A 62,822-nucleotide genomic window follows, 5' to 3' on the forward strand; every position below is an offset into this window, starting at 1 on the left:
GTTATTATGTGTGTGATTGGACCCTTGGACATGTCAAGGGCATTTATATGTGTGTGCATGATTGTATTAAAATACAGCAGGAGCTGTATTTAGTTTTAATTAGGATTTTATTTTTGATCTAGATACATGTGCATTCCTTTTATGGAATATAGGATCAAAAATGTAAAATTCTATTTATGTCGCGGATCGAATCTTGCAAAGCGTGGAACCTTCTAGGAACCAGAGGCGCAGCGGAACTAGGAGTAAGATGGATGCGACAGCTAGACCCGGTGGCGGTGGCCAAATATGGCAGCAGCTTGGGATGACAACACACGGAGAACAACTAGAGATAAAAGCCATAATAGTTGAAAATTAAATTTTCTATTTATTGCTTTTATATTGTGTTGTGTGTGCATGTTAGTTTACAAGTTTAGTAGGCTAGCATAGTTAAAATTCCTCATTTATAAATAACTAAGTGGGAGAGGGATTTTAAATAAATCCCATGGTCTCCATTACTGGTTTGTAAGTGATACAAACAAGCTTACGCGTTGGCTCTGAGTGCCTTCCTCCATAACGGATGAGCTTGTTTGCGGATCACTAGAACAGACTTCCATTTTTGGATGACTATAGGAAGTTAATTAAGAGCGTGTGATCTTCCCCAACGGAAGGGGCATAATCTTATTAATGGACTTAGTGTCAAGTAATGGGATACACTTAGACACATCTAATAGTATCCTCCCCAACGGAGTCACTGCTATTATTTGTGTGACCAAATAATACCAACTATTAATTTTATTTGTCAAAAAGTTAGGTTGACAAGATAATAAAATTAATGGGTTAAAACCCTCCTTTTACAAATGTTGAATTTGTATACGTCCACACTAACGTGGCATACAAAATTCACGGTGTTATGAGGTGTTGGTTAATTTAAAATAGTATTGTTTGAGGAATCAATATTATTCTAAATTTAGAGTTCTGACCAAAAGTTATTTGTGATTCTTAGGATGACTTTCAACCCACTGTCCATCATACTTCAACAAAATAGACTTTCTGGACCTAATTACATAGATTGGAAAAGGAACCTGGACATTGTTCTGACTGCTGAAAGCTATAAATTTGTACTGACTGAACCTTGTCCTGATGCACCCACTGGTGAATCTACCCAAGAGGAGATTGAATATCATAAGAGATGGGTAAAGGCAGATGAGATGGCGCGGTGTTACATTTTGGCTTCAATGTCAAATATATTGCAACATCAGCATCAAGATTTACCAACAGCTTATGATATTATGAACAATCTCAAGGAGCTCTTTGGTCATCAGGATAGGGCTTCTAGACAAGAAGCTATGAGAAAGATAATGACAGCCACCATGCAAGAGGGTACTCTGTAAGGGATCATATCCTAAAGATGATGGCTTATCTGAACTAAATGATCCTTGGAGGAGAAATTGATGGGGAAACCCAGATCGATATGATCCTCCAAACGCTACCTAGAAGTTTTGAGCGGCACTGAACTATAATATGAATAAGAGGATTTATTCATTAGGGAAACTACTGACAGAACTCAGAAGGATTATTTCGTCACAATTCTCAAATTCACTATGAAAATGGTTCTACTTCTAAACCGAGAGGAAAGAAGAAGAAGAAACAAGTTGGTTCAAGAAAGAAAGTGAATAAATCTCGAGTACGGGATTTAAAGTCGGAGTGAAGAAGCCAAGGGCAAGTGCTTCATCTGCAAGCAGGCTGATTGGAAGGCGGACTGTCCTCGTAAGAACCAAAACAAAGGTATATCTCATGCTCTAGTTGTTGAAACATGTTTAGCGGTGTTATCTACCAAGACCTGGTGTAGATACGGAGCCATCGATCATGTCTATTCCTTGCAGGGGTTCCAGAAACCCGACGACTATCTCAAGGGGAGATTACTGTCACATGGGCAATGCTACTAAGGTGGCAACTGTTACGGGAGACGTCTACTTATCTTTTAGTAGAAATAAAATTTGATTTTAAGAAATTGTCTTTATGTACCCGCTTTAGAAAGAATTTAATTTCAGTTTCTAAACTGCTTTTAGATGGATATTCAGTTTTCAAGAACGATGTAGTTATTAAAAGAAATAAAGTGATTATCTGTTCTGGTGCATTAGTTGGCAATTTGTATACTTTAAATCCAATTTCTTCCACAAAGCAAAACATGGAAATTTATAATTCATCTTCTAACTCAAATAAGAGAAAAGAACCTTCAGAAATGAACCAAGCATATCTTTGGCATCTAAGGCTTGGTCATATTAACTTAAGTAGGATTCAGAGGCTTATAGCCGATGGACTTTTGGGTTCATTAGAGTTGGAAAATTTTCCAACTTGTGAATCTTGCTTGGAAGGTAAAATGACCAAGAGGCCTTTTAAGGCCAAGGGGTATAGAGCCAAAGAAGTGTTAGAATTGGTTCACTCTGATTTGTGTGGTCCTATGTCTGTCCAGGCAAGAGGAGGTTTTGAATATTTTGTCTCTTTCATAGACGATTATTCAAGATACGGATACATTTACCTAATGCGCCGCAAGTCCGAGTGCTTTGATAAGTTCAAAGAGTACAAGGCTGATGTGGAGAAACGACTAGGTAAAAGTATCAAGACACTACGGTCTGATCGTGGTGGCGAATACCTCTTAGGAGAGTTTAGGAATTACTTATCAGAGGTCGGGATTCAATCCCAATTGTCTGCACCTGGAACACCCCAACAGAATGGTGTAGCAGAACGAAGGAATAGGACTCTTATGGAGATGGTTAGATCGATGATGAGTTATTCAGAATTACCAAATTCATTTTGGGGATATGCTCTGGAAACAGCAGTATACGTTCTGAACTTAGTACCTTCTAAATCAGTTTCTTCTACTTCCATAGAATTGTGGAATGGGCGAAAACCCAGTCTAAGACATATTCGGATTTGGGGTAGTCCAGCACATGTGCTGAAACCAGATGTTGATAAGTTAGAATCTCGTACAGAAGTTCGCGTGTTTGTAGGATATCCCAAAGGAATGAAAGGTGGTTTATTTTATAGTCCTAAAGACCAGAAGGTCATTGTTAGCACCAATGCCCAGTTTTTAGAAGAAGACTATATAATGAATCACAAGCCCAGTAGTAAAGTTGTTTTAGAAGAACTTAGAGAGGACATGTCTACTTCAGTACCGACAGTACAAGATGAAGTACCACAAGAGACTGCAACACGTGTCACACATGATACACAACCACAGACAGTGCCTCGTCGTAGTGGGAGGGTTGTAAGGCGACTGAAGATTCATGTTTTGGGAGAGTCTTGGACTTGATCCCGAGTAAACATGAACCTGATCCACGAACATATGAGAAGCACTCCAAGATATAGATGCAGATCTTGGCAAAAGGCAATGAATTCGAAATAGAGTCTATGTACTCTAATAAGGTCCGGGAGCTTGTAGAACCATCCGATGGTGTAAAAGCCGTTGGATGCAAGTGGATCTACAAAGGAAAAGAGGGACAGATGGGAAGGTAGAAACCTTCAAAGCTAGGCTTGTTGCGAAAGGGTACACTCGGAAAGAGGGAATCGATTATGAGGAAACCTTTTCACCGGTAGCCATGCTTAAGTCTATCCGGATACTCTTATCCATTGCTCATATGGATTATGAGATTTGGCAAATGGATGTCAAGATCTTTCCTTAATGGAAGTCTTGAAGAGAACATCCATATGAAGCAACCAGAAGGATTTATTGAAAAAGGCAAAGAGCATCTAGTGTGCAAGCTCAATCGGTCCATTTATGGATTAAAGCAAGCTTCAAGATCTTGGAACATCCGGTTTAATGAAGTAATCCAGTCATATAGATTTATTCAAAGTCCGGATGAGTCTTGTGTATATAAGAAGTGTAACGGAAACGTGGTGGTATTTCTTGTACTATACGTAGATGATATTTTGTTAATTGACAACAATGTCAAGGTATTATCAGACGTAAGGGTATGGTTGTCCAAACAATTTGATATGAAGGACTTAGGAGATTGTGCACACATTCTTGGGATCAAAGTTATAAGGGATCGTAAGAAAAGAATGTTATGTCTATCCCAAGCTTCATATATAGATACAATCCTTGCTCGTTTTAGCATGCAGGATTCCAAGAAAGGTTTCTTACCTTTTAGACATGGAGTAGCTCTATCTAAAGAGATGTCTCCAAAGACATCGAAAGAGATAGAGGACATGAAAGCAGTTCCTTATGCTTCAGCTGTAGGAAGCCTAATGTATGCAATGCTATGTACGAGACCTGATATCTGTTTTGCCGTGGGCATGGTCAGCAGATATCAGAGTAACCCTGGACAAGGACATTGGACTGCGGTAAAGCATATATTAAAGTACCTGAGAAGGACTAGAGATTATATGCTAGTTTACTAAGCAGACAATCTGCTCGTGGGTTACACGGATTCAGATTTCCAATCATATAGGGATAACAGTAAGTCTACATCAGGCTATGTATTTACTTTAGGAGGTGGAGCCATTTCATGGAGGAGTGTTAAGCAGAAATGCGTTTCGGACTCAACCATGGAAGCTGAGTATGTAGCAGCCTCTGAGGCAGCTAAAGAAGCAGTATGGCTCAGGAACTTTCTAATGGACTTAGATGTGATTCCTGGTTTGCCCAAAATCATCACAATTTATTGTGATAATAGCGGTGCAGTTGCAAACTCGAAGGAACCACGAGCCCATAAGGCAAGTAAACATATAGAGCGCAAGTACCACCTGATACGAGAAAGATTGTGGATGAAGTTGTGTTGAATGCTTAGTTGAATAGTCCTTTCACTAAGCTTAGGGTGCCTCTAAGCTCAATAAGGGTGAATCGAATAGTAGAAATAATGTCAAAAACTTTAGTATTATAAGTGGAGATTGTTGGAGTGTATACTGAAAGCCTAAGCTTTGTAAACATTCATTATGAATAAAGAATCACATTTGGTCAAATTGTCTACATTTGTTGTAGTTGTTCAGTTAATTTATATTGTAGATAACATAGTATGTGGTGTCACATACAGAAGATATCAGTACCTTATAAATTATAAACAGTAGCTCACGACTAAAATGGAAAGGAACAAACCATTAGAAGGTCGTAGTGTAATTAGGTATTAGTTTATCTTGACTATATAATTACACTAGTACACTCAGAGTGTATTGAGTAGGACCATTAGAGGTCGTTTCTTTTATACTGACTTTATAAAGGAACAAAGACCTCAGTTATTATGGAAGTGTGTGCTCTTAATCCTTATATAATAACAAGCACATATGTTTGATATTTATTTCTTTAATTTATCAATGGGTGAGATTTAGTTCGATAAATCAATAAACTCGATAAGTTGGGAAATGGTATCACTTATAGTGTGTGTTGTTGATTATAGAAGGAAACTGTGTCCTAGAGATACTAGGTTGATAATGTCCTCAAGAGGAGCTCATAAAGATTGTCATGTTAAACCCTACAGGTGGACTTAGTCCGACATGATAATAAGGTTGGGTGGTACTACTCTTGGACTTAGATATTAATTAAATGAGTTGTCAGTAACTCACTTAATTAGTGGACATTCGATATCTTAAACACAGGGAGACTAACACACTCATGATAAGAAGGAGCCCAAAATATAATTTGGGATTGGTGCGGTAGTTCAATGATAGTTCTCTAGTGGAATGAATTATCATTGATAAAATTAAGTTGTGTGTTCGGGGCGAACACGGGATGCTTAATTTTATCGGGAGACCAAAACCAATTCCTCCTCTCGGTCCCTATTGTAGCCTCTTATTTATAGAGTTCTATACCCACCTATACCCACCTTCTATACCCACCCAATATGAGCCGGCCAAGCTAGCTTGGGAACAAGCTAGGGCCGGCCTAGGTATAAAATTGGGTGGCCGGCCCTAGCTTGAACCCAAGCTAGTAGGGCCGGCCAAATTAAATTAAAAAAGAAATTTAATTTTAATTTTTATTATTATGTGGAAGATATAATTTAAAGAGAATTAAAATTAAAATATCTCTCTTATAAAAGATCTACAAAAGATTAAAGAAAGAGATTAGATCTCTTTCCTTATTTGTAGATTGGAGAGATGTTTTATTTTCTCTTTAAAAATTATTCACATGTTGATAAAATTAAAATTATAGAAATTTCCTTTTATCAACCATGAAGAGATTTTAAAGAGAAATTTTATTTTTTAAAACTTTCGGAAACAAATTAGGAAGTTTTAATTGTTGATTAAAACTTGTCCAATTTGTTCTCCAATGATGTGGCTGGCCATGTGATTGTAATTGGGAAAATTTTATTTTATTTTTCTCAATTAAATCATATCAAGGAAATTGAGGAAATTTTATTGTAATTAAATTTCCTAATTTGCCTAGGCCAAGGAATATAAAAGAAGGGGTGAGGGTGCCTTCATGAGATACAACATCTATTATTTCTCTCCCTCCTTTGTTCCTTGGTGTGGCCGGCCAACCTCTCCCTCTCTTCCTCTTGTGGTGGCCGAATCTCCCTCTTCCATTGGAGCTCTTGTGGTGGCCGGATACTACTCGGAGAAGAAGAAGAAGAAGGAGAGAAAGCTAGCATCTCTTGGAGCTTGGTTAGTATTTTGGTTTTCCTCCTTGGTGAAGTTTTTCCTTTGTGGCCGAACCTTGCTTGGAGGAGAAGAAGGTGGTTGGTGTTTTCTCATCTTGGTAGATCGTTGCCCACACAACGTCCGAGGTTAGAAGAGGAATACGGTAGAAGATCAAGAGGTCTTTCTAGAAGGTATAACTAGTAGTTTTTCCTTTTCCGCATCATGCTAGTTATTTATGGAAATAATACCAAATACAAGAGGCTTACGTTCTAGTATTTCGAATATGTTTTTCGATGTTGTGTTCTTTTGTTTCTTTCTTTTCCTTGTGATTTGATTGTTCTCTTTGGTTAACCTAAAGTTATTTTAGGAAATTAAATATTAGCTTTCTATTAAAGGTTTTGTCTAGTCGGTGGTGGTTGCTCCCATATCCAAGAAGGCCATGTGCCTCGCCACGTCAGTACTGGGAACCTTTTTTGGAAATTAATATTTAATGGAATTAATAACTTAAGGAGACTTGGGTCGAACGTGTTAAGTTTCGCAGGAGATCCAAGTCAAAACCTAAAAGAACAAATAGATTAAGTTTTGGATCAAACGTGTTAAGTTCCGCAGGCGATCCAAAATTTAATTTAAAAGAACACATGGTAGCTAGGAAAATGTTCAGATCTTTGTACAAAATTTTTGTACAGTGGAACCTATAGGTTTTCCGAGTAGCAACCAACAGTTTAGTGTAGATGCATTAGGTCCCAAGATTTGGGTGCCTAAAACGTCTATCTTTCGTGTCTTGTAGGCATTGGTCAAGGGGGAGCATATATCAACTTGGTTTGTTGATAGTGGATGCTCCAAGCACATGACCGGGGACAAGTCACTCTTTACTACCCTTCAAAACAAAAATAGAGGTAATGTGTCATTTGGTAATAATGGTAGCCTTAAGGTTATAGGCGTTGGAGATATTCATATATCCGAATATCTCCAAATCAAGAATGCCCTTCTAGTCAAGGGGATGACCTTTAATCTCCTAAGTGTCGGCCAATTGTGTGATACGGGTTACACAATTGAGTTTCATTCAAGTCAATGTCTGGTCAAACACATTAACACACTTGACACGGTACTAGTAGGCACAAGGGTAGATAACATTTATCAAGTATCTTTTAAAAGTGCTACTAATGCCTCTGCTAAGTGTTTCATGTCAAAAGAAGAAGAATCATGGCTTTGGCATAGGAGGTTGGCCCATGTGAACATGAAGAATATTCGAAAGCTAGCCAACAAAGGATTAGTGCGAGGCCTACCAAGCATCAAGTACCAAAAGACAAAATTATGTGATGCATGTCAAAAGGGTAAGCAAACAAAAGCATCTCATAAAGGTAAAAGCGCTGTAAGTACATCTACTGCTTTAGATTCATTGCATATGGATTTATTTGATTGCAGTAATGTCATTTCATTGAATGGAAGTAGATATTGCTTAGTGATCATTGATGATTTTACTAGATATACATGGACTTTCTTTTTGAAAAATAAGGATCAAACCATAGATATTTTTGTATCTTTTTGTAGAAGAACTGAAAATGAAAAATCAACAACAATTAAAACAATTAGAAGTAATCATGGTGGAGAATTTCAAAACCATATATTTTTAGAATTTTGTCAAGAAAAAGGATATAGGCATGAGTTCTCTACTCCAAGGGCCCCACAGCAAAATGGGATTGTGGAGAGAAAGAACCGAGTCTTGCAAGAGGCTGTACGAAGCATGCTCAATAAGTACTCACTACCGAGCTACTTATGGGCTGAAGCTGTAAATACAGCTTGCTATGTGCAAAACTGAGTCTTGATACATAGGTTTTTAGGAAAGACTCCCCATGAACTTTGGTTTGGGAAACCCCCTACAATTAAACATCTTAAGGTGTTTGGTTGTAAGGTGTTTATCTTGAACACCAAGATCATCTTGGAAAGTTCACGGCTAAGGCTGATGAAGGGATACTGGTCGGGTACTCTCTCATCAGCAAAGTCTATCGAGTCTACAACAATAGGACTAAATTGATTGAAGAGTCCTCGGATGTAACATTTGAAGAAATCCCTAAATCAAATGATCAATCGAGGGATGTAGGAGAAATTCAATTTGAACTTAGAAGTCTAAGTTTGAATGATCAAAACATAGAAAGAGTCGAAGTTAACTCCGATGATGATGAACAAAGGCAACAAAGGGCTCAGGCTGATCCTTTGCCTGATACTGAGTCCTTGCCTGTGTCCAGTGAGACCACTCATGAGACACCGCCAACACCAAGGCAATCTAGGATAGCGTCTAGTCATCTCCAAGACCAGATTGTTGGAGACATCCAACAAGGGGTTAGGACCAAATCATTCTTTATAAATGAGTCTAATGAGGTCGCATTGATCTCAGAAATCGAACCAAAATTAGTTGATGAGGCATTGCACAATCCTGACTGGATTATAGCTATGCAAGATGAGTTAGGTCAATTTGAAAGGAGCCAAGTGTGGGACTTAGTTCCTAGACCTAAGAAGACCACCATTATTGGAACCAAATGGGTTTTCAAAAATAAGTTAAACCAAAAGGGAGAAGTCGTAAGAAACAAGGCAAGACTTGTAGCCAAGGGCTATAGTCAAGTCGAAGGCCTCGATTACGATGAGACTTATGCTCCCGTGGCCCAATTAGAGTCCATTCGTTTAATGTTAGCTTTTGCTGCACATAGAGGCTTCAAGCTCTATCAAATGGACGTTAAATCGGCCTTCTTAAACGGTTTCATTAAAGAAGAGGTTTTTGTTGAACAACCACTGGGGTTTGTGAATACCGAAGCTCCAAACCACGTGTACAAGCTCAAAAAAGCTCTTTATGGGCTTAAACAAGCACCTCGAGCTTGGTACGAAAGGTTGTCAACTTACCTACTAGAGAAGGGCTTTGTAAGAGGTCAAATAGATCCAACACTATTTTTGCGTAGAGATGGTGAAAACATATTTGTAGCCCAGGTGTATGTCGATGACATAATTTGTGGCTCAAATAACAAGGGCTATTTGAATGAATTTATCACTCACATGGAAAGTGAGTTTGAGATGATTCTGGTGGGAGAATTGACATTCTTCCTTGGACTTGAAATCAAACAAACTCGAGATGGCATTTATGTCCATCAGACGAAATACACTCAAGAGATGCTCAAGAAGTTCAAAATGAATGACTCTAAGGAAGTATCCACTCCAATGGCGATAAACACTCGCCTTGACAATGATGAGAATGGAAAACCAGTTGATCTAACGCAATATAGAAGCATGATCGGTAGTCTTCTATATCTCACAGCTAGTCGACAGGACATACTTTTTGCTGTGGGCATGTGCGCTAAATATCAAGTCTGTGCCAAGGAATCTCATTTAATTGCAGTTAAGAGAATCCTGAGATACCTTAAGGGCACAATTAGAGTAGGTCTCTGGTACCCTTGTACTGAGTCTTTTGATTTGATAGGTTATACCGACTCCGATTATGCTGGGTGCAAATTAGATCGGAAAAGCACTAGTGGGGGTTGCCAATTTTTAGGTTCATCATTGGTTAGTTGGTCAAGTCGGAAGCAACATTGTGTTGCTCTCTCCACGACCGAGGCTGAATACATTGCCATGGGAGAGAGTGTATCACAATTGTTGTGGATGATCCACACCCTAGAAGATTATGGGCTTTCGTATAAGGGAGTGCAAGTGTTGTGTGACAACATTAGCACAATAAACCTAACGAAAAATCCAGTCCATCATTCAAGGACCAAACACATTGAAGTGCGTCATCACTTCATTAGAGATCACGTAGCTAGGGAGACAATCACTTACATATGTTGAGTCAAAGTCAAACCTAGCCGATATTTTCACCAAACCTCTTCCGGAAAATGAATTTAGTCATTTAAGAAGAGAATTGGGGATGTGTTTGGCTCACTAGGTCATTTGGACTTCATCATGATCAATAAGGACAATTAGCACGACAAGAGAAATTGGGAAATTAATTTGGACAACTTGGGGACATCTCACACAAACTATAAGGTTTAACAAATTATTTTTGTTTGCTAGAAATGGGGTGAGATGCTAGGATCAGCCAAATTATTCAAAATGTATCATGCATCCCTTGAATAATTAGGTTGAAGAGACATAAATTGAGTATGGGGAAGACCATTACATAATTCATGTGTATTTGGTTCCTAAATCTTACTCATATATTCCAACCAAGGAAACTTGGTTGGACCTTTACCTAGAATTTATCTAACTTTGGTTAATGTGTTGATTGATATTTTTGATCAATACCTTTCATGATTTTGATTGAAAATAAGACAAGCTATTGAGGTAATGATAGCAATTTGGATATATTTTGACAAACTTGAAACTGATCATAGCAAGGATGTGTTTTGAACCAGGTAATAAAAAGCATGAGTTTTGATTAATACCTTGGTTCACTATAGATCATAGTTTCAGAAGTTTCTCTGGTTTTGAAACCTTAAGGTTCAAAACGTCTGAACTCTATGCGTTTGGAGTTGGTCTGAGTTTTTAAATGTTTGGAACTTTCCGGTTCTAAACAATTTCAGACCGTAAGAGCTCATCTTTCGGAAATATTTATGTTTGCAGATTCTTCAGGTTCTAGGTTCTGAATTTGGAAGTTTCTGAACTTTTCAGTTCTGAATCTTCAGAATTTTTGATAGAAAATTTCTACGAAATTCAGTTACTGAAATTTCAATTTGTCAGACACTGATCGGTCCACAGCCCGATCAGGAGAGGCTAGATCGGTCTATCAACCGATCCAGAACTCTCTGTTTGTTTACTGATCGGTCCAGAGACCGATCAGGTTATTCTGGCACACAAGGAGGCTTCCTGATCGGTCCAGGGACCGATCAAGAGGTTTCCTGATCGATCCACCGACCGATCAAGGTATTCCCTGACCGATCAGGAGGTTCCCTGATTGGTCAGGATCTCTTATGATCGGACGGTTGTCCGATCATGATCACCCATCCCTTAACTATTCCCGATTCCTTCTCTTCCCATTACACGCCGAAGCTCTAGCCGACACCCTCCTACGACTCAACTCTTCTCTCTGTTCTTCGAAAGATACATAGATGGCACCAAGGTAACTTCATTCTCCCCAAGCTCTACTCATTTTGGCACTTCATTTTCATTTCTCACCAGATCTGTGTAATTTGTCTTGGTTCTCGGTTGTTGGTGGCTTCCGTGCTCACCTACTTACCCTCGTCCGTGTCCCATTTTTAACTTTTAGAAAGAAACAAGTTGGTGAGGGAACTTCTAAGTCATCAACTGAGAAATCTAAACCTAAGGCTCCCTCCCGACCTCAACCATCTGTTTCTGGAAGATTTCCAAACCATCACTTTGAACAAGCCTTTCAACAAAGAACCTTCAAACTGCTTCCGTGTAGGTCTGTGGATCAAAAATTCATGGATGAATTTTGTCCATCTGTGTCGAAAATACTTGCCTATTACAAACTTGATTCTCTAGTCTATTTAGAACGGGACATCAATTACGACTTAGTATCTGAGTTTTATAATAATCTTCATCAAACTAATGATGTTAATTATAAAACTAGAGTTGCTAAGCAGACTATTGATTTCAATTTCTCGACCTTCTTTGATTATCTAGCTTGCCGGAGGTGTTCAGGAAATGTCTTTTCCATATATCCTGATTTACTAGCCCCCTTACCTTCTCCCTTTGATGTCTTATCTGACTCCATTTATGAGTACTTCTTCGGCCATCCAAGACCGGGTGGACAAGATGAGTTAGATGTTGATTTTCTTACCTTTGCAGCCCTGAGATTATCTGCCCCAGATTACATTCTCTTTAAGATTGTCACAAATTATCTTCTGCCAATCACATCTAAACCCTTGTCAGAGATTCGACCATATCACTGCTTGATGCTTTATGGATTGCGTCGGCGTCTTGATTTTGATATCATGTCGAGCATTTATTCGTCTATCATCTCCTATAGTGAGCCTAACAGCTTCACCGTTTATATGCCTTATGGGCATATAATTACGGATTGGCTCGAGACCCTACAGATTGATGTTTCCAAGGGAAGGATAGTCAAGATGCTGAGGCAGGACTGCAGACTTGGAAAATGTGCATTTTCCAAGTCTGGCATCATAGGACAGTATGGGGAGGTTCGTTGGAAGGACGGGAGAGCACTGGTGAGTTACCACAGGCACCTCCACGACAGGTTGATGCTGCTCCTGTTGTTGCTCCTCCTCCTCCTGCTGCTGAGTATGGAGAGGCAGATCCTGATCTGCGCTGGCAGATCGTTGAGCTGGAGAGCCGCATCGATCAGCACGATGAGCTGCTGGCCGCTGAGCTCCATGGGCTGCGCGTTCGGATTGACCAGCGTTACGATGATCTACGCAGTCAGCAGTTGGCGACGCAGCAGGTGCTTCTGGGATGGATGGCCAGCTACCCACCTCCGCAGTATTTCTCGTGCTATCCACCTTCGAGCAGCAGCTTGCCGCCTCAGGGACTCATTCCTCCAGCTGATGATGATGATGCTCCTCATATTGAGGATGTTGATTGATACACTTTGTCTTATGTTGGTCATTTTGATTGTCTATGTTTCGGATACTGTTTGATAGATACATGTGTCTGACCTGGATATTAGCTGTTTTCATATATTTATGCTACTCGTTTTTCTTTTACTTGCTTCTCTTTATGTTTCAGTTCTTATTGACTATTTATATACTTTTCATATGTCATATCTTGATTGTACACTTAGAAAGAATTCTATGTGGATTAAGAAAGAGACAGTATGGGTTAAGGGGGAGTCCTTTAGGTCTTATTACCTAATTTGTACCTTTTCGGTGTTTGACAAAGGGGGAGAAGATAACTAAGTTTAGAGATGAATGAAGTTTTGATTTTAGGGGAGAGGATAACCTTGAGGATTATTGACTTCCTTACATAGTATTGTATCCGTCTTAGGGGGAGGATCTTGATTCCCCTAAAATTATGGAAGATGAGCATTTCTGATCTAAACTTAAATCGTGTTGTCAAACAACAAAAAGGGGGAGATTGTTGATACAGTCTGACCTGGCTGTTGTTTTGATGTTGACACTGATTTAAGTTTGTATCAAATATTAATTAAACTCAGATTGATTACTGATCAAGGTTGATCAGGTGGAAGGGAAAAGTCCAAGTATGGAAACTTGGCACGCGAAGTCGGAGAGGGCTCGGTAGCTCGTTCTCTGGACTAGGTCAGAGAGGGCTCGGTAGCTCGTTCTCTGGACCGGACGGAGTCGGAGAGGGCTCGGCAGCTCGTTCTCCGGACTAGGTCAGAGAGGGCTCGGCAGCTCGTTCTCCGGACTAGGTCAGAGAGGGCTCGGTAGCTCGTTCTCTGGACCGGACGTGGAAGTCGGAGAGGGCTCGGTAGCTCGTTCTCCGGACTAGGTCAGAGAGAGCTCGGTAGCTCGTTCTCTAGACCAGGAAGGCTTTAGGGTTTAGGGTTGGGAAGCTCTAAACCTACATAGGCATTGGATCAGTCTGTTGACCGATCCTGTGATACTATGGTTATCTGATCGGTCACCAGACCGATCAGTAACCAATCAGTAACTCTCTGTGAGAATTACTAATCGGTCTGGTGACCGATCAGTAACCAATCAGTAACTCTCTGTGAGAATTATTGATCGGTCTGGTGACCGATCAGGAGGCAACGGATTTCGGGAGAAAGGATAGGGGATCGGTCTGTGGACCGATCCACCTATAGCCTGATCGGTCCACAGACCGATTAGAGCCTTCCTGGACCGATCAGGCTATGGCCTGATCGGTCATAAAGGTTGTGGATCGGTCTGCTGACCGATCCACGATAATGTCTGTAGTTTCTGCTGTTTCTCTGCAACTTCTGATTCGTCTGATTTAACCATCTGCTGTGAGCTTTTTAATTTGCAGGTTGCAGGTATCATGCCAATGCTTAAATTCAAATTAAACTCCATCAGGAGAATAAAACAAAGGTTTCTTTCTACTGTATTTCGCTGCAAATGGTGCAATTGGAGCATCAACATTCACTGGCTGCGATCTGGCTGCGATCAGTTGACAGTCAGCTTGACTCTTGCTTATTGGTTCGAGCTCAGAGACACCTGTGAAGAACATGGGTTCTATTTGTGTGAGTTCAGAGAATCAGATGAGGAGGAAGAGTGATTGGCGACGCCTTAGCTTGCAGCAGTGATTCGATGCAGGTTGATAGTGATTCTGTACAGGTTGAACGCAGTGGAAAAACAGAGGCATAAGAAGAAGGAAGATGATAGAAGAACTAGAATCGATCAAGCAAGTGAAAAGGTTTTTTTTCGAGCTCTTGGCGGAGAAGCTGTTGTTTTCCTTCTTGCGCTCTGCTGTCGTCTTCGTGTGGCTGTGAGCGTATTCTTCATTCTTTCTAGCCACTGATTGCTGTAAGTCTTGTGCTTCATTTACATATCTCTGGAGACTTTGTGGAGAGGTTACTCCACCGAGAAGGAGGAAATCTTTAGCCGGAATATATCCGGGGTGTGATCTACCGAAAGATCAAGGAATCGTCCACCTTACGAACACGCCGAGGAGTAGGGGCAAGTTATCCCCGAACCTCGTACATACTGGTGTTAGTGGTGCTTGTCTTTCTTTTTCGTGTATTACATTTTTGTTTGCATATTTCCGCTGCGCTAACGATTTGTAGGAAGAAATTCCTTAAGCGTTTAGAGGAGGCTATTCACACCCCCCCCCTCTCTAGCCATCCGAAGATCCTAACAAGAAAGTCTCTCTCCATGCATTTGTTCACACCCTCAATGCATGTGAATCAATATAAACTAACCATCTTGCCATGAAACTCTCAATGTGGGACTAAAGTCTCATTCACAATGGAACCTCTTTCGTCTTCCACCTCTTCTCCATTCACTTTTATTCAATAATTAACTACAATCGCTCCCTGGATTCACCGTTCCTCAGGTTATAGTTTGGATCGGGACGGGTGGTCGAAGGTCGTCCGAAGGCCACCCCCGCTTAATGACCAGCAATCTAGTCACTTGCCCACCACCGGCGGCCTTCGGGTGGCCTCCAACCATTCACCCCAACCCAAAGTATAACCTGAGGGGACGATAAATCTAAAGAGAAATCACAATCAATTATGATCAAATTATCACCATGACCTAATTATAATTTCATATAATTCATCTTCTAATTAAAAAATATGAACCAAAGATCTGGTATAATTTCCTACTATACAATACTTTGATTTTATCAAACAGTGAAGTAATTCTCATATTATCTTTCCCGTCTATTTTAATTTTAAATTAAAATTAAAAAATTCAAATTTTGTTATTTAATCCGAATCAAATTAAAGCGAATCAAATTGGGTGGAAAAAAAAATAAAAACTTAATTAATTTATTAAAAAACTTTTATAAAAAAAGGCGGACTCTAAAGAGCTCATTTTTTCAAAATTTTTCTTTTTAAAATTTTTAAAATACACAATAGAATTTTCCTAGATTTTTATATTTTTAAAAATTTTGTAAAATTTTCATAAATGCTTTTAAAAAATTAAAAAGAAGGTTAACAAGCAAAAATTATAAAATCTTTAAAAACTATTTTTTATTTTTAATATCTAATTACAAAAAAAAATGAAATAAAATTAATAGAATTAATAAAATAAAAACTTAGTTATTTTATCAGGGACTTTAATATAAAAGTCATTGACAACTTTAAAATTTTAAAATTTATGTCATATTAACATTGTTTACTCCGAATAATATGCTTAATTTATTTATATAATTTTTTAAAACTTTTGAGTCTTTTAAGTCTATAGTTTTTTTACCAAAAGTAATTAATGACGCTCAAGAGCTAAATTTTATTCTAAATCAATGTTATGAATAGTAATCTTCTAAGTTTATCCATATTTGTATTTTCAATTTTTGAACCTTAATAAAAAAATATAAAATTACAAAAGAAGGTTAATAAAAGCAAAAAATAATAATAACAAATATTTATTTATGTTTTAATCCTTTTTAATAGCTAATTATAAGAGGAAAAATGTGAAACAAAACTAAAAATTAAAAAATTACTTTGGTGTTACTTTGGTTAAAGTATCTCCAACTTAGTGCAGCTTTGGTCAGAGCAACACCGCCTTAATATTGTTTTGGGTGGTAACCAAGCTAAATAGATCTAAGTTTTATGATATAAGCTTATTTGATAAAATAATCGATTTAAGCCCAACCAAACCTTAAATGAAACTAGTCATTAAAAATGATTGTTCAAATTTGACTTGATTTTTTTTTAATAAAGTTGGTTCAAGCTTGACTTGAATTCAGTTCACTTAGATGTTATCGAACACTTAATTCAAATTTATATGATTGTTTGAAAATTTTACATTTTAAATTTATTTTATTGATTATTGAGCTTAATAATATAAATTTATTTATTTATTTTAAAACTTTCTGTGTATATTTAGTATGTTGATAAAAGTTATATTAATAAATATTGTTTATGAACGTTGTTCTTGGACATTAATGATCTGACCATGTGTGCTCAAATTTATTTATTTAATTAATTTTATGTGTATTGAACAATCATAAATAAGTTCTTACCAAGCTAAACATTAAACTTATTCATGAACGTTTAATTTATTTACCATCCTAGTCAAAATATCATCATCTTACTGTTGTTTTAGGATTTCAAAAACATTTAAGTCATCAACACTCATTATGGACCTAAACAAATCAAATTCAGTCCAAACCAAATCTAATAGATACTTTCACTCTCATGAGTCTCATCATGTTCAAAAATTCTTAATTCATGACTCTTATCAAAATCCTCACGGTGTTAGTTGGTTAGAGGATGATAAATTTATTATAGTAGGATAGAGATTAATTTTCGATAGGCACATGCCCTCGAGAAGAAAACTTCTCCCACTTTCTAGCCACTTAGCGATCTACTATAAGTTGACCCCATAATTTATACCTTCTTTCACATAACTTGGGGACGAGCTGTGAAGGATGCCTAGAATAAGCATAATCACCTTTTTACTATAATTACCTCTATCAAAATTTAGAAAAAATATTTACAAAATTTTACTTTCATTTCTTTTGACACATATTCATATCTATACCTAGACATCTCTGATTTACTCTAAAACAATACTAATAACTTCCTTGTACTTTTTTTTTGATCTTGCTAATATTAAAATATCATGACTTCAAAAGTATTTAACTCGATCAGTGAATTTTAACTAAAACTTAAATCCACTGATCAACTTAAATAAATCAAATTCACTTCAAACTTGATCTAATAGATTCCTTCTATTCCCTTGAATCCGATCATGCCTCCAAAACTCTTAACTTATTAACTCTATCGATTTAGAGAAATTATTTTAAAAATTTATCCTTCTTTACATTTGAATTCTATTAATGAGTTTTTATCAAAATTCATTTATAGCTTAGATACTTCTAAAATTTTGAGATTTTAGCACGAACAAGATCAGAAAAGTACAAGGAAATTATTAGTGTTGTTCTAAAGTAAATTATAGATGTCTAAATCTACATATGAAATTATGTCAAAAGTTTTAAAAATATATATTTTAAATAATTTCTCTAAACTGATAGGCACTATAAATCAAGAGTTTTTTAGAATGGTAAAACTCAAGAGAGTGAATAGCTAAAGTTTGGATTGAAACTGATTTTTGTTGATTCAAAACTGCTTAGATGCTTATAAAATTTTAAAACTTTACCCAAAAAGGATTAGGAGAGCAAAAAGAAACTTTTGATGCTATTCTAAAGCAAATTATATATGTCTAAGTCTAGATATAAAAATGTGTCAAAATAAAGAACTTCCAATTTTTTAAAACAATTTCTCTAAATTGATAAGGGTTACGAATCAAGAGTTTTTAGCATAGTGAGGCTAGGAGAGTAAAAAAAATTTATTAAAGTTTAGACTAATTGTATCTCGGTTCATCAATAAATTTTAGGCAAAACTCATTGATTAGAAATCTTAAAACTTTAGATAAGATCAACAGATTGGAAAAAAAAATTATTAGTGTTATCCTAAAGTAAATTCCAAGGGTCTAACTTTATATATGAAACTGTGCCAAAAGTAAAAGGAAGTTATATTTTTAAATAAGTTTTCTAAAGAGATATGGATCATGAATTAAATTAAAAGTTTTTAAGCATGATAAAACTAGATTTGGTTTGGATTAAATTTGACTTATTTAGGTCTATTAATAACTTAAATATTTTTGAAATCCTAAAACAACACCAAGGTTGTGATGTTTTGAGAAAAGAGTATCAAATTGCGATGATACTTGCGACAAATTAATATGTCATCGCAAATTATGATGATTTACTTTAAAATTTAATTTCATCGTTAAAAATTCGTCGCTATTTTACTAATATTTTTTTTAGTAAAAATAATAATGTTTTGACCAATATAACAACAAAATGTAATGTTTTGATTAAAGCAGCACTAGCTTGCTAAAGCAGCACTAAGGTAGTAAGGCTTTGACCAAAGCAGCATCAAAGTATTTTAAAAAAAAATAATTAGTTTTATTTCATTTTTTGCATTTATAATTAGTTATTAAAATGATATAAAAAATTTCTTTTATTAACCTTCTTTTGTAAATTTTTATTGTTTTATTAAGGTTTCATATTTTAAAATAAAATTTAGATAAATTTAGAGAGTCACCGTGAATGTAAATAAGTAAATTTAGAATAAAATTGAGCTATTTATGGTCGTCAATAAATTTTTTACGTACTTAAAAAATGCAAAATTTTAAAAACTATATAAATAAATTAAAGAGGTTATTAGGAGTAAATAATATAATTTGATATAAATTTTGAATTTCAATGGATTTTATATTAAAGTTCTTGATAAAATAATTAATTTTTTACTTTTTTATTTTATTAATTTTATTTCACTTTTTCTTATTTTCATCTATATCTTTTGTATGAAACTCATTAATAGAGGTAGGGGTATAATCGAGCCGAGCCGAACTATTAAATTTTTGAATTTGGCTCATTTATAATTGAGTCGAGCTCGAGTTTTATTTAATAAATATATTCATTTCTCACAAGCTTATTCGAACTTTTATCGAGCCTAAACGAACTTAATAAATATAAATTATAAATTTAAATATTAATTAAAAACTAAATTATATATTAAAAAAATATAATATTCTTATTAAAATTTATAATTTTATTCCAATAAATAAATTTAATATATTTGTCTATGAAACAAGTTTAAAATCTATAAATTTAATATCAAAATTATTATATTTTTTATTTAAAAATTAATTAGTGTTTGAATATGTTCATGAGCTAACGAGTCGAATATTGTGAAGCTTGAATTTGGTTTATTTATCTTAACGAGTCTCAATAAATGAGCTTTTATCAAATCGAGATTCGAATAGCTCAAGAGCAGCTTGATTCATTTATAGTTGTATACCCCTAGATAGAGGTGCTCGTGTCGGAACCTTTTTGCCAAATTGATAAAAATTAAATAAAATTTATTTTGTTTTAGTTCAATTTAATTGAATTCGGTTTAAATCAGGAGGACTACAATAAGCTGACAAGGATATTTTAAAAATTAAGTGTACCTTTTGAACATTTTAAAAAATTAATCGTGCCTTTGAAAATATGCTAATGGTGCAAATAGATTAGCTACTCTAGATTCTTGAAGTGGTCTAGTCGGGATAGTGCGATTGTTGAATATGGAGTATTATGATATGAGATTTTAGGATTGAAATTTAATAAATTCGAGTATGTCTTCTCTTATATTTTAGCCACATGTATTTGATTTACCTCCTCCGTACTAATTTAAAGACTAACTGACTGGGGCACCGAGATGAGTAAATCGTCTTTTTATCACACTTGAAATAGCATTGCAACGAAGGACATTAAGTTGTCATCTTTTTATTTATAACTCGATCCTCAATTACGATACATTCATATAGACTTTTCCTTCAAATGAGATCTCAACCACGAGAACTTCACTCTAAAAAAGAAAGCAAGAAAGGGAACAGAGAAAGAACAGATAGAATCCAAAAACCCATTGTGACAAAATCTTATAGTCCCCACATCTCCCATGTGCTCAAAAAATTTATATTGAGCTGTCATTCAAAGTCAAAATGACTACGTGATATAAAATGAATCGGTCCCAGCCTAGATGAAATTTAAATTTGATCGAACTTACTCAGCACACTCATCCTGAATTAGAATTTACTTAGGCTCCGTTTAGTAGTGATGATAAGATTAGAATTGAGTTAGTAGGATAGGATTAGGGATAGGATTATTAATCATTCCTCATACCTAGGGATTGTGAATCTCACTCTTAATCAATCCTAATCTTACCCTAATCAATTCTACCAAACGACATATTAGTAACTTTTTGAAAACATAATCCTAATCTTATCACCCCTACCAAACGCAGCCTTAGAGATAAGATAACTACTAAGCATTTTTCCTGCCTCAGCATTAGTCGTCGACGTCGGCCTTAGAACTTGGCATCATCTCGATCTTGGCCCCAGATCTTGATATCCTCCTAGTCTGGGGCTCTAAACCGAGCATCGCTCTTGTCTTTGCCCCGGATCTAGACATCTTCCCTGCTTCAAATCCTGACCTCTCCCCAACTCGCCTCAGCCACCAACATTCTCCCTGCCTCGACCTCAGTTGTCGGCATCCTCCCTGCCTCAGTCGCCGACGTCCTCCCTGCCTCAGACGCAATCGGCGACATCCTCCTTGTCGTAGTCGCCGACGTCCTCCCTACCTTGGCCTTAGTTGTCGATGTCCTCTCAACCTCAAATCCTAACATCATTCATGCCTTAGCATCGAATTCTGACATCGCCCCAACTCGACCTCAGATCCCAGCATCACGTATGCCTCAGCATCCGATATCGGCATCACCCCTGGCTCGTCCTCAGATCTCGGCATCATCCATGCCTCAGCCATAGATCCCTACATCTCTCCTGACTCAACCTTGGTCATCGACATCGTCCCTGTCTCGGCCTCGGTCGTCGACTTCATCTATCCTCAAAGCCACTCAACATCAACATCATTTCCTCATCCATCCTCAGATTGGAACCACACTCTACGAGGAGTGGTGATCAAGTGGTTATCAAATCTGTCTTCCAAGATGTCCTCCTTTAAACATATGGCACTTGGTGGATGAAGATGTAGTTAGCAATTGTCAGATATAATCCCCTCACTAGCTCATACGAGATTGATGAAGGAGAATGCAGCATCTTAATTACATGAAAATACTTTTCTGACAGCTATATAAACTCTAGACAAGGTAAATACAAGGGGATTCTCTCTCACACTTTCTTCAGTATATCAAACTCTTGCACATTCTTCTTCTTCCTCCACTAGTTTCATATCTCAAGTAAAGCTTAACTTAAGCATCGGAGTGACCTGCTGATCTCTCCCTAGCACAAAGTGTGTTTCAAGTCATCATCTTCACCGACAATCTTCGAAAAAGCGCACGTCAACTCGTTCGTTGACTAATGAATTGACCATCCATGATATTAACAACTTCGATGGATGTCTATTTAAATAAACCAGCAAGAGGCTTTGTTGCAGCCCGTGGAAGGACTATGATCATTGCTAGGTGAAGGCTTTGAGAATTTTTCATAACATATTTCATAGATTTTAAGCGTTATAAAATTGTGTCGTTATTCATTTCTTTACCAGCGTAGTTAAAATAATTTATCTTATTATGTGATCATTTTGTATCATTTTCATTTATCACTACTAGAATACGAACTGTTTATCGTTTGGTATCGATTCATTTGTTATAAATTCTTCTTTTAGTTAACTTTGCTAGTTGGATTGTTTTTGTGATTTTTCATTGTGGGAAGTTTGAAAGTAAAAAATTGAAAAATTCTTAAATATTTTCCTATTTGAAATGGTTAGTTGGCCATGTATAAGTGTTGCAAGCGCATCATGTCTTGCCACACCTTAGTCGTGGAAACTCAGGGTGTTCAAACTTCGCTGGACTAATCCTAAAAGTAGACTGTCTTCCTCTAGTTCTCGCCTACTGAGTAAATCGAAAGCACAACTTATACACCCTAAAAAGCCAACCTTCAGAATGCACACATTTGATTAGATAACTGACGGTAAAAGGCTGGCAATATACAAGTTCCATGCTGATATCACTCTGAAATTGCAACACAACCTCAAAAGGCTTGTGCTCTTTCCTAATAAGCTTTTTTCAATGTAAGCTCGGATAAAAATATAATGCACCTAGGTTAAACAAAATATACATATAAACGCTAATGGAACTTCAATTGACTGAAAAATATCTATAGCTGATTAGATCGATCTTGTTGGCGGTGATGGAATGAAAACTGGCAGCAGCTTCATTGGCACTGCAAACAAACCAAATCAATATGATCTGTTAAACAAAATGCTACTTCAAGACAGATGTTTTTTGTAGATAAATGCGGAGATTTTTTTTTTCTTGACAAAATATGGGCATACAAGAACATTACTGTGGAAATTGAAAAGCACCTGATCCTCTGACAGGCAAAATTTGAAGGGGACCCTTTTTGACAAGTAGAATAGATACAATACACATCTCTCTTAGGAATATGCAATCATCTGGCTATTGGATACTAGACATATCAGAATGTAATGGTTGAGGTGACTGAGTCTTGATTAGAGGCTTCAAGGATTCCATGATACTAGAAAAAGAAGGCCTTTTCCATGGCTCGCTGAAGCTCAACATGTGATTTAAGTTAGTGTGTGGGGAAGCACGAGTGAAGAAGTATGTTAATATTTAATAACCATGCCTGCATCAGGCAATAGATATCTATACCTGGCCCAACAGGACTCAATTATGGCAGCCACATGTCTATTTACAGTACTTGGGATCTCAGGCCTTCTTGCCTTGAAGCCAACTGCAGCAACCACCTGCAAGGGCACAGCTTGTATTTTCTTATACAGTTAAAGGAACATATATCAATTAATGGGACCCAGCACTGTCAAAAGAAGTTACTTTTATTTGTAGCTAAAATAAACAAGATGTGGTTGTGCAACAAATCTAACCAACCCTAACGTTGTTGATGATAAGTAGGAATTAGGAAGTCACGCAAATGAATAAGAACAACTTAGATGACCTATAAAACATAGAATCATTAAAGATGGAAGTTAACAATGCACAAGCATAGGGTTAACAAAATGATGGCAATAACAACCAAACCTTATCCCACTAGGTGGGGTCGGCTATATGAATCCTTCTATGTCATTGGGCTCTATCCCCCTACCATATCATCATCTGTACTTAAATAAATTATATCTTGTTTTATTATTGCTAACTAAGTCTTTTTTAGTCTTCCTCGTTTGATGTGCATATTTATCATAATTTTATATCGCCTAACTGGAGCATTTATTCGTTATCTAAGTACATGTTCGTACCATCTCAAGCGTGTCTCTAGTTTCCCTCAATAGATGCAACTCCGACTCTCTCTAATGCTCTCATTTCTTATTCTGTCTATCCTCGTATGTTCACACATCCACATTAACATCTTCATCTCTACAACTCTCATCTTCTGCTTATGTGCTCAAGTCATAACCCAACATTTAGTGTCATATAATATAGCAGGTCTAATCACCATTTGTAAAAATTTCTCTTTAAGTTTTAGAGGTACTTGACGATCACATAAAACACCCGATGTTCTCCTCCATTTTAACCATCTTGTTTGCATTCTATATAAGACATCTTTTTCAATCCCTCCATCGTTTTGTTAAAAATAATAAATGACTAATGTCAAAAAAAAAAAATAACATGTATATATTAGTAACAAACTGAAGTTTTTCAACAGAACTCTCAAACTTGAAATCACTTGAATGTTCATAATCATACCTATCTACTAATCCTGAGAAGCTAAGCAAACCATAGCCAAAGAATGGAATGATTTCAGTTAGCATAGAACAAGTATTACAAAGTAACAATCACTGTCCTTGATGGAATAAACTACTAACCTGAGCAGGATTTAAGTTACTCCATGGTTGTTGCAACGTCATGAGCTCCCATAAAATCACACCAAAGCTGTAAATATCTGATTTCTCATTTGATGGTTCATCCCGAAGTACTTCAGGCGCCATCCACTCCGGCTAATGTGAAAATAATATAACCAAAGCTATCAGTAATATAGAGCACAAAACAAATCCAGTGAAATGAGTTGCACTAAGCAAGCAACTTACTGTTCCTGCAAGAGATTTGGATGAGAGAAATGTGTTTGCCTTCAATCTAGACAGACCGAAATCACAGACCTGGAGTTCAACAGAACAATTTACTGAGGTCGTGATTGATATTAATCACAATATTTTGATAGGAAAGGTTAGTGACAAAAATCATTGACAACAGTGCATAGAAGCATGATAAAGTATATTGTCTTCCCCTCGGATGGGTCCAGTGGCTAGCACATGAGGTGTTACCACAATGAGGTCTGGGGTTTGAATCTCGGCAAAGCCGAGATAAATACCTCCCTTATGTACTAGTCACTATTCCAAAGGCTAGTAACCGTCCGTGATTTACCTCCTTTGTGTTGGCCTTGGGACGGGTTAGCGGGGGCGCTGGAGGCGAACGTATTCGCCTTTTGCTACAATGATAAAATATATTGTCTTGCTCCAATAGGTCTTAGGGTCAATTCCCAACGGGTGCAAAATGCCTCATTGGGTGTCTGACCTCCCCAATGCAAAAGGCCGCTATGCTATGACAAAATACCCCACGTGATTTACCTGCCTGTATCTAACTAGGAGGCCGACAATACTGGGCCGCCTGGGTTGAGCGTTATCGCCTTTTGCTCCAATGATAAAATAAATTGTCACATGAGAGCAGGAATCGAATCCCCAGAGGAACAATCCCTTGGGGAATAAAATTCCTTCCACCTAGAGAGGTCGCTCGATCACCGTGATTAGTCTACTCCCTTCATCTCGTTGTGGGGCAGGCGGTGAGAGGCACTTGGGGTGAGCGAGTCACCCTTTGCCACATGATAAAGTAAAATGAACCTAAACTTTGCAAGATGAATGCACTCATGCAATTGTAATATAGGTACTCCACGAGAATCAAAACATGTGATAAAAGCATTGTATCTGGCAAAGTTATAGTTGTCTACTACTTTCTGTAAATGCTAAACTGCCAGATTATGCATATTCAAGTATTTTATCGACCATGAATAGGACATTTAAAGATTATGCATCCATTTGTGCAGATATCTTTTTATTGATGCCTTACAAAAGTTTGTACTGAAATAAACATTATCCCTTTACATGTTCATTTTTTCTTCTCTGACAGTTTTTCAAGAAAAAAACATTTGTTTGATTCATCGATATTTCGACAACAGATTAATTTCAGCAGACTGTGATGCTTTTTGTAGCTCCTTGGACGGGAAAGCCTGCCTATCCGCTTGTTCCAATAGTTAATGGAATATTGATACATTCATCAAGAGAAGAATCCGTGCATGATACAGAGCCAATTCCAATAAACTTATTAATTATTTCCATTGGCGTGCATCCAGAAGGAATTGGACTTGGGAATTTACCAAGTATGAGTTGGGCAGTTCAACCATTCAGCCATGGATGCTTAACACATCAAATATAGATGCATAACTTAGTAATCTGTTTCCTTAACAGGAGTACACCACATGTTGCAATAGTATGACCTAGCCAAAAAACTGATGCTTCATCTGAAGCGCTATTTTCCTCGTACTACTATTCAGCACAATCTATACCAAATTATCCAAACAATTTGCATATGAGCAAACTTTTCTTCCTCATTTAGGTCCAACTTTAACCTAAAATTTGAGCTGCAAGAAGTTGAACAATAAGCAAAGATACGATACCATGTTGGTGTGTTTGATTTATAACATAAGTTGTCGCGCATATGTATCATAAATAACAATGTCAAAATTGACCTTGTTAGTGATTTCATTTAGCAACAAATGTGAAGCAAGACACAGAAGTAACACAACTTACTCAAATCATACATGGCACATTATGGACTAGCAAACAAAATAAATTCATTAGAAGTTGCTAATTAAGAGTATCAATATCTATAGGAGACTAACAATCACATATAAACTTGAATGAGCCTATACCGTGCGAACAGCAAAATGGGCAGAGTCAGACTTTAACTGGAAGGCAGTAAGAGACTACTGTGCAGAAAGAGTACAAGCTACGAGGCATATCATGACTAGGAGTCTTACTTTCACAGTATATTTCTTATCAACAAGAAGATTTGGAGACTTCAAATCTCGATGCACAATTGGAGGATTACGTTTGTGAAGATAATTCATTCCCTTTGCCTGCAGAAGAAATTAGTTTAGTAAAACCATGCAGCCTAAAGGATTATGAAAAGTTGCTATATAAGAAGACACTGAAGTAGAAATGATCTTGGTCTTTGTAAGATAATAAGTTTCTGTCGTCTAGAAAAACACTTTAACAATTAAATATACCACATCAAATGCCATGCTTAATCTGCGCCTCTCTTCTATAGTTTCCTTTGCGCCATTTTTATGTAAAAGTCTATACAAACTTCCTCTGCAATAACACAAAATCTTCCATATATCAACCATATTGAGTATGGACTATAGTGGGTATGCTTTTATAAATAGACATGCTCTGGAAAAAGCAGAAAATTTAAGAAAGACTGCATACCTTGACAAATATTCAGTGACAATGGATAGATTAGGTGGTTCAGTAACAGCACCCATAAACAGAACAATATTAGGATGTCGTAGGCTTTTCATTATAGCAACCTAATGACAAAGGCAACAAGATGACAAAGCTTTCATGGCATACAGTAAAAGAAAAATATCTTCCTTCAAATCAGCAGCATCTTTCAGAAAATGCAGAAAATTTACTCATTTTTTGCAATTTCTATTTCAAAAATTGGCATTCTATGTAATATCACAATCTGACGTTTCCAATGGGTGCATTGAATATTTTGAAAAAATGAATTGGTTAGGTCAATGTGACTGAATCACTCCCTAATTCAGCCCTCATTAAACTATAAACTTAGAAAAATCCAGATAGTCAAACTCAGTGAAAACTCTGGTGTCAAATCCAACCAACCTCACTGATTAACCTAATTTTATAAATTTCTAAATTATTTATGTGTTTTCGCTAAGTTAAACTGGTTAGAGTAGTCGAATCATAGAATTAATTCTTGAGTCAATTGGGTGATAAATCAGAACTTAAAGTTATTTGGCGGAACACCATATTATAGAAGACACATGATTATATTACAAGAATAGTTAATTATTAAGCCAAAGTATTAATAATAATAAAATTACTAGCTAATCACCTCCCCTAGCCAGCCATTCAGTCCTACATTTTGCAGATAAACTTAGAAACATCTTTCAAATCACTTTAAATGTAAAAGTCATGCAAAATCACTTGAACAAACTCCTCATTATCATGTTCCTTACACTGTTCTTCCTTAGAGCCAATGAAGATTTAAATCTTGGAAGATGCTTCCACTCCACCCCTATTAGACATGTACATTCGGATACTGCAAGCTTGTACATTAATCTTACTATCCCTTGATCCTATGGTCGACTGATCCGCTTTAGCAATTTTGTTGTCATTTATAGGATTCACCATGGAGACCTAGGAGTCTATCAACAAGGTCATGATGATCGTGTTGGCGGACAAGGCAAGCCTAAGTGTTCCTACTGTGTGAAACCTGGCTATGGCTACGTAATGATGTCTCTAACTCTCTTCATAACTATCCATCTATCCATCCCTCACATAAATCATGTGGCCCGGTCAAATGCTACTTCCTACAAGAGTCCATTAACTCACACTCACCTTGGTTCTAGTTCCACTAATGAAGCTCCTATGGAGAGTATTAATAATTCCTCTAATTCGAAATTGCAATTGTTATATTATTTTTCTTTTTCTCATTTTCTTTTCTTTACTTCCCATCTGTGCCACCGGCATGGCCCTATATGAGCGCACACCCTTCTCTTCTCATGAAATCGTGGCACCAAGCATCATGACCATGTCCTCCACAAACACACTCCTCACTTAAATCGCAATAGCGCCCTCCCCTCCATTCTTGTGAAAACACAACACCTAGAACTGCGATTGCGAACCCTTTTTAGAATTTCTTTCGTGACAGCTCAGATTGCAACTGACTAACCTCATGACTCTTTGTGCAAATGCAGATGGAGTCTCCTCTCTCCACAGGACTCCTCACTCCACAACGTCGCCACCTTAATGTCGAGCCATATAACCCCAAGCCCTCTTGATTCCACCTAAAACCTTAGTCGTGCATCACCAAGATTCCCCTTTCATGTGCAATCTTTTTCCGCCAACACCTATTGCTCTAGTTTGTGGATTTTTCTTTGAGCTCCCTTTCTCTTTTGTTGTTTTTGACCTCCTCCCCCCAATGATTTTTTCTTCTAGTCATTAACCTCTTCTTTAGATTTTCATTAGTAGGAGGACACAATTACAACACCCCTGCCCCTTCTTTTCTTTTTGGGGTTTGTATGCTTTGCCAACAGAAATCATCATTAAGTTGTTGGTGAGTTCTACTCCCTCAAACCCTTTTTAGATTATAAATTCAGAGTAATAACCCTATTGCTTGATCCAGACAACAGCAGGCATTCTCAACCTCTCAGTCAGTCATGATCTGTTACTATGTAGAGGTAAAAGATTGGCATCCTTGCTTAGTACCATTATTTATTGTCTATTAGGGTGGCATTTTGTGCATCTTATTTTAGTTTGGGGATTACTAGTGTTTTGCTCTTTGTGTTGCATTATGAATGCATATTATTATCTTTGAGAGTTGGCATTGTTGTAACCTAATACATTGCAGTGTTTTAGCTTATTATTTCCTTCTAACGGTAGATATTGTGTTTCAAGTGAGTAATTTGTGTTCTTTGGTGTATCCTTGTAGATCCATCAATCAAAGGAGCTTAAAGTTTTCTTGGGACAAATTGGTAGGATATGAGTTCTTGTTTAAATGGATGGATGTTTTCTACTTGTTTCTTTAAATTTATCTTGCATGATAATTATATGATAACGATGGTATGAGATAACTATGATACGTATGACAAGTTTTTTTTTTTTTTTTTGCCCCCGAGGCAATGGTGCGGCAATAGACATCTAAGGATCGACTCCCAACTTCGGCAAATTAACTGATGAATTTCTTTAATGGGCACCTAAGAATACTGAGCTGAGTCGCCCGCTGTGAGTGCTTCCCTATTTACCTTAGTGACCGGTAGGAAATGTCTATGGTGCCGGGTAATCATCCCCAAGAGTAGTCGGTGTAAGCTAGATACATTGTGCCAACTAAAAAAACTATGATAATATTTTCAAAAGGGATTATCAAATGTGCTGCTTAATTATGAAATGTGAAATCCATAAAAATGTTGTGAGGTTAAACTAGAGAACTTAAAAAAAAAAATGCTTCACATGATTTTGTTTAGCGGGAATTGACCAAAGGGTGCACATAGATTTGGGAAATTCTCAAACCACGCACCATACTTTGAGAATGACCAAGGGGAGCGCACTGATTTGGATGACCTTCATTCTAGCCTTCCTGCCAAAGCTGACTTTTTAGTCTATTTCCTCTCTCCTTTGCATGCAACTTTCCTCTCTTCTCTTTCATTCAATTAAACTTTTTTTTCTCTCCTTTACATGCAACACCACGATGGTAGGGAGACCAAGCTTAACTTGGTCCTGGTATGCTCTCAGATCACGCCCAACGTGATCTTAACATAATACTGGAGTATCTCTGGGGAGCTCGAAATAAATAATGGAGGACACCTTTGGACTCTTTGCAACCTCAAAAATCCACAAGATCTGAAATGGATGCAATATAAACTCTCTAGGTCAATTAGTGGATTTTGACCAAAATTCATTGATGGACTTAGGCTATTTGGATTTCTACAAACTTGCACCCATCTAGTAGGGTTGAGTAAGAGTAAGGTAGACCGTAGATATAGTATCAAACCTTGATTATGATCAAGGAAAATTGTAGGCCTAGTGTGGGGAGACCAGGACCACTTTAGACCTTATCTGAGAGCATATTAAGCCTAACTTGGTCCTGGTCTCGCCTACTGTGTGCATGATTTGAGACCAAACCAGGTCCAAGTCTTGGGGACCAAGTTGAGCCTGATCTGCTCTCAAATCAGGCCCAAAGTGGTCCTGGTCTTCCCACACCAAGCCCTTTTTTCTTGATCACAACTAAGGTTTGACATCATATCTACCTTTCTCTCACTCAACCTACGAATGGGTGCAAATTTACAAAAATCCAAATAACTTGGGTCCATCGGGTTTCGGTCAAAACCACTAATCGACCTAGATAGCTCATATTGAGCTCATTTCAGATCCTATGGGTTTCTGAGGTTGCATGGAGTCTAAACATGTCCTCCATTACTTATTTGGGCTCCTAGAGATGCTTTAGTATTATGTTAACTTTCAGCTCAAACGCTTGGGTTTGATCTCCTAAAGACCTGGACCAAGTTGGTCTTGTTGGACCGCTGGACCGGCTAGAAGAAGGGGTTGAATAACCTGCCAAAAAACAAAAGCACATCCCTTTCTCGAACTTTTAACAGAACGCTTGCATAAAATGGAAAAGCAATAAATTAAAACAAAAAGGAAAGAGGCACTAGATGTTACTTGGTTACAATCGGGGAGGTTGTTAATTCAAGGAGTGGAATGCACTAGAATATCTCCTTCAGGCGGAGAAGCCTCTTATAGCAATGAAAGCGCAAAAAGAAAGAAGCTAATCTAGAGATTGAGCATACAAGTGTTGGAGTTACAATTTATGAGTTGTTGAAAAGCTTCTGGACCAAGGCTGTATTTATAACCTTGGTCGGGCCGCCCAGAAGGGATTTCGAGCGCCCTGGGGGATAAAACTTTATCCCTCAACGTTCAGATCGCGATTAACGCGATCTGGTCAAAAAGTCAACTCTAGGCGCCCCGGACTGTTCCGAGCACCCCGGACAATTCCGGGCACCCCGGCTGGGAAAGTCAACCCTATTGACTTTTTTTAGCCCGGGTCTTCTGCTCCGGCTCCGTTCGCCTCAGACCGAGTCTTCCGACCACTTGGGTGATCTCTGCCATCCGGAATATGGCTCACCCGAACCCAACTTCCGGTCTTCTCGAGCAGGCTTCCACTCCGGCTTCTCGTCCCTCGGAATCGCCGCGTACTTCCTTCTCGTCCGCCAACGTACTCATCCGCAGTCTTCGTCCCTCGGTCGCACCCCGTGCCGACCTTCTCGCTAGCTGCGTCTCTTGCTCCTCAAGCAGTCTTCCGCTCCGGCTTCTCGTCCCTCGGAACCACCGCACGCTTCCTTCTCGTCCGCTATTGTACTCTTCCGCAGCGCCTCGTCCCTTGGACGCACCGCGTGTCTTCCTTCTCGCTAGCTGTGTCTTCCGCTCGACTACATGTGCTGCTAAGCTCCTGCACACTTAGACACAAGGTTAAAAACACACAGGACCTAACTTAACTTGTTGATCACACCAAAACAACCTTGGGGTTCCAACAGGTCCTAGTCTCCCCACCACCTGCGATGCTAATTTTTAGAAATCAACACCACCACGATGCTAGTGTAATTAAGTAGTGGTGTGCTGGTTTTTAAAAACCAACATAGATTGTTGCATGAATGCATGCAAAGGAGAGAGAGAGAAGAAAATTTTAATAGGAGGAAAGAGAATTGAGGAATGTTACATGCAAAGGAGAGAGGAAAGCAATTAAAAAGTCAGCTTTAGTGTGGGAGTAAAACGGGAAGGTCACCCAAATCAGTGCGCCCTTTAGTCATTTTCAAAGTATGGTGCATGATGTGGGAATCTCCCAAATCTGCATGCGTCCTTTGGTCAATTCCTGTTTATTTTGCCATACTTAGGTATATATTTGGGTGATTCACACAGGAAGAATTGTTTTCCAAAGCTACTATTCCTCTATCTAGCTTACTTATCTTTCAATTTTGTTGCTCCCTATATTTATATTGTTTAATATTTTATAACCTTTCCATAAGGAATATTGAATAATAATATATTGTGTAATTACAGTAATTAAAAAGTATGAGAGTGCAACATGATACTTAGAGATAACATGAAACTGAAATTTGATGAAATTAATGTGTAGCTACTTATATCCAAATAAAATAACAAATGGTGATATACTTATATTATTGAGCCTCGACTCTGCCTTGGATCCATTCATGCATTATGTGGGTTTCTATCATTCTTTACAGGGTCAGTCATTCACCCATCTAAATGGGATGCATTTATGTGGGCTTTGACCATTCTTTATTGAGTAGATTATGGATTGGTCGATAGATTGTGGGTTGTTTGCCTTGAAAACGTAGTCCTTTTCATCAAGATTGGTTTCTTGATATTTATAACAAGCACAAGAATTATTCATGTAATATTACTAAGTTGATAACAGAGGCTACTGATAAGTACAAAGGTTAATTTCAGTTAGACATGGATAGTCCAACTTGAATTTGAGAGGTTGTGATTTTGTGACAGTTTATAAACTTGCAGCACATGCATGTGCAAAATACTTTGATCTAACTATCTTCAACCCCAATACTAACTACAGAACCAAGAGAGCACTTGTGAAAAAATTCATTTCCACACAAAGCGTGTTACCATAGAAGAAATCATCACCTGATGACTTCTTCCAACTAAATTATGTTTCAGTTGAGCACGTATATATCAGTACAATGGACCAAAAATAACCAAAATGACAGAACTATTGTTTAATTTGGATAGTAGTGGCACCTTTTACCCAATTTCTAGGAATCAGTAATTATACACATCAATTGGAAAGATACTAAGAAAAAGCACAAGATTATCCAACGCAATTACAGCTGAATTATTCATTTTAAATACCTCTCTTAGGAACTCCCTTAAGCGCCCAGGATGGAAATCTTGTTCCATAAGAATCTTGACAGCAACTTCCTGCAGGTTAAAAAAAAAACAGTTTTAAAAGGTTGTGCTGTGCTTAAAACTTGTCTAGCGAAACGGCTTCACAATTTAAATGTAGCATGGTCTATACAAATTGAATTAAAAAGAAAAAACGTAAGTAGCTAACTATATGCCAAGATCAGCTTCTAGGTCCACAATTGGTTATTTGACTCGAGACAAAGATTAGGGTTTTCAATAATGAGATCAACACTCTGATTTATATAGAGCCCAAACCTATCAATAAAGTATTTCTAACACCACCCTAAGCTTATATATAAATATCTATGATGTCTTGAACTTTTTGCATAAAACATAAGAGTAGCACTACGCAGTATAATAAAAATACTGGCAATCTAGTCTTGAGAGAAACTGTACTGTGTTAATCATCTTTGACAAAACTACATCTACAATAAAGTGATAGTCTACTTCAATGTGGTTAGCATGCTCATGAAACAGTAGATTGCTTGTAATATAAATGGTCATTTGATTATTACAGTGCACATACAATAATTGCTTATAAACCAGGAATCTTGTCCCCGGGGCCATGGTGCCGCGGTAGGACATCCAGATTGTCACCCAAGCATCCGCGGTTCGAACTCCAACTACGGCGTATTTGCAGGAATTTTTTCTCCAAATGGAGGGTGTAACCAAAAGATGTTGGGCTTTGGGACTGGCCGCCGCGTGTGTTTCCCGATTTACCCTGGTGGCCGGTAGGAAACTTCCATGGGACCGAGCCGGTCACTCCAAGAGATAGTCAATGAAGCTAACTGGGATTATCATTTTTTTTTTATAAACCAGGAATCTTCAAATAAGAGCTTGATCCGCATCATATTATGAATCTTAGAATACAAGATGTAAAATCTAGAGAGAGACAAACAAAAATATTAATCATCGTAATAAAAATAATTTAAGTGATTGTATCATTAGCAACATATCATTGCATAGAGATCAATGAAGCGATAATATTCATGTAACCGATCCTAAATAGTTGGTAAAAAATAGCCTGATGTTGATAATTAGTGTGTTACACACTTTGTTTCTTGTTATTCCGCATTACTAAATTGCCTCCAACAGAGGTGAAGGATCAAAGTGAACATTCTATCAATGGCAGATCAAACTTGAAGAAAGTTTCATTATTATGATGTTCATGCTTCTTCAAAGCAAGCAATTCTTTGGGCCTCTTTAATATAGTGGTAAATTATTGCATTGCTTCTTGATAACACTTCATAGACTTTCCTATTGGCTTACATTGACATAGGTAAATAATAATTTAGGTGAGGTCGACAAGCTAAACACTAAGAAGTTTAGCGTGAATACAAAGTAGTGACAAAATATAGAAAGGAAGATGAGATGAAATAAAGCTCAGAACACTTGGAAATACAATATGGCCAATTGACTCACTAATCAATAAGAAAATGTCAGAATTCTAAAAAGTTTTGTTTATTTTTTAAAGTATCTAATTTGTTATATGAGAAACATGATTCAATCACCAATATCCTAGCCTAACATCATTACTCAATTAGAAATGAATTTGAGATAAGCTACAAAGGAAGAGGTTGACAACAGCAACTTAAGGGCAATGTTGATATTCAATGAGGCAGGCGACATATAGTGGTGGGCAAGGATTGATGAGATCATGATGTCATGAAAGCGAGCTGAGCAACAAGCAATGAGTGGAACTATGAATGAATGTAAAATCCATAGGGCAAAGGATAGAAGCGATACATCAATGTTGACAAGGTTGCGACCTTGATGAGGAACCACCGTAGAAGTCACAAGTAACATGTGCTAATCCTGCGCCCAAATGGACCCAGGAGTATGAACAGTTAGCTGTAGCTTTTGACTGTCACTTTGTGGCATCAAGGATAAGCTAGCGCACTTTCCCAGTAGAGAATCCACATCTTGCACATTGTCTCGTCAAACCATTGCAACTCCATAACCAATAAGCATCACAAAGAGGAAGAAGGGGTCCCACACAAAAGACAGGAGGAGCCACACACCCAACCTACCAAACCAAGCAAAGGAAGGTCCTCGCACCTTGAATGAGTCCATGACCTTGTCCTCCACCTTCATGACCTCGTCCAGTAGTATGAGCCACAGTTTTAGGTGAAGGGATGGTAGGGCGTGCTAGGGTTGCATGAAGGACTCAAGCCAAGGAGTTTAACAAGGATGGTATAGTGGCATTGATTAATAACTATGAGCAGATTGCACTCAAGGAATCATCTAAGACCAGATAGGAATTTTTCCATTTGAAATTCTTAGTGTCAATGCTTTAAAATTTTGGGATGCAGAAATAGTAATAGTATAATATATGGTTAGTTCATCCCACTTGCCTTGGAAAGCAATGAACTATTCCTCCTCTACTGAACAATCATCTTGTTATAAATTAAAAATATGATCCTGTTCCTGATATATGCAGAAGATATGTTGATCATGTGAGTACATATGCTGAAAATTATTTGATATCTCTTTAGAGAAAAACATTATGGATGAGGCTATTTTTGGTTCTATACCGTTGAGCAATCATGCACAAACAATAAATTCCATGCTCCATCACACTAAAAAGGTCGCATTCTTCTCTTCTTGTGGTGGAGACATGTGATAGCTATCCTTTCCATAAGAACCTACAAGAACTTCAATTGTCTCAACCCAAAGGAGACAGTTAAAACCATTGAGTTGGTTCCTATAGCACTATTGGTGTCAAGATGGTTGGTGGAGAAGGATGTCATCATGGATGAGAAGATAACGAAAACAATGTTTGTAATTTATTAAGAAGCATAGAATGCAGATCAAGGTTCAAAATGTCAATCCGTGTTGGTGTTTCAATTTTTTACTAGAACAATATTGTTTCAATATTGCAACAATGTTCCAATATATGGTACTGGTGGCAAATTGGAGGTGGAAGGAGGAAGAAGATGCAGAAGAAAACATAAATCTATATACATAAGTTCAAACTTCCATTTCCATCTATAATGATATGATTTTAATATTATCTTGTATAGAGACAAACTAAAAAAAGAAATTTACAACATTATCTCAGTTGATCTCGACCTGAGTTTTAGCATGTAAAGGGGTGTCGAGTGTTAGCATATAAAGATACTCATCGACATGATTAATATAATAGCACAGGAGACAGTCTCAGTCAAATAGTATTCAGTTTCATTAACATTTTGGAGCAATATGTTCCAACTGTTTCGCGCGGCACATGCAAGATTTCAAATCATGATGCACATAGGATTAAGATTTAGTTTTACATGAAAGAGAAATAAATTTGGATTTACTAGAAAAGTCTAATGATTGAACTTAATTTGTAAGGGAGGGGGGAGAGAGAGTGTCTGTGATAGGAACATGTGTCCTATCTCCTAGGGAAATAGAGAAAAGGATGAAAGGAAAGGGATGGGATGATCACTTCGAGGATATCAACCTCCAATAGCCAAAGTAGCTGATTATTTAATTGAATAACTTTATTGTTTCTCTCTAAAGGTTACATAACGTCTCTTTAAATAGGCCAAGCATACTTTTCAAAAGAAAAAGTCTAATAACCTAACTAATATTTTAAAAAGATATATAATAATAAATCTAATGACCTTATCTAAATTAATATCATATTCCAAAGGATGATATTTTGGGGTTATTTGAATAAGTCTATATGGGGATCGTATTATTATATTATTTCACCGTCCTTCAAAACAAACTTGTCCTCAAGGTTGATCTTTTTCTTCTTTTTCTTTCAATGATTTGCATAAAATAGCATCTTAGGCGACGTTTGGTAAGAGGTAATCAGCGTTCTTTGTTTGGCATAGTTTTAAAGTTGTAATATAATATAATGTAATCTGGATTACAAAAGATAATAAAGTTTTATAATCTGGATTACAAGGCCAACAACATGTAATCCAATTACATTCCAAGCTCAATATTTAACTAAAATTTAAATATCAAATATACCCCTAGTCCATTTCCTGCACCAACCAGCCGCCAACGTCACTTCACTGCCGGCCACTACCGTCGACTGTCACCGCCGCCCGCCACCGGTCGCCGACAACCGCCAACAAAAGTCGGAGGATATTTTTATCATTTTATAATAATATGAATTATATTCATTATAAAAAAATAATAGACACCAAACAAAAGAACGTAATCATCCTTGTAATCAAATATTACATGTATAGTATACAATTCTTTCACCAAACGTAGTAATGTACATTACAAGCTTCATTACATTACCCCTAACCAAACGCAGTCTTATTATGCACCAATTGAAATCTCCTTTTGACGAAGACAAATGACCTTTTATGATTTTTTCTTGAGTCTGAAAAATTCCTTTGGGTCTTCGTCTAAAATTTATGATCATGCTAATACTTTCTTTTTCTTTACTTAGCTTTGCATTGAGTCTGTTGGTGCAGTTTGCACTAATAATCAAACTCAGATTTTGATGTATGACAAAAGTTAAAAGTTAGATTATGTATAATCTAATGTACTTACCAAGTGTGCAGGACTAAAAAATTTGATGGGACCTAAAACCAGACTGAAGTCCAGTTAGGTCTGGAAGACCTGATAACTAGTACGAAGTCCAGATAGGTTGATATCTGGCAAGAAGTCCAGTTAGGTCAGCGGGACACAACTGACTAAAGTTCAGATGGGGCATCTGGCAAGAAGACCTGGTGAAGTTCAAATGGGTCAATGAGATCAGAGCCAATTAAGTCTACAAATGCTAAGTGAAGTAAGCACTTGAGGAGAGAGATCCAGTGAGGACGAGCTCCAGTGAGACTGTAGGCGCTGATTCAACTTAAATCTATTTTAGATGTCTAAGTTGACACCAAGAGTAAATTTTGGTCTTGGTTAGACATGATCTAATTAATAATATTATATTATTTTTAATATGCTAACTCTATTTTGCAGGTTCCCCTTTGTTATTTGGATTAATGTGTCTTGCAGAAGCAAAGTGCAATAGTTAGCATCAGATGAATAGTGCTCAAAACGCCTCGGAGCTGACTAGAGGCGCCTTGGATGGTTGAAGGCACCTCCATTAACTGTCACGGATGAAGTTTGGAGGCGCCTCAGAGTAGATTGTGTTGGATCGAAAGCGCTAGAGAGGGGGGGTTGAATAGCGCTCATGGCTTTCACAATCGATTTCGGAATCGTAAAAGTAAATGCAGCGGAAAAGAAATAACACAAACACAGAAGACACGAGAAGTTACTTTGTTCGGAGCCTATCTCGACTCCTACTCGAAGGCCCGCGGTCGTTGACCGCTTTCGGTGGGCAACAACTATATAGCGCAAATCTTTACAAGTAGATGAGAACAAGTATAAGCTTAAAAAGAAAGATTATACCGACAAAATACAATATATTAAGAGTGGTTGTTGATTGTCGGAGCAACAGGGCGTTGTTGAAGCGTACGGAGTAGCACACTAGAGCACAGGAGATCTTCTGTTCGAGAGTTGTGTACTCAAGCTGCACCTCGAGCCCTCCTTTTATAGCTCTGCAAAGTCTGATCCAGATCCCCAATCTTCGGGATCAAGTTTGACCCGACGCGGATCGGTCGACCGATCCCAAGGTTCGGTCGACCGATCAGGCGATCCCTCCTATCTGATCCGCCCGATCTTCTCGCTCCGCTTCGATCCGGTCAAACTCCATCCGATGTTCGGTCGACCGATAAAAGGTCCGGTCGACGGATAAACTCTTCTGACTCAGCCCAGTCAGCCTGATCCAGTCGACACCCAACCTAGGTTCGATCGACCGATCCCAAGGTTCGGTCGACCGATCCCCTGGTCGAGCCCGGTCCAACCTCTGGAAATCTGATCTGCTGATTTGTGGGTTCGGTCGACTGATCCCAAGGTTCGGTCGACCGATCCCGGTCACTTCTAACTCTGCATAAAAAATGTTAGTTACCTGCAAAACAGAGTTAGAACACAATGGAATATATAAACGAATAAACTGACAGCCTTCGGACTGTCCGGGTCTGACTTCGGGGAGATTTACCTGTTGCCAGTGCGATCCTCCAGATCGACTGGACTTTTGCTCGGTGCTCGTTGCCTCCGGACTTTCTGCTGGACGCCCGCTTCCCGACCCGTCCAGTCTTCCACCTGGTTCGCGACACCAGGACTTTCCACCTAGGGTTACCACCCCCTAGGACTTTCGCCTGAAGCACCCGACCCGCCAAGACTTTCCGCATAGGATTACCACCCCCTATACCTAGGGTTACCACCCCCTAGGGTTTTTCCCTTGCGTAACCACAACTAGGAGTCTAGGACACACATTAGCTAACAATTAAACTTAACTTTGAATCCCTTTGCCATTATCAAAACTTGAGTTCGATCGTCGGATGCTTCCCGCACCAACAGATTGGAGGCGCCTCGCATGGAACTGGAGATGCCTTATATAAGATTGAAGGTGCCTTTAAGAAGATAAAATGTGACAGTTATGCATCTGATCGAAATTGAGGTTGTAGGCACCTTGGTTGAGATTAGAGGCGCCCTCAACATCCTTTATAAGGAGGATTCGGCCATGAGCTTAATACAACTTTCTACGAGCTTCCTCAATCATTCTGTTATGTTGTCTTCATGCTATCGCTCTGATGCGACCCTACTACGCCCAACTACTACAGTCAAAGCAACACCAACCTCGAGCTACAACCTTCAACCACTACTAAGTGTCGATATAATTTAAATATTGTTTGTACTTATCATTGCATAAAGAAAGTGTAGGTTGTTATGCTTTCTTCTTTTGTGTAATTGAAATTCGAGTTTTAGTGAATTGCCCAATTTAATACAGTTCGAAGGATCGTGGGTCTTATAATAGGAATCGTCGAAGGCTCCGAACCAAGTAAAACCGATCGCGTACTGTGTTCTTCTATTGTTTTATTCATTTTTATCTTCCATTACGTACTTGTTTTAAAAACTGAAAAAGAGAGTTTAAAATAACGTGATTCCCCCTCCCCCCCTCACGTTCTATATGATCCTATAGAGTCCTCATCGAGTTATGATGAAAAAAGACTCCATGATTTGTTGAATGTTGTTGGAGATGACAAGGCATTACTTCTTTGTTCACTTGAATGATGGAAGTAGACATTGGTGTAAGTGCAATGACTTCAATTATGGGTGTTGCAAGGTTTAGCTCCTCATGTAAATTATCTCTGCAACTATCTTCTTGTTGTTTAGTGAATCCTTTTACCCATATTGTTTGTGGAGGTTGTAACCTTAAGGCATGAATTGATTCTATGTGACATCTTGTATTTCATCGGCACTTTCTTCAATGATATCATTTTTTTCCTTTGAATCTTCTACTTGTTCATCCATCAATATTGTCTTTTGTGTACATTGATGACTTCGGTGCCATTTATTATTTCTCCGCGCTTCCTCATTGATTTTCTCTTCTTGCAACCGTGCAAAGGACAATGCAGCCTTTATAGTGTGAGGATAGTAAATCTTCACCTCGTTTTGGATGTTAAGATGAAGTCCTTCGATAAAAGTATTCAATAATTTTCATTCTAACCAATCATGAGTTTGGTTAAAGAGTCGAAGAAAGCAACTATGATATCTACTACCGTTGTGATATGTTGAATTTTTGATAACTCCTCATCTGCATTATCATACTCTTGAGATGTGAACCAAGTGAGAAGACCATCTACAAACTCCTTCCATGTTGCAGATCCATGCCATGATACCATTGGAAAGCCTTTCCATCCAGATGTAAAGAAACTATCTCCACCTTCGAATCATCTGATGTGTCGTGTAAAAGAAAATATCTTTCTGCTTTAGAAATAAATCTGGTAGAATCTCTTCTTGGCCAACAAGGGAATTCATCTTCATTGGATCTCCAATTTGTCATATTATGAAATTAACCTTGCTCTAATACTAAGTTGATAGGAACCCGCGTCCTATCTCGTAGGGAAATAGAAAAAAGGATGAAAGGAAAGGGATGGGATGATCACTTCGAGTGGATCAACCTCCAATAACCAAAGTAGTTGATTATTTAATTAAATAACTTCATTGCTTCTCTCTAAAGGTTACATAACGTCTCTTTATATAAGCACGCAAGGATACCTTTTCAAGAGAAAAAGTCTAATAACCTATCTAATATTTTAAAAAGATAAATAATAATAAATCTAATGACCTTACCTAAATTAATATCAAATCAAATATCATATTCTAAAGGATAATATTTTCAAGGGGTTATTTGAATAAGTCTATCTGGGATCGTATCTATCAGTATGGACATATTCGACAAGGACTAGATCTTGACCTAGTTTGGAAGGGGAGGAAGGTATTTTAGAGGAGGGAGGGAAGCGATGTCGACTAGACCTTAGGAGGAAAGAAATCCCTTTGCTTTTCAACAAAGACAAGAGGTAGCCTTATTGGAAAGGTCATTGTAATAGGATAAACTCTAATACCTAGTTAAAATAAAAAATTGATGTATCATTATCAAATAGGACTACAATCTGGGTGCTTATAGAGTCAAAATAATTACAAAACTATGATCTGGGAAACTAGACAAGGTAAAAATATAAGAGTTATTTGTACCTAATATGTCCAACAGTTACAGAAATAAGAGGGATGAGAAATAAAACATACTGAACCATGCCATTCAGCACGATGAACTGTCCCAAATGAACCTGGAAAAATAAGAAACCAAGTAATTTACAAACCCCATATAGATTAATGATGCATCTGGAATGCCATAAACAAATATTATCTGAATTATGAAATATATAATCTCATAATATTTACCTGCTCCAATTCTCTCCTTCAGGATCAGTTCACGCCATGGAATATTTAAATCATCTTCAGCAAGTCTTATATCATTGCTAGGTCTGTTTCCAATATGTTTAGAATCCTCCGTCAATTTAAAATCCTTCATATCTGCATTTGGCTCACATGGAGCAGTGTTGCCACACCCATCTTGTGCTGTAAGCTTCATTGGTCCCAATTCTCGTTCAACAAGATCTGGGTTTCTTGCATTCCTCAGAGGATTGAACATTTTATTTGCATTGACAATATTACCATCTGGCCAAGTAACCTTTTGGATACAAGGCTGAAGTGACTCAGTTCCACCATCAGATGGCTTAGAGGAGGATGGATCAATAGCATCTCCTTCAGCAATAGAAGTACCTTTGATAATTGGACATGCATAATTAGTTGAAGTCGATTGTGCTATTGCATCAGAAGAATTTAATGGTTAAGAAAAAATTGTCCTTCAGAGACAAGCAGCACAAAAGTGATGTTTATCAGAGCTGGATATTAAGCATATAATCTAGACGATATCAATAAGTATACAATTAAAATAATAAAAGTAGGGGAAAACAAAACCAACCATTGCATTTGTAGCTTAAGATATTGATGCAATAGTACTTTCAAAATTTGACATTCAAATTTAGCAATTAATTCTGTTGAATTTGAGGTATATTAAGCAGATCAATGTGGCCATCTTTGTTGCTTGTAAATAAACTTAGTCTAGAACTTGCTTGAGTCCTAGTCAAGTTTCTAGCAGTATAGCAACTATAGAGCAATAGTGAACCACATAACATAAAAATTGGGTGTCAAATAATGGTGACTTGGATGCTGCATCCAATGATGCAATAAAAGGAGTAAAGTGTAACTTGAGAGGGTGCATAGTGATGCAATTACATCAACAATATATTTATGATTATTGACCTGATGGACCTTGCATGAATGGAAATTCTTGGCAAGAAATTTTTCTTGAAAATGAAAATGAAAAAGAAAGAGAAATTAAGACTCATCATGTGAAGAAATAAAGATAATCTTGGAGAAGGTTTAATATTATACTTGCAACTCCCAATCATCATAAAAATCTCAAATTCTTGAGTTGAAGAATTTCCAAGAGATGCAGTATCAAAATCTGATTCCCATACTATTAACAAGACTTGTGTGATGATCATGCCATTAGATCCGGGACAGGAAATTAGTACCCCAATACAAACAAAATGAACCAATATCAGAAGTATAAATGTGTATTATTTGTAAGAGTTACCTGCTGAAGCATCTTTGAAGATAAGATTCAGTGATTGACAGTCCTGAAAATATTGTTTGGCCAAGATTCGGAAGTTCACATTTATCTCAGATGATTTGACTTTTGGAGGGCGCAAAGGTGAAGCAATTGAAACAGAATAGGGTCCATTCAGCAAGGAATCAGGTTCACATAAATTTCCTGGGTTCTTAATCAGATCAACTAAGTATTCCCTGGTAAAATAATGTAGTATTCAATTAATCTAATGATAATAAACAATAGCCCTAAATACCACAGGCTTAAAGAATACAGATGCCCCCAAAACAATGGTGCAGCATGAATGCAGTGTGATATCTCATGTATTAGTATTACAAACAATATACCACAGCAAAGAAGATTGTGGAAAGTTGGATATAACTACGTCAAAGAGAAGTATAAACACAAACACCGATTACATTAACATGAAGTACAGAAAGAGGGATCAGAAATAACAGTCAGAACAAGGTACACTAGTCCATTTAGCAACATACAGTCCCATTGCTCCTCTAATTTTTTACAATACAAATTGATTATAGTCTACTACCGTTATGCCAATTACAATTTGTTAGTGATTATTGAATACTTCCGAAGATTCTCTTGATTGCAGGGATTATGATTGATTTGGATTCCCTTGATTATTGGATTGAGATTGATCTTGATTATACTCCCTTTACCGTAGGGATTGAGATTGATTTTTCTTTTCTCTCCTTATGTATATAAATACCTACATATAAACATATTAATATAACATAGAGAGATTTTCTCTTCTCCACATGGTATCAACGCGAGGTTGAAAGGCAAACCCTGTTTTTTTTTTCTGCGCCGTCGAGATCCTTTCGCCGCAACATCGCGCACGCCTCTTCGCACGCATATCGCAGCCCCTCTTCGACAACTACCTGACGCTGCCGCCCTCCTCGTCGCGAACTGACGCCAGCGTTTTCCTACATCATGAGCACACCGTCCTTCGTCCTCTCCTGCAGTCCGGCGACGGAGAGAGGCTCGGGAGATCAACAGTTTGGCGACGGCAGGGATTATTCTTCCTGCAATTCCACCGTCCTCACCTATCTTCTTGCATCGCTTGAGCCTTTCTTCGCAGTGTGCCCTCTTTCACCGAGCTGATCAATGGCTTTCTCCGGCACTCCAAAGCCGGATATTTCAATCTTTACCAACCACATCACTGCACCACTCTCTTCTAAGCAGTTGGATGGTAAGAACTACTCTTCTTGGGCCTCTCACATTGAGCTTTGCCTTGTTGGACAGGGTTATGAGACACATCTCACTCACTCCGAAGAGGATGTCCAAGTCGCCAATCGTCTTCTATGGAAAAAGGTTGACGCCCGGTTGTGTTGCATTATCCGAGCCACCATCCATCCATCTCTTAGGGGTGTCTTCCGCACTCACAAAACCTCAAAACCTGTAACTCTGTTTGGACACAGGTTCAATAACTCTTTACAAGCACCTCTCGACAACTCTATTAGGTTTGTGAAAATTTCATGACCATCCTCAATGCCCATCAGGTTAAGGATTCAATGTCAACCTATCTAGGTTCAGTTTCTAGTTTTCTTTGTGACTTCAATGAACTACTTCCACCTGCGGCCACTCCTGTTGCAGAGCTTAAATATTGGAAAAAAAAATTTATGTCTCTGGCTTTATATGGTCCGCCCACAGATTATTCTCATGTTCGCGATCAGATCCGGGGCAGTCCCACAAAAGCTACCATGAACAATATCTGGGCAACTCTCGTCCGTGTCCCTGCCAAAGTCTTAACGTTGCCTCCTCCGTTCCTGTTGACTCGTCATCTTTGGTCTCTTGAAACAACAACAGACCTCCACCTCGTAAGGGTGCCAGAGGACGTCCTTGGTGTGATCACTACCATCGACCAGGGCACACGATTGATAAGTGTTGGAGTCTCCATGGTCGACCTCACCGTCTGAAATGGTATGAGGATCGTCAAGCTTCAGATTCCACTGCTGCTGTCGCACACGTTGGCAATTCCTTTATTGGCATATCTCGCTCTTCGAGTCCTTGGGTTCTTGACTCTGGGGCCACCAATCATATCACTGGTAATAAATCCCTTTTTCTTCTCTATCTACTTCCGATTATTTACCATTTGTCACCATGGCCAATGGTTCCCAGACTCAGCCCCAGGGTGTTGGTATTGTTCATCCTTCCCTCTCTCTTTCTATCCATAATGTTCTTTATGTCCCCGGAGCTCCCTTTAATTTATTATCCGTAAGCCAACTTACTCAAGTCTTTGATTGTGTCATCTCTTTTACTAAAACTTCTGTTTCCTTACAGGACCGGAGTACGGAGAGAATGATTGACTTCGAATGTGAGTCTCGTGGCCTATACAGGCTTCAACAACCCTCTCTTGTTGGTTCGGTGGCAACATCTCCACTTCTTATTCATGCTCAATTGGGGCATTTAGGGCTAGATAAGTTGAAACAATTACATCCTAGTCTTTCTCACTTAGAGTCTTTGTCTTGTGAGTCATGTCAATTAGGAAAGCATGTTCGCAGTTCTTTTTCTCCTCGTATGTGAGTCGAGCTACGTCACCTTTTGCTTTGGTTCATTCTGATGTTTGGGGTCCGAGTAGTATTTCTTCTACATTGGGATCACGATATTTTGTTACTTTTATAGACGATTTTCACGTTGTACTTGGTTATATCTGATGAAGGATCGTTCAGAATTGTTTCCTATTTTTCAATCTTTTTTCCATGAAATCAAAACTCAATTTGGTATTTCTCTTCAAACTTTACAAAGTGATAATGCACGCGAGTATCTATCTACTCAGTTTCATACCTTCTTGACATCTCACGGTGTGTTGCATCGCACGTCTTGCCCTCATACCTCTCAACAAAATGGGGTTGCAAAATGTAAGAATCGTCATCTCCTCGAAACCCGGACTCTTCTTCTCCACTCTCACGTTCCTCATCAGTTTTGGGACGACGCTATACTTACCGCGTGTTATCTCATCAATCGCATGTCTTCCTCAACTCTCCAGAGTAAAATACCTCATAATGTAATTTATCCTCATCAGTCTCTTCATCCTTTACCACCTAGGGTCTTTGGTCCTATAAGTTTTGCTCATGCTCTTGATCCTGGCATTGAGAAACTCTCTCCCCAGTCTCATAAGTGTCTTCCTTGGATACCCCCGATCTCAGAAACAGTATAAGTGTTATTCTCCTACTCTCTATCGGTGCTTTATCTTTGTTGATGTCACGTTCTTTGATTCGGTTCCCTTTTCTGGGCTTCACGCATCTCCATCCGAGTTCTCTCCTTCTCCGCCAGTACCATGATTGTCTTTTATCCTCCGGGGGCGTCTCTATCACCTCCAGTCTCATTTCCTCCTTTGTAGGTTTAACGGCGTCGTCCTCGCCTTGCTTTGTCGCCCATCACTGACATTGCTATAGACACATCTTTAGAGTCGAGTCCTTCGCCTCTTCCTCCGGTCCAGTCCCCTGAGTATGATATTCCCATTGCATTTCAGAAAGGTATGCGTTCCACTCGGAATCCTTCTCCTCATTATATTTCCTTGAGTTATTATCGTCTTTCTCCTCCCTACTTTTCTTGTCTTTCTTCCTTGTCGTATGTCTCTCTTCCAAAGACTGCAGGTGATGTCTTTGCCCATCTAGGATGGAAACGAGCTATGCTCGATGAAATGCGTGCCTTACAGTGCAGTGGGACTTGGGACCTCATTCTTCTACCACCTGGGAAGTCAGTTGTTGGTTGTCGATGGGTGTATACGGTGAAAGTTGGTCCCGATGGTAGAGTTGATCGGCTTAAGGCTCGCCTCATCGCTAAAGGCTATACCCATATCTTCGGCCTGAATTATGGGGACATTTTTTCTCCGATTGCCAAGATATCTTCTGTGCGCCTTTTCCTGTCCATTGTTGCGATTTGGCATTGGCCTCTTTATCAGTTGGACATCAAAAATGTATTCTTACATGGTGACCTGCTCAAGGCGTTCTACATAGAGCAACCTCCGTGTTTTGTTGCTCAGGGGGGTTTTCTGGTCTTGTATGTCGCATGCGGAAATCTTTACATGACCTCAAGCAGTCACTCAGGGCATGTTTCGGTAGATGTAGTACTGTAATTCAACAGTTTGCCATGACTCGGAGCGAGGCTTACCATTCTGTCTTTTATCTCCGCTCATCTACTGGTTGCATCTACTTAGCGGTTTATGTTGATGATATTGTCATCATATGTAGTGATCATCTCGGGATTTCACAAGTAAAACAGCATCCTTTCTAACATTTCCAGACAAAGGATCTCGGCAAACTCAAATATTTCTTAGGGATAGAAGTAGCACAGTCTAAAGATGGGATCATCATATCCCAAAGGAAGTATGTAATGGATATTCTGGAAGAAACGGGAATGTTAAACTTAAAGACAGTCAACAACCCTATGGATCCTAATGTCAAGGTCCTGCCAAATCAAGGGAACCTCTTCCAGATCTTGAACAGTACAGATGATTAGTAGGGAAACTAAGGCACCTTACTGTTACTCGTCCGGATATCTCATTTACAGTAAGTGTAGTAAGTCAGTTTCTCAACTCTCCATGAAAGGAACATTGGGATGTTATAACTCGCATTATTCGATATATCAGAGGTGCACCAGGAAAGGGTCTTTTGTATGAAGACAAAGGACATACTCGAGTTGTAGGATATTTTGATGCAGATTGGGCAGGATCTCCCACTGATAGAAGATCCACTTCTGGGTTTTGTATATTTATCGAAGATAACCTTGTTTCTTGGAAAAGCAAAAAGTAGAATGTTGTGACAAGATCCATTGCAGAGGCAAAATATAGAGCTATGGTCATAGCCAGTCAAGAGCTTATATGGCTAAAACAGTTGCTTCAGGAACTAAGGTTTGGAGAGGTTACACAAGTATCACTTATGTGACAACCAGGTCACCATACATATCTCCTCGAACCTAGTTTTTCATGAGAGGACAAAGCATATTGAGGTTGATTGTCACTTTGTCAGAGAGTCATATCTGGAGAAATATCTACTAGCTTTGTCAATTCACATGATCAACTAGCAAATATATTTACTAAGTCACTGAGAGATCCCAAATTGACTACATATGTAACAAACTTGGTGCATATGATCTATATTCTCCAGCTTAAGAGAGAGTGTTGAATACTTCCGAAAATTTCCTTGATTGTAGGGATTATGATTGGTTTGGATTCCCTTGATTATTGGGATTGAGATTAATCTTGATTGTATTCCCTTGACGGTAGGGATTGAGATTGATTTTTCTTTTCTCTCCTTATGTATATAAATACCTACATGTAAACATATTAATATAACATAGAGAGATTTTCTCTTCTTCTCAGGTTCACATAAATTTCCTGGGTTCTTAATCAGATCAACTAAGTATTCCCTGGTAAAATAATGTAGTATTCAATTAATCTAATGATAATAAACAATAGCCCTAAATACCACAGACATAAAGAATACAGATGTCCCCAAAACAATTGTGCAGCATGAATGCAGTGTGCTATCTCATGTATAAGTATTACAAACAATGATACCATAGCAAAGAAGATTGTGGAAAGTTGGATATAACTACCTCAAAGAGAAGTATAAACACAAACACTGATTACATTAACATGAAGTATAGAAATAGGGATCAGAAATAACAGTCAGAACAAGGTACACTAGTCCATTTAGCAACATACAGTCCCATGGCTCCTCTGAATTTTTACAATACAAATTGATTATAGTCTACTACCGTTATGCCAATTACAATTTGTTAGTGATCTTCTCAATTGAAGCCCAAGTGTTGGAACACATGGACCGAGATGGCCGGATGCTCTCATATAAAATCCTAAACAAATGCTTTCAATATCATACCAAGATCGATTAGCATGACTTATACTTTCTTGGTATAGAGATGACTCACCTAGGGTGGAGAGATTTAAATCTCCAAATGAAAATGCTTCAAGAATGGAATACTAGGGACTAAGTTAGCTGATACTTCTAGGGATCAAAATGTCAAACTAATGTTAGCACAGGAAGAGTCATTAATTGATTCAAGAAGATACAAAATACTTGTTGGGAAACTAAATCACCTCATGGTTATAACACTAGACCTCATTTGTAGCGAGCACAATCACTCAATTCCTTGATACTTCATATTATGGCCACATCTTTAAGAATTCTTTTGTACCTAAAAAATGCTTTGAGCAAAGATCTCCTATATTAAAAGTAAAGTCACCTTCGAACTAGATAGATTCTCCTACAAACAGGAGATCCACAGTGTTACTACAACCACATGGGAAGTAATCTAATTTTCTAGAAGAACATGAAGTAGTTGACGTAGCCAAAGTGTACAAAGATGAACCTAGGATTATGACTTTAGCTACATGTGAGCTTATCTGGGTTAAGTAATTGGTGAGCAAGTTAGGACATATCTCTAAAAAGCTAACAAAGTTGTATTATGACGATTAAGCTACCATGCATATAACTTTTGGCATGCTATTCTACAAGAGGACAAAACACAAAGATTATCGCTCTATAATAGAGGAGCAATTCAAAGAAATTGACCAATCTTTTGTCTTACTTCAATCAGCTAGTGGGATTTATTATGCTCTTAAAAGGTTGTAAGTTCAAGTAGATAAAAACAAGCAACGCTTGCATGATATCTTTAGGCTAGCTGAGTATTGGGGATCCATGTGTGAATAACCGATATTGCAAGAATTAAAACGGTATATTATGATTGAATTTTATATATATATATAGCGATAAGGGATTATTAGAGGTAATTAGCCTTAACCCTTAACATAAATGATCATCAAGTTGTGTTTGTCCTACATGATTTTTATCCATTTATTTAATCTCCATACAAGGCAATATAATATTCAAATTGACTATATTATTTTTTTATTGTATTGACTAATATTTTATTTTAGTCTTTCTTTACTCCTAACTCCTTCACTCTAATAAGTTCCTTCCTCTCTAATAAGTTCAACTATTCTAGTTGTGGAATTTAGCAATCCATCTTTGAAGACATCTATATTATCTTAACCTATTTTTTCACCTTTATCATTTATTAAAACGCCTAATTTCTTTAAAAATTAGTATCTTTTATAAACCTGCATCTTAGCATTTTTCATGCCCCTGGGCTAAGGTGTAGGGGCCTTCCAAGCGGTTAGCCAAACATCTAAGATTCAAATCTTAACTGCAGCACACTGCAGGAATTTTCTTCCAATGGGACAACAAATCTAAGAACGTTGGCTGCTTGGATGTGGCCGGTGGAAAATTTCCGTGGGGTCGGGCCAGTCACCTCTCTTTCTTTTTTTTTTATCTTAGCATTTTTCATATTTATCATATTAACTTTTTGTACATGTTGTTTCCTAAGATCTCAACGCACTACTTTGATCCATAAAGTATTGCAGGTTATACTCAAAATTTTCATTTAAGCCTGAGCAGGATACAAGAATTACACCAGCTCCAGATATCTCTCTGTTTCAAGTGTTCATTTTTATCCTATTCAACATATACTCATAAATATTCTATTATTGAATAGCAATACCATGTGATCCATCTTAACAATCTATCAATTCTTGCTTGTTACTGAAACAAGATTTATCATACTTAATTTGTTATTGCTCATCTTAAGACTTTTAATTTCCAACTCTTTTTAACACAATTCAAACTTTGAATCAAATCTAGTTACACTTTCATCACTTAATACAATATTGTCTACAAAGAATATAGCACCAAGGAGGTTTATGATGAATATGATTGGTTACTTCATCTAATACTAATGTAAAAAAGATAAACATAGACCTAAACTACCGTTGATGTAAACCTAAAGCTAAAACAAAATTATCATTTATATTTTTTATCACTTCAAATTAATTACTAGACATTCCTTTCTTCTTCAAAACCACCACAATGGTTATCCAGGGACTCCATTAATTTCAAATGATCTCACAAATATTATGGACTGGACTAGGACAATAATATCAAGCCTTGATTCAAAAGATACTGATTATAGTTTGATAGATATGTGGCCTTTTGATTAGTAATCTCAAGAGAAAAGTTCAAGTAAAATATAGAAGACACATTGAAACACAGTATTTTAACCTCTCTTTGTCCCTCGTTCAGCGAAACAATAGTAGCATAAAGCTACAAGGATTATTCAGCGTGAGAATTAATATGTGAATTTCAATTCTTCAAAACTCAATGATGTAATAGAAGCATCAGGTCTTGAAATCTCAAATCAGTAGTCAGATACAAGTGGATCTTACCAGTCCTTTGTCCTGGTACTAAATATAGTGCTCAGTACATGTTTATTTTAGTTTGTTCTATAGTGCCTGTAGTCTATCACCATACAAGTTCAAGCCTACGGCAAGGTGTTAAATCTATATAAGGTCTCAACACATGATATAATTTTTACGCAACATAAGCCATATTAATCACCACCACAGGAGACAACAAGAATCACTCTTCACTATCCAAAAGTGCATTAGATTGTATTAAATGATATATTGTAAATTTTTTATTCTCAATATGATCCCTTTCATTAAGAAATCACAGTGCTCTAACCTATATCCGTGCAAGGCACTCTAAAGCATTATTGCATGATCAGAATACGAATTTGGATTGCAATCTTTACCTTTCAAGACCAAAGCGCACCAAACAAGAAGAGGCATCATCTGTTTTGCAATATTTGCATCCCTTGGCAACCCGGCAAGGCAAATTAATTGTGTCTGCCAACATCTGTGGGAACAGAACAAGCAAAAAATCTAAATTAGATACATCCTGACTCCTAAGAATCATGATGCACTAGGAACAATATCACACAGAGAAGACAAAATTTCACATATAGAAAAGTGAAATTTTATTAAAACCATAGAATATCCTTACATGCGGGATTGAGAATCCTTTTCATAAAAGGAAATAAGGGATAATTCTCCTAAGACTGAGTTAAATTTTATCCAGTAATGCTCTGCAAAAATCTTGACGCCTTTCAAAACTTAAGATGAATTCTCATACTACTAATTAGTCAAGACACATGAGCATGAAACAAACAAACGCATGAAAAAGCTAATAAAGCAAATAGCACTCATTAAGATAGCATACTTCCAAACATTCTTGCCTGGAAAATTTAGCTTAGAGTGGCAACAGAATTAGAATCATCAATTAGAATGACTCATTAAGTAAAATTAGAGCAAACGTGTACACTAAAATCACCTTAAAAAGCAATGCTCGATGCCTGCAAAGACCAAACGATAGTTTTCCCATTGGAAGTACAATAGAGCATGAACTAGCCTTGATAGTCTCACCACACTCCTTCCAGCAATGTAGAAGAGCATCTTCTCCATTAAAAGCAATACCCCTTGTGATGCAAATGGATAATTAATTACTAAAGAAATAAAACCACACACTTAATCAACAGACTTAGTCTCCAAAGATTTACCCCATTCGAGTGCAAACAAGCTTTGCTAGCTGCTCCACCACATCTTTTGCTGTAGCACAACTACATGAAAGGCCAGTTACAATTGTTTCCAAATGCCTTAGGTCTGGATCGTGCTGTCTATCTATAAGAACTACTTCAATGGATGAGTCATTGGGGTGAACAGTCTTCAATGACTCAATTGATGGAATTCGGTTCTCTTCTTCCACATCTGTACATAGGGTCCACACAAATGGATCCATTCCCTGAATTAGGTAAAATCCGTCTGGAATCTTATCATGGTAAGACAAACATCCATTTACCTGTTGGAGTAAATGACTGTTGTTTATTTTTGCCAAATATCAACATGTACAAAATCAATGCTTCCATTAGAAACATAATGGTCAAGTACAATAAATAAAAGAAAGAAAGGTTTTAAAGATTAAAACATGTGAGGACACAATTTCATAAAAAGGAATAAAAGCAAATCTGCAATGTATCGGCAAATGCAGAACCACGATCTTAGATGAGTCAGAGTGACAACTTCCATACGTAATACATTCTTTACTAAGATTTCATGTGAAAAAAAAAACAAAGACATAATTAAAGATTTGATTTTTTGTGAAAATATATTGCTCATCTTTTCACTCAAAGTTCAAGGGAAAGAGAAAAGATAATGTTATATGCTTAGGTAGTTTAGTTGTATTTCAACTTGAAAAACCCCTTTATGTCACTATAAAAACCCTTCCTAGCCATCTCTATTCTCCCTCAAGCTCTTTATCTTCTCCATAGCAACTCTTTCAATCTCTATGTTTCAGGGCTTGATGCATGAAAGCTACTGGGTTAAGCTTTCTTTCGGAGGAATTCCTGCAATTGAACAATTACATATTTTAGTTCACTCTTCTACGTTGATTTTCGCATTTTATTAGTTAGTTTTGATAACTCCGCTCATGACGACCGGTCATGGCCAGTCTCAAGCCCGGATAAAGGAGGAGAGTTGTGTTAGGTTGCCAGCCAGCGTCAAACTATGGCAAATATTTAATGAATGGATCCATTAAACTATTGTGCTAATGCTAGGTTGTTCCCCGGAAGGAACACGTTGCAGGGTCCGACTGTAACGTCTCAGCAAGGACCGCTACATCTTCATAACTCGGATGTAGTGATAAATATGCAAGAGTTCACGTTACAGGGTTCGACTGTAACATCTCAGCAAAGATCGCTACATCTCCATGAGAACTTGGGTGTAGTGCTAAATAGGCAAGAATTCTCACACCATAGATTGGATAAGAACAAATATGATAGGAAAACTAATAATCTAAGATTTGGAACATGGAACATAGGAACTCTCACTCGTAAATCAATCGAAGTGGTAGATATGGTTAGGAGAAAAATTAGTATTTTGTGTGTACAAGAGACAAAATGGACAGGCGAGAAGGCAAAGATGATAGAGAACTCGGGTTTTAAGTTATGGTACACTGGAAAGAGTAAAGCAAGAAATGGAGTGGGTATTATTGTAGATAGTTTGTTAAAGGATGAAGTTGTAGGAGTAGTTAGAAAAGGGGATAGAATTATAGCCCTTAAGATAATAATAGCAAAAGAAACTATGAACATAATTAGCGTATATGCACCACAAGTAGAATTAGATGAAGCTACCAAATCAAGGTTTTGGGAGGACTTAGATGAAATATTACAAAATATTCCACCAAATGAAATGATTTTAATAGGAGATAATCTAAATGGGCATGTTGGAGTGAAAAATGAGGAATATGAGAGAGTACATGGGAGTTATGGGTTTGGAATAAGGAATGAGGAAGGGAAAACTATATTAGATTTTGCGATAGTATATGACCTTATATTAGCTAATACGTTTTTTAAGAAAAGAGAAGAACACTTAGTCATATTCAAAAGTGGGAATAATAAATCGCAAATTGACTTTCTTATGGTTAGGAAGAAGGATAGAAAGATTTGTAAAGATTGTAAAGTCATCCCTGGAGAAAGCTTAACTACCCAACATAGGGTAGTAGTGTTGGATATACGCCTCAAACATAGTATCAATAGAAAGAAAATATATATAATTCCTAGAATTAAGTGGTGGAAGTTAAAGGATGGGAAGCAAAATATATTTAAGGAGAAGGTAGAAGTACAAGCATTAGGTGAAATATACGATGACTCTAATATAACATGAGATAAGATGGTATCAAAGTTGAAAATAGTAGCTAAGAGTGTACTCAGTGAGTCAAAGGGACATGCACCACTAAGTAAAGAATCTTGGTGGTGGAATGAGAAAGTACAAGAGAAAGTGAAGGAAAAACGAATAGCTTATAAGGAATTATATATTTGTAAGAACGAGGAAAACTTAAAAAAATATACAATAGTCAAGAAAGAAGCTAAGAAAGTAGTGAGTGAAGCAAAAAATAAAACTTTTGAACGGTTATATCAAAAATTGGATACAAAAGAAGGGGAAAGAGACATTTATAGAATAGCTAAAGTGAGAGAAAGGAAAACAAGAGATCTTAGCCAAATAAAATGTATTAAAGATGAATGTAATAGGGTATTAGTAAACGATGGTGAAATAAAAAAGCGGTGGAAGAGGTATCTTCATCAACTTTTTAATGAAGGTTTAGGTGACCAACTTAACTTAGATAATTTAATTAGGTCAAATGAGCATAGAAATTTTAATTTTTATCATAGAATTCAAACTTCAGAAGTAAAACAAACTTTAAATAAGATGCACAATGGAAAAGCCGTTGGACCAAATGATATTCCGATAGAGATATGGAAGTGCTTAGGGAAATAAGGTATTGAATGGTTTACAAAATTATTTAACATGATATTGAAAACGAAAAAAATGTCTGATCAATGGAGGATAAGTACTCTAGTTCCCTTATATAAGAACAAGGGAGACGTACAAAATTGTGCAAACTATAGGGGTATTAAACTAATGAGTCATACTATGAAATTTGAGAAAAAATAATAGAGAAAAGATTAAGGAAGGAGACCACAGTGACAGAAAATCAATTTGGGTTCATGCTTGGAAGGTCGACAATAGAAGTTATACATCTTCTTAGACAATTAATTGAAAAGGAGCAAAAACAAGATCTACACATGATATTCATTAACTTAGAAAAATCTTATGATAGAGTCCCAAGAGAAATTATATGGAGAATTTTAAAAAAGAGAGGTGTTAACGTAACATATATTGAACTAACTAAGGATATGTACGAGGATGTAACGACCAGAGTAAAGACTCCAGGCGGAGTAACTAAAGCATTTCCAATAAAGATAGGGTTACATCAAGGATCAGCTCCAAGTCCCTATCTTTTTACACTAATTATGAACGAACTCACTGCGTGCATTCAAGACACAGTACCGTGGTGCATGTTGTTTGCAGATGATATTATTTTCGTAGATGAGACACGTGAAGGAGTAAATGCTAAACTAGAATCTTGGAGGGAAACACTAGAAGGGAAATGTTTTAAGCTTAGTAGATTAAAGACAGAATATATTGAATTTAAGTTTAGCAATATTAGAAGTAATGAAACAATTGTTAAGATAGGAGAGGACGAGTTGCCCGGAACCGAGAGATTTAAATATTTAGGATCATTTTTACAAAATGATGGAGGGATTGAGAAAGATGTTTTACATAGAATACAAGCAAGATGGGTGAAATGGAGGGAGCGTCAAGTGTTTTATGTGGCCGTAAAGTACCTCTTAAACTTAAAGGTAAGTTCTATAAAACCGTAGTTAGACCTTTTATGTTATATGGAGCTGAATGTATGACTCAAGCACATGAGCAGAAGATGAGAGTTGCAGAGATGAGGATGTTAAGGTGGATGTGTGGGCATACGAAGATGGACAAAATAAGAAATGAGAGCATTAGAGAGAAAGTCGGAGTTGCATCTATTGAGGAAAAACTCCGAGAGACACGTTTAAGATGGTACGGACATGTACTTAGACGACCAATAAATACTCCAGTTAGGCGATGTGAAACTATGATAAACATGTATATCAAACGAGGAAGAGGAAGATCAAAAAAGATTTGATTAGCAACAATAAAACAAGATAAAATTTATTTAAATATAGATGATATAATAGGAGATAGAGCTCAATGGTGTAAAAGGATTCATACAGCCGACCCCACCTAATGGGAAAAGGCTTTGTTGTTGTTGTTGTTGTTGTTGTTGTTGTTGTATTAGTTAGTTTTGATTTGTTTGATCATCAAAGCAAACATGGAAACAAAGCAACAAACTAGTGATTGTGCTAGACAGCATACCATCAATGGATGGATAATTTTCAACATTAGAATTGTATTCGCTATGATCACATCAGTCACAATGGAGGGGTAAAAAACTGTGAAATAGAAAGCTATAACATTCAGATCAAGTTTTTGTAAGTGGATAGGATTGAATCTTAGGGGGGGTTAAGATGGTCTAAAACAAGATTGGGATGTAATAGTGCAGTATGATCCCCCATTCAATGCTTGGAAATGTTATAGGACCGTGATTTTGACTTTCAGATTTTGTTGGTTAAAATGACCATTGAACAATTGTTACATGTTCTCTATCAAGCGTTAAGGAAGAGACCAGATACTATACACAAGACAAGTTTGATAGCTGGAATAAATTCTGGACTATGATATGTCAATAAGTTAAATGGTTAAGAGGGTTTTAGAGTTTCATGTAGTTGTCATGTTGCCCTAAAGATATAAGGAAAGATTTATAGATTTATGGTACAACCCATCATACTTATAGGCTAGAGTGTAGAATTGATAGAAATTAACAAATACAAAGAAAATGCAGCATGAGGCAGAGAATGTTAAAAATGAATATAATTACTAAAGAAGATAAAAAAAATTTATTGTTGTTAGGGAGCAATTAGATATAACTATCAATGATAAAATGAGAGAATGTAAGTTTAGATGATATGAGCATATTAAAGAAATGACAATTTTATAATTAGACAAGTTGAATCAATTAAAGTGTGAGAATAGGAGACTAAACGAAATTCTAATTAATGAAAAGAATTAAAAAATCTGAAACATTCTAGTAATATAGTGTCAATAGAAGGAAAAGATACATGTAGTTGAGGCCTCATAGTAGGACTAACAAAATAATAGATAGGATATGTTGATAGCGATGAAGTAGATAGGTTCAGATTGGTGTAACAAAATAATAATAATCCAATTCAATCATACACTTGAAAGCTCTATGGGTGTTGACAATGCATGAGCCTACTATAAAAATAAAAAGGACAATCTGGTGCATAAAACTCCCGCCGATGAGGGATCCTGGAGAAAAGTTGGACCATATGGGATCTATTATACATAGTCTTATCCTACATTGTAAGAGGTTGTTTCCGCAACTCTAACCCATGACCTCCAAGTCACACGGTAGCAACTTTACCATTGTCCAAAGCTCATGAGCCTACCAAGCAGCATTATATTTCAATAAAGAAGAACTTGACTCTAATTTATATTCTATGAAGGACTTAACTATAAGATTCATTATTAATTTAAAAAGATAATCTAGAGTAGAGGATGAGGTGTTGAGAACTATTTCACTCTTCTTCTATTTGTTTACAATCTCTATCTCATTTCTCAGATCATGGAATCAAATCATTCATACCTTCACTACTTAGGAATTCGGACACCACTCATCATCTTCACCTTTGTACCTCTTTTTCTTTATAATCCCTACAATAGACGATAGGGAGAAGGAAAACTCTAATGTTGTGCTCTCAGCAAACTAATAGTGAGCGCCTTCCCTCATGCTCCTTTAAAGCCTCAGATACCAATGCCAACATTGTTGCCTCTCCTGCCATACTTGGTGCATGGATCCAAGGAGACATCTCCAGGTGTTGAAGTGGTGGCAACACTTTTATCCAACAACTACTGAAAGCAATGCCTCACATAACCCACTATCTCAGCTCTTTTCTCAGTATTTTAGTCTCTGCACCTGCATTGGCAGAAGATTAAGCAATTGCATCTTTATAGATTTCAAGGATGAAGTGTTGGACACTCAAGCACAAACCTAGTTGAGCACATAGAGATTTCATGGAAAAGTATTTAGGGTAGAGAGAGGGCAGACAAAGCTAATTCAAAGACTGTAGGTCAGAAAATTGGTCCTCGATCAAAGGAGGATTCAACTTTGAAAATCTATGGCATCTCAAGGACACTTTTTTAAACCAAAATAACTTGGCTACAGTTTCTAAACTGTAAAAGGCTGAAATTAGAAGAGAAACTTAGGATCATAGTTCTGCAGAGGAGGAAACATATGATTAATGATTCATCTAGTGTAATTAAATCAACCTCATGCTCATGAACATCATCAAATGAAAACGCAACAGCTTCCCTATCAATTTATAAGTCCTCCTTTATTGTAACATTTATTCCGGCTTCCACTATTCAATCTTAACATCACGATAGTGCATCCCCTTATAAGGGCCCTTCAATTTCCCCTCGGATTATAAGTTCATGAGCATAAACATATGACATGTTTATCAGAATTTTTATTTCATATTTTTCTTTTCAAGTAAAAACAAAGTTTGTACTATTGGTGCCATGAAAGGATGGCCCTTTTACCGCTTTATCCAATAAAAATAATACAAATGTAGATTTGTCCCTGCAGCTTTCTTTTGCTTTGCAACACATTGTGCTAGCATAGCAGAGATGTTGTAAGTAACCATGAAATGTTAGAAACAGTACCCAACATAAACTGGCTGTCTAAACATCAAAACATTTCCAATCTAATTACGCTGCTTGTTCCAATCACAAGTGAAAAACTGTGTTGTTCGTTTTAGCAAAGATAAAGAAATAACTTTGAGAAAATGATAATTTGGCATTAACAAAATAAGATTAATAGCAGCAAAAATTAAAAATTAAACAGATAACAGAGAGGATGAAACTGTCTCCGAACCCAGAATCGATGGGACAAGGAAGTAGGAGCAGCACGTTCCGGCAGCACCATCTGATCTGCGGCGTCCAAGAAATTAGGGTCCTCCGCGCAGGCCGCCTCGGAGCAGAGCCGAAGCGCCAGAGCTAGCTGGAGCTGGTACGTCTCCTCAGCCTGCTGCGCCCAGCTCTTGGCCGACGACGACGACAGACCGGCAGCGGCGCCGTCCTGCCCCCGCCCCTCTCCTCCCGCCAAGGGATTAAATCCTTCCGAATCGACGTTCGAGGAAGAGATCGTAGCGGGAAGGTAGTAGTCTCCCGAGAAGGAGCTCCCCCCGTAGCTGCTCCCGCTGGACTGCCGCTGCAGCGGGGGCGGCGCCGCCACGGACGAGGCGTTGATCGGCCACTCAAAGCGAGCGGCGCGGGCCTTGTCGGAGGGAGGAGTATCGAACAAGGGAGGCGTAGCCTCATCAGGGTTCTGGCCGAGGAGGGAGTAGCTCGATCGCCTCCCGGGCATTTCCATTACCCAAAGAAGGGGAGAAACGCACAACAAATTAGGGATCAGGCAAAATCGAGGTAAGTTAAAGAAGGAAACAATCGTCGGCGAAATTAGGTCGGTCGCCGGCGTTGAGAGAGTCGATTTGGATGGAGGAAGAGGAAGAGAGGAACGATCGAAGTAGAGCCTCAGCAGGCACCATTAGTATTTTTTATGTTTTTTTTTTCTTATATATCCGTAAATTATAGTCGCTCCCAGTCGATTGTCAACGCTGGACAGCTAGTTTTGTTTGCAGGTAATTTTACTCAAAACCGTCAAAATCTGCTCTCACTCCCTCGCTGCCCGACGCTGTGGGGAATTATATTTTAAAATTATCCAAACTATATGTAAAATCTAATGTTACTCTGTTGTGTTATATTTTGTAATATAAATTACGAAAATCATATTCCAAAATCTGAATATGTTTCCCTAGTTTAAAGTAATCAACCAGCCGAGTTTTATGCTAGTTTGATGGTGTTTAAATTTATTTAATAAAATAATTAAACTAAGTCCAACTTAAAATGAATTAAATTATTTTAAAATGATGTTTTAAATTTGATTTGATTTCTTTTTTTTAAGAGTTTATATTTGATTCATTCAGATTGATTATTTAAAATGTTTACTATTTTAAACTTATTTGATTTGTTATTAAGTTTAATAATACATAAGTTTATTTGTTTATTTTAAATATATATATATATTTATTTATCATGTTGATAATAATTTGATTGATGAACAAACTTTTACCATTTTTGTTGAGTTGTTCAAATTGAGTTTATATAATATCTTATTAAGTCGAATGCTAAATTGGTTGATAAATGTTTGATTCATTTTACAATTTTAGCATTGTTCTTAGTCAATGAGGATTCAAATGTCATCTAAAAAATATTAAGTAATTTAAAAACTTATGATTCCTTGTGCCAGAATCTATTTACACTTCTCGATTTACTATGATTTCTTATGAGAAATTTTTATGGGACAAAATTGATCTTCTCTAAAATTAATCTAATAGTAAGAATTATCAAAAAAAATAAAGGAGGATAGGAATCATCCTATTAATGTTTGTGGAGGAAAGAATAGTGTATGAGAGTTGCTAAAAAGTGAATAAGATGTATCTCATTAAGGCTGTAAATGAATTGTACATTAGTAAATAAGTTTGATATTCGACTTAGTAAAAGTTTATTTATATTCATTCAATACATATGTGATTGATTAAATTAATAAGTTTAAATAGCTCGTTAAATTAAACAAACAAACTTGAACAAATATATATTCAACTCATTAAGATTTGCGAACAACGTTTATAAATAACATTCATGAATCGTGTTCATTAATAAAACTCTTATAAAAATGTTAAATAAAAATAATTAAATAAATAAATAAATTTGAATTATCAAACTCAATAATCAATCAAACGAGTAAAAGTTTAAAAAAATCAAACTTATTTGAATTTAGAGCTCGATACATCTAAACAAACTAAGCTCAAATCAAGATTAAATTAAAAATTTGAAAACATCTAAATCAATTAAACTCAAACCAAACAGATAAAAAATAATCTAAGTCAAACTTCAATAATCAATTCAAATACTTAGTTTATTTTAAATTCGACTTGATTTCGATTATTTTATAAAACAAATTTAAACATCTTAAAATTCAAGTCGGCTTAATTTGTTTATCGTCCGATATCTGGGAAAGAAAGGCAGAGTTTCACTTTTGTTTAATTATTATTTCTGTAATATTAGACTGTTTACTAGGGGAAGAAAACAAATAAACAATATTTAGGAGAAAGGTGAGAAAATCACTTTAAACCATATTATTTAAGTGAAAAAAGAAAATTAAGATGGATAAACAACATTAGAAAGGGTCATTTTTTTATCCTTCTCAATTTTTTTTAATCAGCATAGAAACAACAATTAGAGTATTACATTAGTATAAAATTATTAAAACAACGTTCTATTTATAATTTTGTATTTAAATATCTTTTTTTACTTCATTTTAAAACGGATTTGTATAAAGTAGTTCTACGTGTTGGCTATATTTTTTAAAAAATATTAATAATAAGCATTATTATTATTATTATAATAAATCAAGCTCGACTAGTTTTTAGGCTGATTGACAATTTACTTATTTTTAGAAAATAAAAATTATTTTAAACTTTTATGACAATTTAAAATATTTGAAATAGAGTTTAGTATTTTAAATTATTTTAATTTTGTTCAACAATTCGCATGACGCATTTCCAGCAAATATTTTAATTTTATATTAAATATTGATTTTTAGTGAAGAAAGTATTTTGGTAGAAAATTAATATAGGAAGTCCTTTTATCCATTTAGAAAGTATTCTGTAGGAAGTAATTCTAGGACATATTCAAGATAAAAGAATTATAAATGAGGTTTTATTTTAATAATTTGTAAAAGGATGCTTTCTTTTGGTGAATATATATATATATATATATATATATATATATAAATTAATATAGGAAGTCCTTTTATCCATTTAGAAAGTATTCTGTAGGAAGTAATTCTACGACATATTCAAG

General features: G+C 37.0%; 1 protein-coding gene across 2 annotated transcripts; it reads right to left on the bottom strand.

The window, feature by feature from the left end:
- Positions 1-22,594: 22,594 nt before the first annotated feature.
- LOC122046375 (serine/threonine-protein kinase CTR1-like) lies at positions 22,595-60,441 on the bottom strand. Of its 2 annotated transcripts, none has more exons than XM_042607050.1 (16): positions 59,773-60,441; positions 52,883-53,181; positions 52,657-52,801; positions 52,079-52,182; positions 43,433-43,641; positions 42,172-42,552; positions 42,016-42,056; positions 33,370-33,438; positions 27,172-27,272; positions 26,970-27,054; positions 26,721-26,819; positions 24,718-24,786; positions 24,496-24,627; positions 23,330-23,424; positions 23,023-23,225; positions 22,595-22,880 (listed from the first exon to the last, which is right to left on the bottom strand). In XM_042607050.1, the coding sequence occupies exons 1-15, from the start codon at positions 60,268-60,270 to the stop codon at positions 23,117-23,119; spliced, it is 2,436 nt and encodes an 811-aa protein (XP_042462984.1). In that variant the 5' UTR covers positions 60,271-60,441; the 3' UTR covers positions 22,595-22,880; positions 23,023-23,116. The 2 variants fall into 2 exon arrangements, with proteins under 2 accessions (XP_042462984.1, XP_042462985.1); XM_042607051.1 differs by having other exon boundaries at positions 23,004-23,225.
- Between the last annotated feature and the right edge of the window lie 2,381 nt (positions 60,442-62,822).

Source organism: Zingiber officinale, chromosome 2B, assembly GCF_018446385.1.
Source record: "Zingiber officinale cultivar Zhangliang chromosome 2B, Zo_v1.1, whole genome shotgun sequence".
In the NCBI taxonomy this organism is placed as follows: Eukaryota; Viridiplantae; Streptophyta; class Magnoliopsida; order Zingiberales; family Zingiberaceae; genus Zingiber; species Zingiber officinale.

Bases quoted from the DNA above. Each gene is read 5' to 3' on its own strand.
- LOC122046375 (XM_042607050.1), bottom strand. From the start codon at position 60,270: ATGGAAATGCCCGGGAGGCGATCGAGCTACTCCCTCCTCGGCCAGAAC. The intron at 52,802-52,882 runs GTAAATCTTTGG...TTGCATCACAAG, and splicing joins CTTGTTTGCACTCGAATGGG to GGGTATTGCTTTTAATGGAG. The intron at 52,183-52,656 runs GTGATTTTAGTG...CTGTTCCCACAG, and splicing joins ATCGAGCATTGCTTTTTAAG to ATGTTGGCAGACACAATTAA.